The sequence below is a fragment of the Microcaecilia unicolor genome, chromosome 14 (assembly GCF_901765095.1).
Source record: "Microcaecilia unicolor chromosome 14, aMicUni1.1, whole genome shotgun sequence".
Lineage (NCBI taxonomy): Eukaryota > Metazoa > Chordata > Amphibia > Gymnophiona > Siphonopidae > Microcaecilia > Microcaecilia unicolor.
Genome location: NC_044044.1, coordinates 31757164 through 31829252, shown reverse-complemented (window position 1 = coordinate 31829252; position 72089 = coordinate 31757164). Strand labels below are relative to the sequence as shown.

Genomic DNA, 72089 nt, shown 5'->3' with positions numbered 1-72089 from the left:
ACTGCTGTAATTGTCTATAGATTATGTTTGAGTTGTTCTTGCTGTACACCGCCTTGAGTGAATTCCTTCAAAAAGGTGGTGAATAAATCCTAATAAAATAAATATGGTGTGTATCCCACAGATGAAAATTAAGTCTGCATACTTTATATCACTTTACCATTGAAAACACGGGTACAGTTGGACTACATGCCATCTAGGAGTGGCTTAGTGGTTAGTGTGGTGGACTTTCGTCCTGGGGAACTGTGTTCGATTCCCACTGCAGGCACGGGCAGCTCCTTGTGACTCTGGGCAAGTCACTTAACCCTCCATTGCCCCAGGTACAAATAAGTACCTGTATATAATATGTAAGCCACATTGAACCTGCTATGAGTGGGAAAGTGTGGGGTACAAATGTAACAAAAAAAATGTTACAGGTGAGTGTTGTGCATCTCAAGGGGGAGAAGAAAACATCTTAAGGTTGAAATAGTAAAAAAGTATTGTTAAAAATATCTGTAACATATATTGTCCCAATATTGCATCATATTTAACTGCCTATAGATTTTATTTTTTTATTGTTACATTTGTACCCCGCACTTTCCCACTCATAGCAGGTTCAGTGTGGCTTACATATTATATACTTAAACTTAATCTACAGGTAAAATGCTATACCCGAACGTTTTTCGCGCTATTGTTCTATAGTCCTATCAGTATCCATTGTTCTTCCTTTGTTCCATTGTACTATTCTCTTAACGATACGTAGACTCTGTTTTAAACTCAATGCCTAACAATGTAACCACAATCGAGTTGTAACAAATTGTACTTCCATTAATACAATGTATTGTAAGCCACACTGAGCCCACAAATAGGTGGGAAAATGTGGGATACAAATGCAATAAAATAAAAATAAATAAATATACAGGTACTTATTTGTACCTGGGGCAATGGAGGGTTAAGTGACTTGCCCAGAGTCACAAGGAGCTGCCCGTGCCTGCAGTGGGAATCGAACCCAGTTCCCCAGGAACAAAGTCCACCACGCTAACCACTAAGCCACTCTTAGATGGCATGTAGTCCAACTGTACCCGCCTTTTCAAGTCTTACATGTGTCCTCCCATTCACGGAGATTAGCCAGAAGATAGTACAGAGTATGAGGAAACACCGGCATGTAGTCCAACTGCACACTAGTATCTTCATTACAAGGATTTTAGCTCCGAACGAATCGGGACCACCGTTCTGATTTAATTTTATGGAGCGCAGAATATCAAGTTTAATAGAAAAGCACAGCTATAAAACTGGAGAAAATCTTTAGGTACTGAGTAACGCACTAGTCCCATCTAGTATCTTGCAGTAATTTGCAAAAATACAAACTTGGAGGCTTTATCCAATGAGATTTTTTTTTTTAAATGGCAAAATGTGCACAAAGTCTATGTTAATCCTTGCATCGATCCTTCCTCCAGTCCTGTCACAGGGCAACATGTAGTAAGAAGCCCAATGGAGGAGGAGCCTATATTCCCTAGGGCTGGAACTACCGCAGGCACCTGCGTTTTGGTGGTCTTTATCTTAAGTGCTAGCTTTCCAAAGATGTAATTCTTGCTATTTGTGCCCTGTGAGTTCTTGCCAGTGGCGTAGGAAGGGGTGGGGCGCTCCGCTGGTTCCCTGCTCTCTCTGCCCCGTTTCCTACGCCAGTGGTAAGAATGCGCTCAGGGGGGGGGGGTGCGTAGCGGCGAACCGCCCTGGGTGTCAGCCGCCCTCGCTACGACACTGGTTCTTGCTGTTGTGGTACATAGGTTCCGTTAGCATCGTAGTTTCTGAGTACCTTATCTACAAGGTTTTGTATTATTTCACAAAGTACCTAGCAGTGGAAAGATTTTGTGTTTAATAGAAAAGCATAGCTATAACACTGGAGAAAATCTTTAGGTACTGAGTAACGCACTAGTCCCATCTAGTGGAAAGATTTTGTTGCTGTTATTCAGATGACATCAGAATTTAGATAGATAGATCGATCTTACATGGTGTTAGGCTGTAGGTTGGAACAATATAAATTCTAGGAAAACTGACTCCTAACAGATATATTTCCTGAGGTACTTACGGACAGAACACTGCTATATAACAATTATTCTGAACTCGTTTCTAAGGGTATCGTACCCCTTGGCCCTGTGCCAAACTAGCTGTGCTGGAAAAAGGAACAAAGCCACAGATGGAATATATTATTTATTAGATAAAGTAAAATATACATGAATAGTTCTGAAGTCAGGTGCTCAGCAAAATACAAATAACTTGCTTTAAAAAATAGATTATCACCAAAATATAGATGAAATCTGATTATCCTATTGGACTACTGAGTGATTACACAACCAATCATAATGCTGATATCCTAATGATCAAAGTCTTATGCAAAATCCACAGTTAGCAGCTAAAATCACTGACCATAAGTCATGACATAAAACCCATCTGTCACAGGCAAAAACCACGGACTAATTATCCCCATGGGTATAGGTAGTAAATCCTGGTATCTCATCCTTCCATAGGATAGACTTGTAATGGTGAAGAAAGGATTCCCATGCTGGAACTCAAGCTGAAGGAATCAGCGAGTCTCTCTCAGTCAAGGAAAAGGTCCGAGGTCTGGATTCTGGATGCAGATGTCAGTCTTTAGGTAAGGAGGTGTACTGAAGCTTAGCTAACTTTGTGATATTGTTAACAAGGTATGCAGTTAACTGGTGTTTAGGAAATCAGTCTCTTTAGATTTCTGCACTTCTTGCAAGTCTTCTTAATTCTTTCAGTATTCTCTTCCCCTTGTCGACCCTTCAAGATCTCTTGCCAGTCTCCAACTTCAGTCCAAACTTTCTTGGTATCTCCGAGTCAGATGATACCTGTGGACCAATCATATACGGTGTCATAATGTCCAGCTAGCTTCATGGACGTGAAGAATTCCTTTGTTATAGCCACAAAACTTATCAGTGGCATGCAAACCTCCCCGTCTGATTTCATACTCCGGGAGCCATGTATGTCTCTCTCCTCCATATGTCCTTGGATGTAGTCATGCTGAAATATCCAGCATAAATTTTCCTCTCTGAAATGCTGGTTACAGATGTATTCAGGTCACAGGCTGTAGAATCCATTTTGTAGAAAAGAATGGTTCAGGCTTGAATAGGCCAAGACCAGCAAAGCTGAGACCTCAGGTAAATACTGCTACAGATTCCCCTCCCCCCCCCCCCTGGAGATGGAAATTACTACAAAGGAATAAATGCCTTCTCCAACCTAACTAACAATATAACTAGACAGGTTAGAACCAGGACTCATGGTCAAGACTAGAGAGAAGCATAAACAGTAAATATCTCAAAACTAACACTCTGTAAATATGAAAACTAGAAGCAAATACTTCATTAAATCATAGAACAAGGTTTGAAGTCAATCTAAAAATGCTAATACAGCAAATTACTGACTACTAGAACAAATAATATGGTGTTAGTAATTATGTCTTAACACATGAAACTATGATCAACATCAAATCATGATACTACATAATGCATGGCAAAACCATCAGCAAATATTTTAGTACAGAACTTTGTAATGAAACAAATATGTTGCATAGTGGAGAGTTACTCATGATAGGACTACACAAAATCTTGCAATCTCATGGCCAAAGGAGATGAACTCTTGCGAATGATGCGACGCAGGGTGAAAACTCACGCCAAAAGAGCGACAATCAGGAACATGATGATCCACGAGATGGGCAAAAAGTGGGATGACAACATGGGTGGTAGTGTTGACAATGGGAACATCAGTTGATGAACGATGTTTGTAGTCAGCAACTTGGAGTGACTCATGGTTGACAGCCAGTTCAATTGTATGAGAGTCCTTAACTATAACAAGGGCATAATGTCCACAGCAAAGTCAATAGGGTGACCACAGAACACATCTAGAACTTCAAGCTCAGAAACAACAGGATCTGTGTCGAGATAAAACAGGGAAACTCCTCCCACATTAACAACGGAGTGCTTGGGTACAGCTATCAAACAGACATTGCAAGGGAGAGAGAAACGATTAATAACATTATGTTTATGGAAAGTGATAGTGAGTTCAGTACAGGGTGTACTAATCATCCATACAGTATTTACAACAGCTACCTTGGTATCTGAAAAATCATCATACTTAGACACGGTAAACTTACATTTGTCTTGAACATTCTCTGTGGACAACCCACCAAAGAGCTTCTGTAATGTCTTTCAAAAAGGGTTTTCCGGGGCATAACCAATGAATATCTTTGGTTTTTTTGACAAAGATCTAAATTGGGGACCAGATAATGTTGAGGATCACCCTGTTGGTAAGCAACGTACTCGGGAGTCTCAACATGTAGGTACAAATCATCATGCCAAGTACCCACATTTAAAACTTGTTTAAGCTGGTACACATTCTCGGTCACAATAAAAGGCAAATTCAAGACAAAGGCAATTTCCATGCACTCCAAATTCAGAATTAATGGAATGGCAGTACCTAAATGAAGAGCAGTCTGCAGTGGCGTTCCTAGCCTGGATGGCACCCGGGGCGGATCACCGATGCGCCCCCCCTCCGGCGAAATGACCCCCCCCCCCCGGGTGCACGCCACTGGGGGGGGGGTGCCGCGGCGCACGCCTGTGGCCTCCGACTTCGCTAACTTCGCTGCAGCTCCCTCTGCCCCGGAACAGGAAGTAACCTGTTCCGGGGCAGAGGGAGCTGCAGCAAAGGAGTGAAGTTAGCGAAGTCGGAGCCCACAGGCGTGCCCCGCAGTACCCCCCCAGCGGCGTGCACCCGGGGCGGACCCCCCCCCCCCCTTGGTACGCCACTGGCAGTCTGAATCTGAAAGGGTTCAATTGGCAAACAGGTAATTTTAGCAAAAGCATCCTGAATAACACCAGAGGGGACCAAATAAGTAGGTATGTGACCTTGCATAAAATTACTGACACTGGTATCCAATTCCCTAAATAAATCCTGACTAAGGTCTTTCACAGGTTGTATAAAGGTATGGTCTTCGTTCAGGGCACCTTTAACTATAAACAAATCTGCAGTATTGACGTCAATTTTGAGTGTGTGCAAGTTAACAAGGGTAACTGTATCTGCAATTGTTTTATCTTTGGGCAATAAGATGGTTCTGTTGGGAAAGTAATTTTGTCTCAATATTTTTCAAGTCTGCTTCAAAAGCTTTTATAGTAGCCTGCAGCCCTTGGACAGAGACTGCGTTAGCAACAGACATGGATGATCCAAAAAGTTACCCAAGGGCAGAAAAGATAAGACCACCAACAATGCTTATAAAACGTTTAGATCTAGAATTCTGGGGTTGTACATGTTGAACCATCACTTTCTCTAGCTGACTTAAAATGTTCTTCACTTGGGCCTTGGCATACTGCATATAGTTGAAAACCCAGGTTTGAGTAGAAGGGTACTTATCAAACATACACATATTAAAGTGTCTCTAAAAAAACGTGCATGGGGTCAAGGGAAACAACAACTTTCTGAGTAACAATCTGAGATTGGGTGATCAAGAAGCCAGGGGTATCTTGTAGGAGGACTCAAGACATGGGACCAGGTTCAATCAGCTTGGCCAGGGATCCCATCAGCAAAGAGATCAGGACACAGTCATCAACGTTCTTTTCTGCATCTAAAAAGGAAACAGACTATGGTGTTGTGGGGTTAGTACAGTTCATACCAGCAATGCTCACATCTGGTGCAAAATGACTGGGATGACACAGTCTCAACTGATTGATGTGGATCCATTTAAGGACATCTTCACCTTGAGAATTTTTCTTGAGGCGAATTTGGTAAGCCACAGGTGAAGCTTTTTCTACTATAGGGAATGGACCATGCCAACTGGGCAGAAATTTCTTTTCTTTAGCCTTATTTCTGGCAAAATTGAAATAGTATACCTTCTCGCCAATTTGGTATTCTTTGGAGGTAGTCCCTTGATCATAGTAGACTTTTCTACCTCTAGTGCTACTTTCCAAGTCCAGCAAAGGTGAGACCTCTGGTAAATACTCCTACAAGACAACCCCATATCTAAAACTGATGAGGTAAACGAAGATTTAAGGCCCCTTTTACTAAAACCGCACTAGCAATTCCCATAAGGCAAATATGATGAAGCCCATTCAAATTGAAAGGGCTTCATCACATTTGTTGTGCCGGGAATCACTAGTGCAATTTAGTAAAAGGGACCCTTAAACTTCTATCAGAAAAGTTAACATTTAATAATTTTAATTCCAAAACAGTTTTAAAAAAGTTAATTTGATTATTTATTTATTTTTGGTAAATTTATACCCCACATTTTCCCACTATAACGAGCACAATGTGGCTTACAAAATTACAAAGGATTACAATGCATAGAGGGTAGTGACACAAAAGTGAGAAAATCTGGAAAGAACAAGAGGATAATACAAGGATGCTTTACTAGGTGGAAGTAGTCGGTGGCTAAACGGGTATAGTCAACATGAGGAAGGTGAAGGCTTAGCATTAAGTGGGTAAAAATGTTTTTTAAGGATTTCTTGAATAGCTGGTGGTCGTCAATCACTTTTAGATGCCTAGATAGAGCATTCCAAGATTTGGGGCTGACGTAGGAGAAAGAAGATGAAAAGAGCAGTTTATAATTGACAGACTTGCAGCTTGGATAATGTAGAATAAGGTAGGATTGAGCAGTCACCGATGCATTTCTTGAAGGTAGTCTATCAGATCTGACATGTAGACTGAGGCTTCCCCATATAGTATCTTGTGAGTCAATGAGCAGATTTTGAAGGTAATACGGTCTGCAATGGGGAGCCAGTGTAGGTTAAAACGAAGAGGTTGAGCATGATCAAAGCGTGATTTGCCTAGTATTAGCCTTGCAGCCGTGTTTTGTGCAGTTTGGAGTTTTTTCAGAATGGAATTGCGGCAACCAGCATAAATTCCACTGCAGTAGTCAATATGCAATAGGACCAACCAGTGAGTAAGGGTTCGGAAGAGCTCCCTGTTGAGGAATTGCCTGAGATGCCTCAATCTCCACATGGAGTGGAACATTCTTTTACTGATGAGTTTAGCTTGGCTGTCTAGCAGCGAGTGGTTATTCGACATTACTCCAAGGATTTTTAGAGTTTTTGAGATCGGGAGAGTATAATCCTTAGTGTTGAGAGAGTCGGGATAACCTTATTATGCTGGTACGAAAGGATTAGACACTGCGTTTTGTCTTTATTGAGTTTCAACTGAAATGCAGCAGCCCAAGAATCCATGATGGAAAAACTAGTAGCTATTGTGTCTGTGATTTCAGCTAGTGAGGATTTGAAAGAGATATAGATGGTCACATCATCCGCATAGATGAATGGATTTAGGCCCAGTTTTGATAAGCTTTTCGCAAGTGAAATCAGCATGATGTTGAATAGAGTAGGGGAAAGGGGTGAGCCCTGAGGTACTCCACAATAAGCTTTCCACGGTGCTGAAATAATAGATTTGGCTTTGACATGGTACGATCTCAGAGACAGAAAGCCCTTAATCCAGTTAAGTACATTACCGCCTACTCCAAAAGTATCCAACAGGTGAATGAGGAGATTATGAACACTTTATTCCCAGTAGATATTAATTGTTTAAAGTTCATCGGGAGGGTAACTAAAACAGTTTCGGTACTGTACTGTGGACAGAAGCCCGATTGCGAGCTATGCATGATGCAGTAGTTATTCAAGTAATCAGTTAATTGATTGTTGGCCAGACTTTCCATTGTTTTGACGAGCAATGGGATAGTTGCCACTGGGTAATAGTTTGAAATGACATCAGCTTTTACTTTCAGGTCCTTAGGAATAGGTGTGAAGAGAATGCTGCTGTGAACGGATGGGAAGAGACCTTTCTGAAGCATGAAATTTAAATAGGTTGTGAGATCAGCAATGAAGCAAGCAGGAGCCGATCTCAGCAGATAACTAGGACATATATCAAGACCACAGTGCTTTTTGGAAAACTTGGTAACTACTTTTGATACATTATCAACTGTGAAAGTGGTAAAGTTTGTCCAGGACCGATCAGCTGGGCAGTGGTCAGGTGGTGAGTCTAGAAATTTAAGGAAAGCATTGATAGCAGAGTTGCGACGTGGTAATGATTGTCGCAGAAATTGTATTTTCTCATTGAAATATTTCGCCAGATTGTCCGCATAAGGAAGGTCTGCTTGAGAAGATGCAATCTTGTTGGTACCTTTCTGGAAGCTGCTAAAAACTCGCCTCAAGCATGACTACACAAATGACCTGACTTAGACTATGAGTCCGTTTGCGTTACCCGGATCAGACCATGAAAACGAAACCTGGAATATGCTCCCTATTTAATCTAATACATCCCTCTTCCTACCCCTCCCTTTACACTCTCCCATACTTAACAATACGCTAATCCCAATATACACCCTCCTCCCATTCCCCTACCATTACCATCCTCCATTCTTGCCCATCTTACCTATCCACAATTAAACGACCACCTCTTTATTTACTACATTACAGATGCATCCATTCTATGTTACTCTGTTAACCTGATATACTATGTATGCCGCATTGAACCTGCTAATGAGTGGGAAAGTGCAGGGTATAAGCGTTACAAATAAATAAATAAACTGGTATCCAGGAAAGTGTTCAAGAGTTGATGGAGTTTTTTTGCGTCCCTGCCTGCAGTCTTAAGTTTTGTTGAGAAGTAAGATTGTTTCGCTTGTTTGATAGCATATTTGTATTTTCGATGACTTAATTTCCACGCATTTAATGTGCTCTCATTTTGTAGTTTGCGCCAAGCACGTTCAAGCCTTCGGGTCTGCATTTTTAGCGCAGGAGTAAACCACGGGGTAGAGTTGCGCTTATATTTGACTTTAAGACGCAAGGGTGCTAAATAATCCAGGACATGTTTACATCTGCCGTCCCAGGCTGAGAGAAAATGAATGGAGTCTGGCTGTGCTGACCAGCTATCACTGTAAAGTAGTTGCCAGAATGATATACGATCGATTACTCCTCTTGAATAGTATTTCAAGAGGTCACATGGTTGGTGGACACCCGATTTCTGCCAATGTAAGGAGAAGTGTAGTTTGTGATGATCAGACCAAGGAGTTGCAGTCCACCTGATGTCGGTGATATAGAAATTGGTATATGTAAGGACCTTGTAGGAGATGTCGAGTGAATGACCTTTAGTATGAGATGGGACTAAGCTCGGGCAATTAAGATCCCAGAGTCGAAGAAAATCCAAGAATTGACTCGCTTGCAATGAGTTTGGTCATCAAGATGGAGATTAAGCTCACCCAGAAGTAAAATATTTGAATGAGACATGCAGACGTTTGAGATAAAATCCATAAGGTCACTTTGGTAAGTGCTCCAGTAATTTGGTGGTCTATAAAACAGGACACAAACTTATAAAACAGGACACAAACTAAATGATCTTGGAGTGTTTTGATTGCAGCGATTTCAAGGAAAGGGGTGAGAAAATCAGAGCAGGTGTCAACTTTGAGATGGGAACGATATATTAATGCCATACTGCCGCCTCTTTTTCCTTTTCTGTCCCAGTGTACTATCTTGTATCCTGATGGACAAAGGTCCAAGACTATAGGGTCCTTAGGCACATGGATCCATGTTTCTACGATAAAGAGAAGATCAAGTCCCTCATTTAAGATTCAGTCCGAAATAGCCTCCAGCTTATTCACGACAGATCTGGCATTGACGTATCTCACTTGAAAATGATGATATTGATCAGCCCCTTTCTTTTCTAAAGTGATTTTTCTTAGGCACCTTGCTCTATAAGAGAATGATTTTTGTGATTTTTTTTTGAAGGTAATTTGACCGAAGGACTGACGTAATGGGTCAAGTGATTGGTAGATATTCTTCTGTTGTAATTGACTAATGGGATAATGTTAAGTTCAGGTACAGTTGTGGAGACAGCGGAGTAGTTAAGAATGGATGAATAGAAAATTATAAATTTTAAAATTATCTTGCATCAATTTTAACAATGAAATGATAATTATATTTTCTTTTATGTAGCAATGGATGTAGTGTTCAGTGTCGTGTCTCGCACGTATAAGAACATAAAGAGTTGCCATACTGGGATAGACCAAAGGTTCATCAAGCCCAGCATCCTGTTTCCAACAGTGGCCAATCCAGGTCACAAGCACCTGGCAGAAACCCAAAGAGTAGCAACATTCCATGTAGAACCCCAAAGAGTAGCAAGATTCTAGAATTCTAAAGAACAACAAGATTCCATGCAGAATTTGAAAGAGTAGCTACATTCCATGTAGAACCCCAAACAGTAGCAAGATTTCATTCAGAATTCCAAGTACATAAGTACATAAGAGTTGCCATACTGGGAAAGACCAAAGGTCCATCAAGCTTAGAATCCCAAGTACATAAGTATTGCCATACTGGGACAGACCGAAGGCCCATCAAGCCCAGCATCCTGTTTCCAACAGTGGCCAATCCAGGTTAAAAGAACCTGGACAGATCCCAAAACAGTAAAATAGATTTTATGCTGCTTATCCTAGAAATATACACAACCAATGGTGGATGGAGCTAAACAAGCTCAATGAACAATCTATAATTTAATAAAGGGACATCTCATACTGTCAACTTAAGCACTGTTATCACGTGCTGCATCAAAGCATATGCTTTCGTGAAACGTTACAATCATGGACACCCCCCAACCTCCGATAGTGCATAACTATGCTTGATCAGGGTCTCTTAAAATCTTAATATTTTCAAATGTCAAATATCCCAGTGAAATCATTCAAAAAATTTGTTTATAAATTTTTTTAATGCACTATCGACATTCAAAAAGCTTTAAACTAGGTACAAGAAAAATCAACTTATCTTAATGTTTGATGAAAGCCAGATTTCATTCAGAATTCCAAGTACATAAGTACATAAGAGTTGCCATACTGGGAAAGACCAAAGGTCCATCAAGCTTAGAATCCCAAGTACATAAGTATTGCCATACTGGGACAGACCAAAGGCCCATCAAGCCCAGCATCCTGTTTCCAACAGTGGCCAATCCAGGTTAAAAGAACCTGGACAGATCCCAAAACAGTAAAATAGATTTTATGCTGCTTATCCTAGAAATATACACAACCAATGGTGGATGGAGCTAAACAAGCTCAATGAACAATCTATAATTTAATAAAGGGACATCTCATACTGTCAACTTAAGCACTGTTATCACGTGCTGCATCAAAGCATATGCTTTCGTGAAACGTTACAATCATGGACACCCCCCAACCTCCGATAGTGCATAACTATGCTTGATCAGGGTCTCTTAAAATCTTAATATTTTCAAATGTCAAATATCCCAGTGAAATCATTCAAAAAATTTGTTTATAAATTTTTTTAATGCACTATCGACATTCAAAAAGCTTTAAACTAGGTACAAGAAAAATCAACTTATCTTAATGTTTGATGAAAGCCATACGCCTCACTGTCGTTCTTAGATCATGCTGTGGTCTTAAACATCCTGCACTTTCCGGATCTCATTAATCAACATTCAGTTCTAGTCCCGGTATATGTCAAGTCTCAACAGCAGCCTGTTTCGCATTACACCGCTTTGTCAAAGGACGACTCGCACATACTTCAACAGCAACCGGTACCAGCAGAAATAAGCAGTGGATTTTCCCCAAGTCCATCTTAATAATGGCTTATAGACTTTAACCCATTTTCAAAGTTACATACTAACCTAAGTAAGTGTATGTACGTTGAAAATGAGCCTCGTTGTCTGTCAGGTGTGTCACAAATGGAAAAAAGGTTGAGAGCCACTGCTCTAAGGAAAAGAGCAGGAACTCTCCTAAAAGGAAAGAGAATCTTGCTCCCCCCCCCCCCAAAAAAAAAAAACTCTTAAAAGGGAGATGAGAGTAACAGCTTTCCTCCTTAGAGTTTTAGGAAGACAGTAAGTAATCCCCCCCCCCCCCCCCCCCCCTAATAATAAAATCAGAGAAAGGTCTTACCTACAAACTCCATTGTGGCTTGTCGTGATCTTGGTTGTCACTTAAACCTACTGTGAGCTCTCCAGAAATAGGAAAATGCCTATTGTACCTGAATGTAACTGGCTTTGAGCTACAACTGTAAAAGGTATGAACTAAATCCAAAATCCCTTCTCCCTTTTGTTCCCCTATAGAATATTTCAGAATGCAGACATTTCTTCATAGTAGTCATCTTCCAATGTGGTATATATCATTCAGTGTAAAAAATGTAACGAAGGATGCTATATTGGAGAAACAGGCCAGATGCTTAAGAGAAGATTCAATTTACATAGACATCATATGAACAATACTGGTGCCAGCAGAGTTCCCACCCCTGTTGGTCAGCATTTTACAGGACCAGGACACTGTAACAGTGACTTCACAGTGAGAATCCTGAAAGGTAACTTTAAAACAATACAGGAACGTAAGACCTTTGAAATAACAATGATTGAATATTTTGACACCCAACAGACAGGACTTAACAAAGATCTGGGTTTTCTAGCCCATTATAAACCATAAAGTTGTATTTCTCTGTTTATCACTCTCCTCTCAACTACCCACACCCATCCTGTTAGATCAATGTAATAAAATGCTTTGATGTACCCATGCATACCTTCACTTATATATACTATCAACTAACACATTTGATTATTTCTGATCTGAGGAAGAAGCGCAACCTTCGAAAGCTAATCAAGAAATGTATTAAGTTATGTCCAATAAAAAAGGTATCATCTTATTTTCTTTTCCATGTTTTATTTTGTTTGATTTCTATTGATAACCTTCATAGTACTGGAGTGTAAATTGCTCTACCCTCCTCCTCCTCCCTCCGTTACCTGTCCGCTGATATTTTTTGGTGTGATTACCTGATTATTTCTTGTAATTTCTATTTCCTACCCCTGTTATTAAAATGTAATAAACAATTTCTAAAAATGAAAAAGAATGCAGAAATGTCCCTAAAGGTGTCCGAAAAGGGATCTGAACACAGGAGAAAAAGAAAAGTTGACTTGTCTAGTCAGCATAACCAGATAGCAGAATAATCCCTGTGCCCTTAGAGAGTTACACTCTGGAACCAACACAAAAGGGCTTTAGCATTGCTCAGCCATTATTAGACTTAGCACTGGTGTAGCTACACTTTTACTGTTGGTGCCTAACTTTACTAATAACGTTGTTTGTCTTTTTGAAAGCAGCCTCATTTCTTTACTGAGCTGTGATTGTGCAATTTATTGTAACCCTTAAGGGGTTGCAAATAAAACTCGACTGGGTGGTGTTCTGGCAGTGGCACGCTTTTTTCGCCGGTGGGCGTTTTAAGTCATCGGCGGCTCTTTGTATCTCAGCAGTGGCTCTGTCTAACGCAGCAGCAGCGGATCTATCTAACTCAGCATCGACTTCTTCTAACGTAGCAGCGGTGGATGTTTCCAACTCAGCAGCGGATCTTAGTAACGCATTAGCAGCGGATCTTTGAAACTGAGCAGCGGAATTTTCTAAGTCAGCGGCGGCTCTTTCCGAGCCAGCAGTGGCTCTTTCTGAGCCAGCAGTGGCTCTTTCTAACGCAGCAGCAGCGGATCTTTTTAACTTGGCAGCGGCTCTTTCCGAGCCAGCAGTGGCTCTTTCTAACGCAGCAGCAGCGGATCTTTCCAACTCAGCAGTGGCTCTATTTAACGCAGCAGCAGCGGATCTTTGTAACTCAGCAGCGGCTCTTTCTGACTCAGCAGTGGTTCTTTCTAACGCAGCGGCAGCGGATCTTTCTATGTCGGCAGCGGCTCTTTCTGACTCAGCATTGGCTCTTTCTAACGCAGCAGCAGCGGATCTTTTTAACTTGGCAGCGGCTCTTTCCGAGCCAGCAGTGGCTCTTTCTAACGCAGCAGCAGCGGATCTTTTTAACTTGGCAGCGGCTCTTTCCGAGCCAGCAGTGGCTCTTTCTAACGCAGCAGCAGCGGATCTTTCCAACTCAGCAGTGGCTCTATTTAACGCAGCAGCAGCGGATCTTTGTAACTCAGCAGCGGCTCTTTCTGACTCAGCAGTGGTTCTTTCTAACGCAGCGGCAGCGGATCTTTCTATGTCAGCAGCGGCTCTTTCTGACTCAGCAGTGACTCTTTCTAACGCAGCAGCAGCGGATCTTTTTAACTTGGCAGCGGCTCTTTCCGAGCCAGCAGTGGCTCTTTCTAACGCAGCAGCAGCGGATCTTTCCAACTCAGCAGTGGCTCTATTTAACGCAGCAGCAGCGGATCTTTGTAACTCAGCAGCGGCTCTTTCTGACGCAGCAGTGGTTCTTTCTAACGCAGCGGCAGCGGATCTTTCTATGTCAGCAGCGGCTCTTTCTGACTCAGCATTGGCTCTTTCTAACGCAGCAGCAGCGACTCTTTGTAACTCAGCAGCGGCTCTTTCTGACTCAGCATTGGCTCTTTCTAACGCAGCGGCAGCGGATCTTTCTATGTCAGCAGCGGATCTTTCTGACTCAGCAGTGGCTCTTTCTAACGCAGCAGCAGCGACTCTTTGTAACTCAGCAGCGGCTCTTTCTGACTCAGCATTGGCTCTTTCTAACGCAGCGGCAGCGGATCTTTCTATGTCAGCAGCGGCTCTTTCTGACTCAGCAGTGGCTCTTTCTAACGCAGCAGCAGCAGATCTTTTTAACTTGGCAGCGGCTCTTTCCGAGCCAGCAGTGGCTCTTTCTAACGCAGCAGCAGCGGATCTTTCCAACTCAGCAGTGGCTCTTTCTAACGCAGCGGCAGCGGATCTTTCTATGTCAGCAGCGGCTCTTTCTGACTCAGCAGTGGCTCTTTCTAACGCGTTAGCAGCGGATCTTTGGAACGCAGTAGCGGATCTTTGTAACTCAGCAGCGGCTCCTTCTGACTCAGCAGCGCTGGCTCTTTCTAACGCAGCAGAAGCGCGCCTTGGCGCGGGGTCTGCGCGGTGATGATTCTGGTCCCGTCGGGGATTGTAGGAGGCTGCGCTTTCTTCTATCTCCGCAGCGGATCTTTGTAACTCAGCAGCGGATCTTCGGAACGCAGCCGCGGCTCCTTCTGACTCAGCAGCGCTGGCGCTTAGTAAGGCAGCGGGATCAGTAGCGCGCCTTGGTGCGGGGTCTGCGCGGTGATGATTCTGGTCCCGTCGGGGATTGTAGGAGGCTGCGCTTTCTTCTATCTCCGCAGCGGATCTTTGTAACTCAGCAGCGGATCTTCGGAACGCAGCCGCGGCTCCTTCTGACTCAGCAGCGCTGGCGCTTAGTAAGGCAGCGGGATCAGTAGCGCGCCTTGGTGCGGGGTCTGCGCGGTGATTCTGGCCCCAGTACGAGGCTGGGGTTTCTTTCTGAATAGGGGTTCTTCTTATCGCATCAGCGGCTGCTTCTAACGCAGCAGCAGTAACAGCAGCAGCGTCTTTTGACGAGCAGGAGCCCATCGTGCGGAAAGGAGGGTTCGGCTGTTTTGGCGGCGGCTACTACGATGAAGCTCCAGCCCAAAAGCGAAACAAAGACACCATTGTCGCAACACGCGCAGGCATACTTAAAGGGAGCCCGCGCCCTCCTTCTCAGGGCTTCTATTGGTCCAATATTGGCCAATAGAAATGCGCCCAACCCCAGGCGCCCAAAACCGCGCAATAGCCCGCGACGCGCGTTGCTCCTTTCACTTTCATTTTTAGAAATTTTTTATTCATTTATAACAACACAGGGGTAGGAAATGCAAAACACAAGGGCTAATTAGGTAACCAAAGCAAAGAGTATCAATAAATAAGTAACAGAAGGGGGGGAGGGAAGGGGAAAGCAATTTATGAATGCATTCAAAGCAAAACCTGCAATTTACACTCCAGAACTCTTGATTAAAGAAAGATAAGTTGTTAAAGGCAACCACACTTTGACAACATATAGGGAAGTTCTAACTTTGACGGCTAAACATAGCTCAAATTTGTGGATTTGTAAAAAAGAATGCCTCCACAAGTGAGAATTAATTTGCTAAGACCATTTTTAAGCCTACAGCAATTAACCTATCATATAGTTTCCAGGAATATTTGTCTAAAACACTTTCAATAACTTGCGAACCAAATATGATTTTGCTGATTGAAACTACTGCAGACAAATGTAAAATATCAGAAATCGTACGCCAAATAGTGTTCCAGAATTTGAAGGTTTGAGAACAGTCAAAAAGAATATGGTTGAAGGTTCCTATACATGATTTACAAGACCAACACCAGTTGTTATCCAAAAGACCAGCGAGTTTCATTTTGTGAGGAGTCCATAACGACCTCTGATGAAGAAAGAAGAGAGATTGCAGATAATTTGCAGATGCTATAGGTCTACTGATTCTGCTCCAGAACAAACCCCACTTCTGATCCGTTAGGTGGCTTTTCAACTCAGATTCCCATATGGAGCGTAGACTAGCTTTTCCATTATAGAATGCAGTAATTATAAACTTGTAGAGTTTAGAGACAATATGACCTTTTGATGTGATGGAAGAATCAAATTCAAAAAGAGAGGGAGCAGCCAATCTTAGATGAGTCTGGATGGAGTTAAAACAATGTTTCAACTGGATCCAACGGAAATATTGGGTAGGATGCAGACATTCCGTGCATGGACGCCGAGATACCCCCGAGCCCAGTTGACGGTGCTCACAATCCGATCGCCTACAGCGGCGGTGAAGAGCAGACAGAAGCGAACAATGTGGCAATTGGGACGGCGTGCCCCAACTCGAATCATCGTGACTACGGAGAGGAACACAACGGCAGGAGCACCATTCACCCAAAGTAACCCCTAAACAAGTCCAACAACTTTCTTCCTTCAATGGCGGAATTGAGCAAAGCAAAGCAACGGGAGCAGCCTAATCAACCCAGATACCTTCTGAGAAGGCTCATCCAGACCACTCTTCCCCTCTTCTTTGGAATATAACAGACGGAAGCACCCAAATACCTCACATAAACCACTTCCCTCTCATCCTATGCGGATACTACAAATGTGACTAATCCAAATAACCTCCTTCCTCCCTTTAGTGGAATATAGCATAAGAGCCTCACACCAAGACCAACTAAATCTAACTTCCTCCTCTTTCCATGGACTCCACCTAACAGGCAGCTCAAATCGCACCAAACGCCTAACAACCCCGCAGCCTCCAACCAACACAATGCTGACCAGAATCACAGGACCCTGTGCCTAGACACCAACCTGAGCATCTGACTGTGAGTAACCTATAAATCCTAAACTGACACCAACATGAATATAATCAAAACATCTCTAACAATATATTCACTCACATTAATCCACCAAATATTATCCATCCCACTTGCAGAATACAACACTATACCCATCCTACAAAAACAACAAAGACTGATCAAACACTCTACACTCCATCAAACGGGTACCTACCAAACTAAAAGAAAACCGACTATACACAGTCAACACCAACAAAACAGCATGGACGATCACAACAAACAAACACCCAACGAAAGACAACTCACAAGAATCCAGACATCACCAAACCCAGTCGCCCAATACCAAACACCAAACCATCCAAGTAGGCTACATTAATGCCAGATCCGTAGTCAACAAAACAACAATAATATCAGACTGGATCAACTCAGAAAACCTTGATCTTATCTTCCTCAGCGAAACCTGGATCCACAATCAAAAAGACCCCGCAATCCTTGAACTAAGTCCTCCAGGATATAAAATCACCCACTGGACCAGATCAAGAAAGAGAGGTGGAGGAATAGCATTAATACACAGAAAACAATTCCTTACCAAAACCATCGCCGAGTCCATAACTCCCCAACTGGAAATCGCATCAATCAGAATCCAAAACAAATCTCTGAATGATCAACTGAATTGTGTTCTACTCTACAGACCATCTGGTAATTGGAATGAAAGCCAGCCTATCCTTACGGACTTCATCTCTAACACTTGCGTTAATAACTCCAACATATTAATACTAGGCGACATAAACCTCCACTTAGAAGATCCCAATTCCATCAACGCTCGTGATTGCAAAGAATTCTTATAGTCATGGGATCTCAAATGGCCTCAAATACAAACCACCCACACTAAGGGACATACATTGGACCTCTTAGCACACAGACTGGACACAGATCATAACTTATTAATAACCAACATCAAGTGGTTAGAAAAACCATGGACCAACCACTACCAATTGAACCTATTCCCTAAATTGGCGTAAGAAAGGATAAATTCGAACATTAGAACAAACAACTTACACTACAAGAGGGCAAATAGACCCACAACTATTTTGGCAACAGTTATATGACAACGAATGGATGCCAACACCCGACTCCACACAATACCTAAATCAATGGGAGGACAGATGCAGAACAATACTAAACAAAATGGCACCTCTAAAAACAAGAATATCAAAAAGACAAAACTCAATACCTTGGTACAATGATGAATTAAAAAAACTCAAAACACAAACCAGAAAACTAGAACGATCACGGAAAAAGCAAAAGACGAAACCACACTCAATGCCTGGAAACAATTACACAGAAAATACAAATATGCAATTAGACAAACCAAGCAGTCCTATTATATAACCAAACTAGGACCAGACAACAAAGATCTCAAGAAACTATTTCAACTCGTAAATAAGCTATTAGACACCATCCCAATCACCTCATCCAACACAGACATTCCACATGCAGACAATCTGGCCACCTACTTCAAAGACAAAATTACAAAACTATGTAGCACCCTTCCTCTTCATAACACCGATATCGAAAACTTCTTCGACAACCTGGACCTAACCCCGGGTGGATACCCAGCTGATCGAACCTGGTCAACATTCAATCAATACCGAATCAGTTTCACAAGCAACTCGCAGATTCGCCAAAACCCACTGCAAACTGGACACATGCCCCAGTCACCTACTTAAATGTGCCCCAACCAATTCAAAGAAGACCTTATATCCTACCTTAACTTGCTTGACCCTTGGAGGCTTCAAAACCCAGTAGCTAAAGATTTTACTTTCTACTCATCCTGCGTTGTTCGAAAAAATACCGTGGGGGGGGGGGGTCGACGGGAACCAGCCCAATCCCGCTGGAAACACGCGGAATCGGCACCTCTTAATGTTTCCCAAAGTTATTTGCCTGTGTAAATGTACTAGTTGCAGGTTGTCTACCTTTCCCGAAGGTAAACATAAGTGCTGATTGCTTTCACTTTGTATAGCTGATGGGGTCTCTTATTTTTGCCTTGATACAGCTGCTCTTGCCGCTACCCCTCACCCACCCACCCAAGTTCTGGCCTATGCTACAGTTTAGTGTGCTGGCCCTGAATCTGGCACATTTTTTGCGTACTAGTCTCATGATGAATTAGATCAGTTGCTGGCCCGCAAGTTTTGAAAATGTTGCAGTGTTTTAACCACAGTCAAGAATTCAATCCTACATCAAATGGACCGGTGCCTGTTTAAAACATTACTAACCCTAGTTAATGTTTTAGTTCCCATCTGAACGGAAGATGTCAGGCTTAAGGTGTAACAGTGGGTACGAGGTGATAACATTTTCATTAGGGTAAGCAGTGCCTCAAGAGGTGACTTTTCAGAGCCCCTAAGGGCTCCTCAAGTGATGTATCCCAGACAACCTGATATAGTTAGAGTAATTCTCCAACAAGCAAACATGACAAAAATACTAAGGCTGGACTAAACAAGAAACACCTATTTGTTTTTAAAGTATTTCTTTGTAATTTCATGGTCTTTGTACTTTTTGAAAGAGTGAAAAATCGATTCACTTCTACCTGATCAAATTCCCCCCCCCCCCCCCAGCCGTCTCTTTTCCAAGCTGAACAGCTCTGAGTGGAGTTCCATCCCCTTTATCACTTCAGTTGCTCTTCTGTGAACCTTTTTGAATTCCTGTATAATCTTTTTTCAGATAAGCCAACTCAAGGTCAGATAACACCATGGAGCAATACAGGGGCATTATCATACTCTTGGTTTTATTTTGCATCCCTTTCCTAATTCCTAGCAACCCGTTGGCTTCACATACTCGAAAGCAGGCTAAGGCATAAAATAATTAACTAAAACAAAACTTAAATATAGCTAGTAATGGGTTAACTATTAAAACCATTTCCTCCCCCAAACAAATTGAAGCGGGGGACACTAGAGCCGTGAGGTTACAGGCTTGCATGCAGCTTCTTGCAGTGGCATAGCCACAGGTGGGCCCACCCACTTAGGGCTCAGGACAGGCCCACCCAACAGTAGCACACATTTAGTGGTAACTGGTGGGATCCCAAGCTCATCCAGCTGAAGACGTCTTCCTGATGGTAACGAAAACGCTACTCTCCATGATACCGGCACTTGCGTACGTTCAGTTTTCAGTGCAAGGTGGGAAGAAGCGCTTTCCCACCAGCTGAGATATTTTTTTGGGTGGTGGTTGGGGGGGGGGGGGAGAACAATTGGTGCCCACCCAGTTCTTCCCTAGGCCCACCCAAAATCTGTTGTCTGGCTACACCCCTGGCTTCTTGTAAATATGTTCTGTTTTGATCTGATAGGTTTCGTTTTCTCAGAAAGCTAATCTGAAAAATGAAACTTAAGGTGGAGCTTGAGAGGGCAGAGAGCAGGCAAATATAAAAGTTGTGTGTTTTCAAAAAGGGTGGGGATCTGAATTAAAGTGAGCAGACTTCATTGAAATCAAATGTACCATTTCAGAATGGTCAAGGGTGAGGGTGGGACAATTAAAATTTAACTCTCTGGACACTTGTGAAGGAGTTTTCTCAATATTGGGAATGCTTGGCAGCCACAGTAACCCACAGAACTGGCTTCAATAATCAGAAGCACTTGCTGTGTTTACTTTGCTATTGATTTCTTTATGCTGTTTCTTCCCCATCCCTGCCACATGCATATGTATGTATGTATGTGTGTGTGGGGGGGGGGGGGGGAGTGTTTTTTAATACGGTTTCCATCCCAGTTCATCTTCCTGAATTGTCTTTTGTTTTTCATTTTTCTCTGCTTCCCATCCAACTGACTAATTCAAGAAAGGTCCTGTACCAAAGTGCTCTGGAGGCACCATTGCCCCTCTCTGAAAGGGGAGGAACTTCCCCCTTTTTCTGGGGTTGAATTGTGGCTACTGAGACACCTGGGATTGCGTTAATGAGAGGGCTGGGCAGGTGAGTGGAGGGTTAAAAGTGGGCCATCCAGATTACTTGGCCTCTTTCGTGCTCCCATCAAACCCTGCCTGATGGTCCGCGGAGTGAGGAAGGGGGAAGTGAAAAAGTTATTGCAGCTTCAAATTAGTAACAGCTGAGGTGGTAAGCTTTATCCACAGGTCAAAGGGATAAAGTGAGATATGTAAACAAGGAAATGGTAAGTGCTGGGTGGAGACAAGGCCCTGGACGGCTGCACCAAGCACAGCATTGGCCTGGATGGCCTTAAACAGCAAACAAATCTGGTAAGGGGAATGGCTGAGGAGAATTGGAATTAGCTCAGGTTCAGATGTTGCTGTGTCAATAAAGCTGTGACCTTGGACACCAGTAACTGTGTGTGAGTGGTTATTAAGGGGGAAGAGGGCCCTCATAACTCCTGAAATAGGATGCTTTCTCCTTTATATTGCTTCTTCACAGCTTTTTCTTATATAAAGGTAGCCATACTGGGTCAGACCAATGGTCCATCTAGCCCAGTATCCTGTTTCCAACAGTGGCCGAGCCTGGTCACAAGTACCTGACAGAAACCCAAATAGCAGCAAGATTCCAGAATCTCAAAGATAGCAAGATTACATGCATGGGACTGTTGGATCATGAAGGAGCAAAAGGTGAGCTCAGGGAGTGCAAGGCCATAGCGGAGAGACTGAATGAATTCTTTGCTTCGGTCCTTACTGAAGAAGATGTAACATCTACCTGTACCAGAAATGGTTTTCAAGAGTGAAGATTTGGAGGAACTGAAAACGTTTGGTGAAACTGGAAGATGTACAAAGCCAAATCGACAAATAAAAAAGAAGAGTAAATCACCTGGACCTTATGGTATACAATGCAGAATACTGAAAGAACTCAAACATTAAATTGCTGATCTGCTGTTAGTGATCTGTAACCTGTAGTAAAATCATCCACAGTACCTGAAGATTGGAAGGTGGTCAATTTAACACTAGTTTTTAAAAAGAATTACAGGGATGATCTGGGCATGAACAATACGCTGAAATCTGCAGCGGCAGCCAAAACAAACAGAATGCTTGGAATTATTAGGAAAGGGATAGAAAATAAAACAAAGAATACTGTGTTTCTGTATTTTCCATGGTGCAACCTCACCTTGAATATTGTGTGCAATTCTGGTCACCATGTCTCAAAAAAGATATAGGGGACTTAGAAAACGTTTTAAAAAAAACCGACCAAAATGAGGAAAAACCTTAAGAGGTTAGGGCTGTTCAACTTGGAAAAGAGATGGCTGAGGGGATGTGATGAGAGGTCTACAAAATCCCAAGTTGGGTAGAATGAGTAAATGTGAATCAATTTATTTGTCTGATCAAAAAGTACAAAGACTAGAGCAGATTCAATGAAGTTACATGGAAATACTTTTAAAACCAATAGGAGGAAATATTTTTTTCACTCAACTAGTAGTTAAGCTCTGGAACTCAGCACAAGAAAACGTGGTAACTGTGGTTAACGTATCTGGGTTTTAAAAAGGTTTGGACACTTTGTGGAGGAAAAGTCCATAGTCTGCTGTTGAGATAGACATGGGGGAAGCCACTGCTGACCCTGGATCGGTAGCATGGAATCTTGTTACTCTCTGAGATTCTGCATGGAATCTTGTTATTCGTTGGAATTCTGTATGGAATCTTGTTATTCTTTGGGATTCCAGAATCATGTTACTCTTTGGAATTCTGCATGGAATTTTGCTAATCTCTGAGATTCTCCAAGGAATCTTGCTATCTTTGAGATTCTGGAATCTTGCTGCTATCTGGAATTCTGGAATCTTGTTACTCTTTGGAATTCTGCATGGAATCTTGCTGACTTTGAGATTCTAGAATCTTTCTACTCTTTGGTATTCTACATGGAATGTTGCTGCTATTTGGGTTTCTGTCAGGTACTTGTGACTTGAATTGGTCACTGCTGGAAGCAGGATACTGGGCTAGATGGACCTTCGGTCTGACCCAGTATGGCTATTGTGTTCTTATGACCATTTTAGCAGCAGCCTTTCCTTTCTTATTTTGCGATTTGTTGGTGTTATTGGCAGGTGTCTTGCTGCCTCTCTATACCACAGCCTGGTTCCTTGAGATGTACACTTCCTCTTCTTGGTACTGTCCCTGCCTAATCTGTTTCCCCACCTGAAACCACTGTGGGTCTTTTCCCAGTATGGCATTACTTATGTACTTATGTACTTATATTCCGCCAATGTCGTTATGCTCATACTAGCCCTCTCCTCAAGTCACTTCATTGGCTCCCTATCCGTTTCCGCATACAGTTCAAACTCCTCTTATTGACCTATAAGTGCATTCACTCTGCAGCTCCTCAGTTCCTCTCCACTCTTATCTCTCCCTACACTCCTCCCCGGGAACTGCGCTCGCTGGGTAAATCTCTCTTGTCTGCACCTTTCTCCTCTACCGCTAACGCCACACTCCGTTCCTTCTATCTTGCCGCACCATATGCCTGGAATAGACTTCCTGAGCCGGTACGCCAAGCCTCATCTCTAGCCGTCTTCAAATCTAAGCTAAAAACCCACCTTTTTGATGCTGCTTTTAACTCCTAACCTCTACTCACCCCTTATTTGTCCTGTCCGTCATAACCCCTATCCCTTACTTGTCCCGTCTGTCTGCCCTAATTAGATTGTAAGCTCTGTTGAGCAGGGACTGTATCTCCATATTCAAGTGTAAAGTGCTGCGTATGTCCAGTAGTGCTATAGAAATGACAAATAGTAGTAGTAGTAGTAGTAGTAGTAGATGTTGACTTTTCTGCTTTTGCGATTTGACATGTAGCTCAGTTGCTATTTGGACTTGGCTTTATGTGATTGTAAAGTAAAGAAAAAGCATATTGTGTTGCTGCTGCCTTGTTTGATAATGGTACACTTGGTTTCCGTCTAACAACTGCCAGATAATAGAGCACCACCCTAGCGTATCCTTGGCAGTTAATCTTGAGTCAACAGCACTGTTCCTGTATCCGCTTTCAGTCAAATAACTTTCCTGAGCAAATGTCTTCCAAAAAGGCAAAAACATTGTTGCTTCAGGTAGCCTGGTGGATGGGGTAAATTTGGGTGAATGTTATGTATATAAGAAAATTATGAATTGCCATACCGGGTCAGACCAAAGATCTAGCAAGCTCAGTATTCTTCCAACAGTTGCAAAACCAGGTCAAAAGGTCTTGGCAGGATCCCAGAAAGTATCTACGTTCTGGAGGCATCAGATACCCATCAGTAGCAAGGCTATTGGACCTCCTATAGCAAAAAGCTATTTCAGATCCTTGAGCCTACTGTGTGCTATTGATCACTTGCCTCCAGAGACCAAAACCTCTATAATACTGATTAATTTTTATTTAATTCTAATTACACCAAAATAAGATGTGCAACATTACTTCAAAATCCAAAATAGCGACTACTTATCCTGTTCAGTGCTGAGCTTGCTGATGGTCGCTGGAGGCAAGCGACCATCAGCACAACTTAACTGGCTCAACCAGATGAAAAACAACAATGCTAGGTTGATGAGGTGGTATCTGGCTCTGCTGCCATTTCGTTACACCGTGGAACATCGCCCCGGGAAGTTGTTGGGCAATGTAGATGCCTTATCTAGGATTGCTGATCCTTGCTCTGAAGCTCTAGAGCAAGGAGCTAGCAATCGCTTAAAGGGGGGGGGGGGGGTATGTGAAGAGTACATGGAGTGGGAAATGGCTAGGGAAGGGGAGAGAAGGGCTCCAGGGTGGCCTAAATCCGCCTGTAGGGGTGGTCACAGTAGATTCAAGTCCCCAAGGATCTAGCATGTTAGGGACAGCAGTTTGTTACCTTCCTCAGAGGAAATAGTGAGAGCCAAATTCCCAGCAGCCCCTGCAGGAGACACCAAGTAGAGCCAGGGACTACAATTCCCAGCAGCCCCTGAGGGAGACACAGAGTAGAGCAAATAAGAATTATTCGCACTACCAGTCCCAAGGGCCAAGGGGAAGGAGGAGACTCTGAGTAAGTTCAATCGGGAATGAAGAGCAGCTGGGAGTGGGCAGGGTAGAAGAACCCATGGATTGGCAATCAGGGGACGGCGGGGAGAAAGAGAGAACCTGGAAGAGGAGCCCATGAATATCTCAGCTGTAGCCCAAGCTAAAGGTAGAGAGTTAAGAGGGCAGATGGCAGCCTGGTTCTCTGGTTTGATGCAGGGAGACAAAAGGTGGCTGCATAAGAGGTGGGAAACTGCTGGGAATATTCCTCCCTCTCTCCCCCCAGCAGTTAATGGTCACCTTGCAAGAACTTGTGCATTTACTATGTAGTAACTGCAGTTGAGTGAGGTTTCATAATCCAGTACCTCCTCTCCAGTCTAATATAAGAACATAGGGTAGATTTCATTTCATCATTTTCATAAACGCAGTTAGCTTAGAATTATCACCCAAATGAGTGAGTTTATTTGATCTCTATTCTGTCTCCCTGTGTTCTCCAAGCATCCTATTAAAGATCACCTAAATTCTTTTGGCTTATAGGAGTCGGCAATCGTGCGTGTTAGTGTTTTGACTTTAGTTTTACATTTGTTACAGATTGTGATGCTTTGGTTTCACTTTAAAGGCCTCCTGCTTTTGTTCTGTAATTTCTATGTAACAAACAGCTTAAATTGTCTCTCTTAAATGTATTTATTCTCTTGCTGTACATCTACTGAAGAATCTTAATCTGTTTATTTATTGCTCTTTCAGTTCCTTCAGCTACTTCGAAACCAGGTTATTTTGGTAAGTTTCTTCCTAGTTGTCTCTAACAAACAATTTTCTCTTTTTTTGATGCTCAGAGCTGTTATATTACATTATTCACTTTATTGGTCCTGTTGAAATAATGATCATAAGTTCAGAAAACTACAACCCACAATTCAAACAACAGAAACTCGGACAGAATCCAAGACTGTGTTTATCTCCAAACCCTTCCCTCTGCCATACAGCAGATAATATGATCAGAAGGGCAGAGTTACTGTAAAAAGTACAATAGTTCAACATCAGATTGAGTAAATAGGCTTTAACAGGAACGTGACCTGCCCTTTTTTTACCAGAAGATACTTGTGAGATATAAAGTAATTAATTACAGTAACTCTTTACGGAGTAACTCAATATTGCACAGCACTGAGAGAACTATAACTCCTTCATACCCAAATGTTGACAGGACAGAAGTTGGCTTCCAAGTTGTTGTAGAAACGGTGCTAAGCTTCTCCCCTTTCTGGTACCTAAAATGAGGTGGAAGTTTATAGAATTCCCCACCACCACTGTTTGATCTATGGAAATGGTTTTAAAAATTACCCTCCCCACACTCAGGCCAGGTTCATCTGTCACTGAGCACAAGCAGCTGCTGAGAACTTTTAATGGACCCGAGGGGGGGGGGGGGCTAAAAAGGTTAGTGACTTGACTATTTATCCTCCAAGAAATATAAAATGGAAGTAACATTTACAGAATTAAAATTCCTTCTGATAAAGTGGAGGAGAATAAAGAGTAAGAAGCATTGAAGCCTGGACAGACTGCTGGACAGATGTGAAGATGACGTGAAAGGCAGTTCTATAAATGGACTTACGACCTGTTCTATAAAGCAGCACAAATTCTGCTGTGGATTTACACTGGTATTCTACATCAGAGTCAGCGCTCCCCACTCTGCACCTGAAACTGCGTTCCCGGTTATACAGTTGCCCATAGACTGTATTGTTTTCATTTGTCATCATTTTCTCTCCAGTCTGTCCATCTACACCTGGCTTGTTCAACCCACAGGCCAAAACCCAACCCTCCAGCTTCATTTATCTGGCAAACAGAAGCTCCATTGGAAATTCAGCTTCCTCTGGCAGGAGCCCTCCTTCCTCACTGCAACTCCTCTAGCCACGAGCTTGAGCCACACAGTGCTGGAAGCTTGGGTTGGTCTTGCGGTATCAAGTCTCCTCCACCCCTACATACTGAGATCTTTCAGCCGCTGAAACTGTCTCTTCCTTCATCCTGTGTTTCAGGTGAATCAATGGTCCTCCACAGAAGGGTTCTCGTGCCCATGTTTGTGGTCCATCTTTTGCCACTCCTCATAGTTCTGATTGGCATGACGATTACAACAGTCACAATAGCCAGGCCATTATCTAAAGACTCAGCCAGCCCAAACAATAATAAACCAGGACCTTTAACTCCTCCTTTGCTTTCATGGTAATTATTGTGTTCTTGTGGTCAGGTGCTGTTTTCATACTGTAGTGAATAACCCTTAGACTACAGCCTGATGAGTCTATATAAGTGCTATATCAGGTGAATGTGGTCACTGGGCTTGGTTTAGTAATACGATGATTAGCAGAGAGAATACCACTCCAGGTCCTGGGGAATCCCTGTGCTCCTGGTATGACTGCGGAGATAACGCTGTCTTCTTGAAGTAATGAAATTCAGTCTGGAGCAGAGGAAGGCTGCCAGGCGAGGGAAACAAGTTCAAAGTTGTCTGGAGTAGACACTGGTTTCAGGATCTCAGCAGTGAAAGATGGGAGGAACCTCAGAGCGTTAAATGGATCCTTCAGCTTCCAGTCAGAAGAAGAATCAAGCCCACGTTTGAAGGAGTGAACCAGCACCTTAACCACCTATATTAATTTAATTAATTGTATTTAGATATCATCCTTCTAGCTTAAGCTCTGGACAGCTTACAACACGAATACAAAGAGGTGCTTCTACTAAAGTATGGTAAAAATTGCAGTTAACTTGACTTAACGCGGGATTGTACGAAGCGGTGGCTGCAAATTTAAAGCGACACCTGGTGGAAGCGTTACCACTAATTTTTTTATTGCAGGTTGTATGTTAACATTCAGATTAACACATGGGACCTCTCATGGCTAACGAGGAAGCACTTAATATCTCCAATAAGACGAGAGAGGAGATATGATAGAGACAGTTCAATATCTCGGTGGCATAAATGTACAGGAGGCAGGTTTCTTTCAATGGAAAAGAAGCTGGAATGAGAGGGCATAAAGATGAAGTTAAAAGGGGTCAGACTCAGAAGTAATCTGAGGAAATACTTCTTTACGGAAAGGGTGGTGGATGCGTGGTACAGCCTTTGATGGACGTGGCGGAGATGAGGACTGTATCTGAATTCAAGAAAGCATGGGACAGGCATGTGAGATCTTTTAGGAAGAGGAGGAGATACTGGTTACTGAGGCTGGGTGGAATGGATGGGCTATTTGGCCTTTATCATGTTTCTATCACTCCATCATGATAATATTATTACTACTACTACTACTTAACATTTCTAGAGTGCTACTAGGGTTACGCAGTGCTGTACAATTTAACAAAGAGAGACAGTCCCTGCTCAAAGAGCTTACAATCTAATAGATAAGAGTGAGACAAATATAGGACAATCAAGCCATTGTGACATCACTGATGAGGTTGGCTCTTAGGCATTGGTGGAATGAGGCATTATGACATCACAATCTCAGCTCTGGATACCAGAGACTGAAACTTCACACTAAGGGGGGAAGTGGGCCAAGTATAGGACAGTCGAGCCATTGTGACATCACTGATGAGGTTGGCTCTTAGGCATTGGTGGAATGAGGCATTATGACATCACAATCTCAGCTCTGGTTAAATCACTGCTATATGTAATACTACTACTACTACTTAACATTTCTAGAGCGCTACTAGGGTTACGCAGCGCTGTACAATTTAACAAAGAGAGACAGTCCCTGCTCAAAGAGCTTACAATCTAATAGACAAGTGAACGGTCGGTCCGATAGGGGCAGTCAAATTGGGGCAGTCTGGATTCACTGAACGGTAAGGGTTAGGTGCCGAATGCAGCATTGAAGAGGTGGGCTTTAAGCAAAGACTTGAAGACGGGCAGGGAGGGGGTTTGGCGTAAGGGTTCAGGAAGGTTGTTCCAAGCATAGGGTGAGGCGAGGCAGAATGAGCGGAGCCTGGAGTTGGCGGTGGTGGAGAAGGGTACAGAGAGGAGGGATTTGTCCTGTGAACGGAGGAGTAATAATATTATTACTATGATTTCCACTTGATCTACTGCCACATGGCCTGTACTAGGATTCAAAACAGTTTACAATGCAATAAAAGAAAAATGGAGAAATGGAGGAGAAGATAGAAAAATCACACACAACTAATCTGGACCAAAAACTTGAATAAACAGATGAGATTTGAGCAATCTCTTAAATGCTGAGAGACTTGATTGCATAAAGGAATCCTGTGCAGAAGGAATGGATCCTCAGAAGCTTAGCCGAAATTGGGTGGCGGAGCAGGTGGGGGGAAGAGGGGTTGGTGGTTGGGAGGTGAGGATAGTGGAGGGCAGACTTATACGGTCTGTGCCAGAGCCGGTGATGGGAGGTGGGACTGGTGGTTGGGAGGCAGGAAGTACTGCTGGGCAGACTTGTACTGTCTGTGCCCTGAATAAGGCAGGTACAAATCAAGGTAAGGTTTACACATATGTTTGTCTTGTTGGGCAGACTGGATGGACCGTGCAGGTCTTTTTCTGCCGTCATCTACTATGTTACTATGTTTTGATGTGAAGTGTGAGGTGCAGTGTTTGAGTTTATTGTGTGTGATCTTTTTCTTGCAAATCCATGAATAGAGAGACTCATGCAGGAGTCAAACCTGTCCTTATATACTACCACATAGTTGACATGGATCCCGATACGGAGAACCTGCGATGGGGGGAGAAAGGGGGGGGGGGGGTCATTTAATTTACTGCGTGAGAAATAAGGTCTCCAAGCAGCAAGATGTCAGAAACTGTTTGCCTGGTTTTAGTACATTTGAACTTCCTTTACTAATAAAAAAAATTCCAAAATACAATTACAGAAATAAGAAAGACATAACCCTGCCCCTCCCCAATCTATAACAATATCTAATAGCAAATCATTACTCCATGTAGAGTTATATTAAAGTCCAACGTCTCATTACATCTGCACAGGACAAACAGGGCTGTGGAGTCTGTACACAAACGTTTGATGGCTACTCTTCTGTTTTATTTCTATCCAACTCCGACTCTGACTTCTACTGATATTAGGCTTTTAAAATTTTATTCTGGATCTAAAGTACTGGTAAACACAACTTTAGAACCAGGACAAAGATGTGTATATCTCATAGATTTACCATATATTATAATGTAAGTTTTTATTTTGAAGCTAGAGTTGGAATCAGTACATTTTTATAGAGTCCAACGCCACCCATAACTGCTTCCGACCCCACAGCCTGGTGTGAACTTCCCTCTTCCAATGTGTCACTGGATAACATTCACTCCATCTTAACAGAATTGGTGCCAAAATGGATCCCAAGGGAACACCCAGGTTATAAGTGTAGTTTGCAGAAGACAGGTGACCTGAGATCAGTTGATAAACGTTGACGTAAGTATGAAGTAAACCAAGATAACACTGCACTAAGCGATAAGCAATGTAGAAGCAAATCATGGTCAATCATATTGAATGCTGATGAAAGGTCTCAGGAAGCAATGACAACAGATGATTTGTGATCTAAGGATGTGCTCATCTCATTATAGAGCATGGTAGGAAGGGTTTCTGTGCTGTGGGCTGTATGAAAGCCCATCTGTCTTGGATATAAATGTGGTTTTCTCTGAAAAGGAGGTTAATTGAGGACGACAATGTTTTTTTTAAATCCACAGAAAAGTGATGTGTTTTAATAAAAATGTCAGTAATGTCCAGGCCACAAGGTGTCTTTGGCTCCGGCAACTTCAAGCCACAGGCCACAAGCAACACTGGCTTCTTTACAGCTTCCTTCTGGCAAATCCATTTATAAGGACTGCTACAGTTGTCAGAATCAAAGTGCTTGTCCTACATTGCCACACACCTGCCCCTCTTCCAAGGATTCTGATAAAGAAAATCTGTGACGCAAGGGAGAAAGGAAGGGAGAAGGGCTTGAATTTATTACATGGACTGCACAACACAAGAGTATCGAAAACAGATACGAGAGAACCAACTAGAAAATTAGATTCAGACTGGGATCTTCTGCTTAAATTAATGTCAGTGGCGTCTTGTTGCTATATTAGGTTTCCTACCTGTGTTAGAATACTGTCAGGCTTATTTTCGAAAGAGAACGACGCCCATCTTTCGACACAAATCGGGAGATAGGCGTCCTCTCAGGATCACCCAAATTGGCATAATCAAAAGCCGATTTTGGCCGCTCTCAATTGCTTTCCGTTGCAGGGACGACCAAAGTTCCCAGGGCCGTGTCGGCAGTGTAGTGAAGGCAGGACTGAGGCGTGCTTAGGAGACGGGTGTCCTCGGCCAATAATGGAAAACAGAAGGGCATCCCTGACGAGCATCTGGCCAGCTTTACTTGGTTCATTTCTTTTTAGGACCAAGCCACAAAAATGTGCCTGAACTGACCAGATGACCACTGGAGGGAATCGGGGATGACCTCCCCTTATTCCCCCAGTGGTCACCAACCCCCCACCCACCCTAAAAAAAAAAAATTAAAAACATTTTTTGCCAGCCTCAAATGTCATACCCAGCTCCATCACATCAGTATGCAGGTTGCTGGAACAGTTTTAGTGGGTGCAGTGCACTTCAGGCAGGCGGACCCAGGCTCATCCCCCCCTACCTGTTACACTTGTGGTGGTAAATGTAAGACCTTCAAAACCCACCAGAAACCCACTGTACCCACATGTAGGTGCCCCCCTTCACCCATAAGGGCTATGGTAGTGGTGTACAGTGGTGGGTAGTGGGTTTTGGGGGGGGGGGTGGGGGGCTCAACACACAAGGTAAGGGAACTATGTACCTGGAAGCAATTTCTGAAGTCCACTATGGTGCTCCCTAGGGTGCCTGGTTGGTGTCCTGGCATGTCAGGGGGACCAGTGCACTATGAATGTTGGCTCCTCCCACGACCAAAGGGTTTGCACTTGGTCGTTTTTGAGATGGGCATCCTTGGTTTCCATTATCGTCGAAAACCGAGGCCGACCATCTCTAAAGTCAACCTAAATGTTGAGATTTGGGTGGCCCCGACCGTATTATTGAAACGAAAGATGGATGCCCATCTTGTTTCGATAATATGGTCGGGGCCGTCCTCGGAGATGGGTGGCCATGTTCGATTATGCCCCTCTGTGTGATTTTTGGGCCGTTTGTCTCATTGCAAGTTTCCAATCAAGCAAGAGTAGAGGCTGACGAAAAGACGAGTCCAACGTTGGAGACAGTGCTTAAAAGTGCCTCAGTGACGTCCATGCCGAAGGAGTGCATATAAGGAGAAAGACAAGCTCCTTACCATGCTCCTTGGGGCAACTGATGATGGGAAGAGCAACACACTCCTGTAAGTTCTGTTTTGGTGTGGATTCTGTCATTAGTTATTCATTTCCTGAAGAGTTGGCTGGTACTGTCTTTTTAGTTCTTTTTTTTGTGTGTGTGTCCCCCCATATCGAGATGGTGGGGTTTCCACCCTCCTGCAAAGCCACAGGATCCCGATATCAAGGATAGGCAGCTGATCACATGCCCAATTTCCTCCTCTCCCCCTCCACCCCCTCTCCTTCCCGATCTGGCTGTGTCCTTTGTGAGGTTATTGACCCTGTTCCATCTCTTAGATACCTTGGAGTTGTGTTGGATTCATCTTTATCTTTTGCCACTCGGATCTCCCAAGTTGTTAAATTAGGTTTCTTTTTCCGGCACAGATTAAGGGCAATTTGTAGCTTGATAGATTTTGATGCACTTTGTTCCTTGTTTTATGCTTTTCTCCAATCTAGGTATGATTACTGCAATATTATCTATGAATGAATTGGACCCTGCAGAATAGAGCAGCCAATATACTGTGCAAGGTCCACCGTTATGATCGTGCCTCGCCTTTACTCCAGCAGTTACACTGGCTCCCTATTGATTTCAGAATTCAATTAAAAATTCTCACTCCTGACTCACAAAGTTCTCGCTTGTGATGTCCTGGGCTTACCTTGTTTCTCTGATGATCCCCTACACCCTTCCGTTCACTGACAGATAACAGGTCAGTTCTAGAGTGGAGGAGTAGCCTAGTGGTTAGTGCAACAGACTTTGATCCTGGCAACCTAAGTTCAATTCCCACTGCAGCTCCCTGTGACCTTGGGTAAGTCGCTTAACCCTCCATTACCCCAGGTTCAAAAAGATATAGTGGAATTAGAAAAGGTACAGAGAAGGGTGATGAAGATGGTAAAGGGGATAGGATCCAGTGACGCATGTTATGTGTCTTATTCCTTTATTAAAATGGACTCAGGGAAACTCCACTGCTTATTTCTGGGATAAGCAGCATAAAATGATTTGTACTTTTTGGGATCTTGCCAAGTATTTGTGACCTGGATTGGCCACTGTTGGAAACAGGACGCTGGGCTTGATGGACCTTCGGTCTGTCCCAGTATAGCAACACTTATGTTCACAATAGAAATAAAACAAAATAAAACATGAAAAAGAAAATAAGATGATACCTTTTTTATTGGATATAACTTAATACATTTCTTGATTAGCTTTCGAAGGTTGCCCTTCTTCGTCAGATCGGAAATAAGCAAATGTTGGTAGATGACAGTATATATAAGTGAGACATCAAAGCATTTCAGTGACAGTGTAACAGGGTGGGGGTGGAGGTAGATGGGTGAGACACAGGGATATGCATAGAGACAGGAGAGTGACAAACAAAGCCACCTTGTTGAAGAGAAACAGACGAAAGTGAGAAGGGCACAGCCTAATGAAAGCCGGGTTCAAATCTTGCTGAGACCCCTTGTAACTGTGGCTGAGACACGATCTCCCACTCATTCTACCTCTACATTAATTTAGGCAAAGCACCATGATAGGAAAGTGTAACAGGGAGGGATGGATTTGGGCTGCACTAGATTACAACTCAGTGTCTCTTACAGCTTTCCACTGATGAATGGGGAACCGTCCACCCAGGTCCAGGAGTTCCTTGGTGACAGGATATAAAGACCGATCCAGTGATGCATGTTCTGTGTCTTATCCTGTATGAAATTCTGTGCAAACAGAGAGCAGATAATATCTGTATATTTCACAGCATCAAATCCCAAGCAAGAAAATGGAGAGAAGAAGAGATATTAAGGGCTAGATTCTACATATCATGTCTAAATTTGGTCACAGGCAGGTATGCTCCTAAATTACACAGGGTGTATTCTAGAACAATGGGCATAGTTTTTAAAAATTCATATAACCCGCTCATTCCACACTCCTTTTTCAACTAGGCACCTTAGAATTTCTGCACATTACAGAATACGCTTACACAGTTGTGCGCTTCATTCTAATTAATGCCAATTATTGTCACTAATTGTTCATTGGTAATTATTGGCGCTGATTGGCTTCTTAAGCTAATTAAGTTGTGTGCGCAAATCCAGAATATGACCGGATTTGCACACGCAAATGAGATGCACTATTTAGAATCCAGGGGTAAATAGACACCTGCACCCAGAAAACTCGGTAATTCCAGCTGAAATACTATTAATATTTGGCGGACCCCAAACAACCTCAGCATCTCTTATCTCATCATGTACATTCATCCTTGGGAGGTTCCAGTGGAAAGTGAGATCTCATTAGATATACATTAGATAATTCTTCACTCTCTATAATCTATTTCTGGGCTGATTCCCTCCACTGCTTTTCAGCCGTTTTCTTTATTTTTCTTGCATTTTTATCCCTCACTGCTTTTTCTTTGTATCCCCTTCATTTCCTGATCCCCTGAAGTGCTGAGGACTCTGTGACTCTTTCACTGTGTTAACTCTCCATTGCCTCAAGTACAAAACTTAAACTGTGACTAGGGACAGAAAAAGTACCTGGATAGAATTATAAACTGCTTTGATTGTACCCCAGAAACGTGGTATATCAAATCCCATCACGCTTACCCCTTACCCTAAGCCCCCCACCACCCCCTCTTACAGCATTGCAATGTTTCCTCTAATATTTGTGTGCAGGTTGTGCGTTAGGTAGGCTCCTAATACTATCCATGAACAGCAGGAGAGGCAGGTTGTCTCCATCGCCTCCTCTTCCCCTCCCCCTCCCCACTGATGCATTACAACTGCACACATAATTTTGCCTGCATGCAGTGTGGGGATGTTCCCCATCATGTGTTGTGTCTTCACTGTCAGCACCTGTGACTGAAGCTTTGTTTTTCTCAGCTTCCACCACTTGTCCCCTCATTACTATCTCTTCTTTTTTCCTCCCAAGCTTCTCTTGTCTCTCTCTTGCCCTTCCATTCCTTTTCCTTGTCTCTCCTCTCTTCCACCTCCTTCTGTTCTTCCATCTCCACGTATCCCTTAGCCCTTCAATTCCTCCACACACCTTACATCTGTCCTCTTGTCTTCCCCCTCCTTTCCCATCTATCCCCTTTGTTTTCCCACCTCCTCCATCCTCTGCCCCCACTTCTCCATCATCTTTTCATTATTTCCCCCTCTTTTCCATTATACATCCTACAACACACATTTCCCCTGCTTTCTAAAACACAACCAGTTCCCTCATTTCTCCCCCTGTACCTGGAAGTGAAAGGAAATTCTATCCTTGCAACAAGCTCAGCTCCTTCCACCCCCAACTCTAAGCAGGTCACAGGAGTGAAGACTCTGCAGACCAACCACAGGCACACGGATATGGGGCAGGGAAGGAGAGAAGGATCCCCCCTTCATCCCTCCCAGAGCAGGACTTTGGGGAAGGGTCAGCGGATTTGCAGCAAATTGGCTGCAGGAATCAAGGAACAGGAACTGGAAGCCAACTGAGTCCCAGGCCTGGGCAGAGATACAGGAGGTGTACAGGGAGAGATTAAAACTGTGGTTTTGTATAGCACAACTTACAAGGAACGCTATAGTCTTTTCAGTATAACTCTTTAGCTATAAATATATCAACTCACCCTCTCCTCCTGGTCCTGTATCACTAGGAGATCAGAGCCCTTCTCTGCACAGTCCTCAGGGCTGCTGCTCCAATTCCTTCCCTCTTTAGAGAAGTAATAGCACTTTCCCCTGTGCAAGAGCCAGTCTTGGGGGCAAGGCTTAGCCCCAGATCCTTCTCCAGTAGTGTAGGGAGTTGAGGTCACTGTGAAGGTTTCTTAGCACATTTTTGAGTACATTTGGGATACTGAGTTCGATTCCCGGCACAGGCAGCTCCTTGTGACTCTGGGCAAGTCACTTAACCCTCCATTGCCCCATGTAAGCCGCACTGAGCCTGCCATGAGTGGGAAAGCGCGGGGTACAAATGTAACAAAAAAAATACAGACAAGGAAAATGGTGCCATTAAATATAAAGAAATAACAGACAGAGGAAACAGAAAACCAGGCTCTCTCATCAGGGACGACTGATTGAAAGAGGTTCTCCTTCCTTTCTAACATAAATAACATGAATGTGGGAGGTGGGGGAGAATGGAGGGGGCAATTGTATATGGGGGTGTGGCTCAGGAGGCTTTCACTGACTGCCTACTACTACTACTATTTAGCATTTCTATAGCGCTACAAGGCATATGCAGCACTGCACAAACATAGAAGAAAGACAGTCCCTGCTCAAAGAGCCAGTCCAGGGGGAAACACTAAGCCCCAGATCCTTCTCCAGGAGGAACAGAAAGTGTGTGTGTGTGTGTGTGTGTGTGTGTGTGTGTATGTGTGTGTTGGGGGGAGGGGGGTGGAAGGGTCTAGGAATTAATAAATACAATCAGCAAGTTTCACAAATTATATTTTAACATAGAACTGCAGTTCTACATAACAACCACACAGTGGCACTATAACTCCACTATTAATGGGTTTGGTGGAATTAGGGCAGCACTTCTCAAACCTTTATGAGTAAAAGTTAATCAATAAAACAAGCTGGACCCCTGGCTTGAGAAAAGGGGTTTTAGGTCTCAGTATCAGCTTATATTCTTTTTCTTGTTTTATTTTTATTTGTTAACCTTTATTTTTATATAATCAACTGGTCTAACAAAACAGCCGAATTACTTTATCTCAAATCTTGGTATTTTAAAATCTTGTCTTCTCCTTATCTCATTCCTTTCAGGCCCTTCCACTAAGCTGTGCTAAAAAAGTGGCCTGTGGTATCCGTAGTGTGGGGCAGTTTTACAATGGCCACATTTTCTATTTCTTCAATTAATGGCCATATGCAAATTTCCCAATTAGCATGCATTCATTATTTATTTTACTTTATTTATTTAATACATTTATATCCCGCTTTATTCCAAGGCGGATAACAATATTCACATGCATAATTTACATAAATGTCACATACATGGTTTAAGGTGGGTGGTAGTTACAGTTATATGGGAAGGACACACGGAGGGGCATAATCGAAAGGGATGCCCAAGTTTTCCTGGACGTCCTCGTAGGATTGGTCCAGTAAGGGGCCCCCCTCCATCTTTCGTTTCGATAATATGGTCGGGGACGCCCAAATGTGCAAATTTAGGTCGACCTTAGAGATGGTCGTTCCCAGCAGAGATGGCCGTCCCCAGGACTTGGTCGTTTCTGATTTTCGGCAATAATGGAAAGCCCATCTCAGAAATGACCAAATCTAAGGCATTTGGTCATGTGAGGAGCAAGCATTCGTACTGCACTGGTCCCCCTGACATGCCAGGACACCGACCGGGCACCCTAGGGGGCACTGCAGTGGACTTCATAAATTGCTCCCAGGTGCATAGCTCCCTTACCTTGTGTGCTGAGCCCCCCCAAAACCCACTCCCCACAACTGTACACCATTACCTTAGCCCTTATGGGTGAAGGGGGGCACCTAGATGTGGGTACAGTGGGTTTCTGGTGTGTTTTGGAGGGCTCAACATTTACCACCACAAGTGTAACAGGTAGGGGAGGGATGGGCCTGGGTCCGCAAACACATGATGACAGGAGTGGGGGTGACAGGGAGCAGCCGTTATCTGGGCATTTGAGAAATGTGCTGACCACCCTGCTCTCCTTTCTATGCAGAACACTGGATACTGGGAGGCCCGAATACGAACCGGAATGGTTCAGTCGATTCCCCATAGCGCCGCACTGCCCTTGAGACCAAAGAGCGTCTGCACTCTCCGTCCAGAGGCCCGAACAGGCTCCGAACCACAACGTGAAGCACCACGAGGCGGACCGAACGCTGCCCACGCCTGACCCAGATAATTCGCTGCAACCCAAAGCGCCAGGGGAGGAACCAATACAATATTGGCGGCAAGAAGCCCTACAAAAGCACAGAACGTGCACCTCAGCGCCAGGAGAAGAGCTGACAGAACCAAGGTGGAAGATTTTAACAATTCCAGCTTGCACTGAGAGTACTTGCACTCTCTACTGCTGGACATCTCTGCCCAGATGGGACCTCAAGGGCTTTTCAGTGGGTCTACTTGTCTGCTGACCCACACTTGCATCTTCTTGCTTTGCAGCATGCTGTAAGACTTTTTTTTTTCTCTTTCCTCTCTTCTAATGTCTACAGGGCACAACCATTGACTTTACTGTTCTACTTTATTACTGAGTCGATACTTGACTATATTAGTGTCCCGTTTGATTACTCTAATTTTAATGAGTGTCTAACTCACTCTCTAATAACAATCCGACAACACACTACTTGGCTTTGCTGCAGGATTCGATGCATGCTAAATAACTATTCGAGACACCTTATTAGATCAGTAGTTCTCTATAGTGCCTAATGATAATACTGTATTATTTATACTGCATTGCGTATACTGTTTACGTTGTGCACTGCTTACTGCTTAAGTTGTACTGCTCATACTGTAATGCCTGTACTGCACTGCCTATACAGCACTGCTTATTACCACACTGCTTACGGCAGCACTCTCTATAATGATGAACTATAGCAATACGGTAATGACTACTATTATAATGATGTCTGATGTGCTCTCCAACCTCTACCCTCTAAACAATGAAGCAAGATCTTTTAATGCACTTTAATTGCTGATTAGGCATCTCTTAGAATAATATTGCATCTTAAATCTATAACTCAAAGGTCGACTAACACTACATCCTGAACGTAACTAAATAACTAACACTGATATGAACACCAGCAAATTACTATTCATAATCACCTACTATGTCTCCCTAACCCATCACACACCCACAAACCTGATTATAGACAACACCTCCCCCACAATTCACAAACCACTCACACAACCCATACACAACATGACCATCCGAAACATCAAACAATCGCACGAAAAACCTACTAGCCACGATCACCATCAACAGAAAGGAATGAAAGGACTTAACAAACTTATACATCAAGAAGACAGACAACTGATAAAAATTACCACTACCTCAAACCCAATTGAACACCACCAACAAATACAAATGGGATACATCAATGCCAGATCGGCAGTCAATAAAACCACGACACTAACCGACTGGATCACAGATGATCATCTCGACTTCCTTCTTATCAGCGAAACTTGGATCCATGGCCCCAAAGATCCAATAATATCAGAGCGCTGTCCTCCAGGATACAAAATTACCCACTGGACAAGAGAAGGAAAAAGAGGAGGAGGCTTACCAATAATCTATAAATCTCAATTTACAGTCACGACAACAGCGGAATCTATTCTTCCCCAACTCGAAATAGCCTCAGTCAGAATCAACCACCCCAACCTAGTATCTTGACTGGACTTGAGGTGTGTGAACCCATCAGTGAAGCTCACAAGATGCGTCTGGTTCTGGAGGGTGTGAGAGTGGGTGGGTCGAAGAGGGGCAGGATGGACTCTCTCCTTTGCTTACAGTTCAGTTTGAGTTTGACCAGAAGGGAAGGGTGGAAATGCATCCAACAATAAAGAACGACAACGTGGGATATAAATGTTGTAAGTGTACCATGATGTCTGTTTTAGTGGGCCTTTACCAGGAGAAAAAAAAATCTCTGCATGAATATAACACATGCTAGGGTGTCCCTATAATCAGCCCCTCCAAATGACACACTGATTACGATTTAACAATATAAATAACTCATGAAATATGAATTACATAAGTGTCACATTTGTGAGAACAATATAACCAAATAAAGCCCAAAAACCAAGCATGAGTAATAAGAATTAATCTAAGGACAAAGGTATAGTTGACTCAAAAGTGGATTGCTGCTGATCTTGCAAATTATAAATGAGAAATATATGTATGTAGCGTTTTCCATTTTAATTATTTCCTAGAGTTTGGGAATGTATGACATGGAAGGTTGGATTCATAGTTCTTACATAAAATAACCCAGTTCCACCACATTTGGTAAGAGAGAGATGAACAATCCTTTCAGTGATTTACGATCATTTTAATGGCAATAGAGATTAGAAAGTCAAAAGTTTATCTGATTCGTCAGATATTTCAGGCATGATGAAGAACTTCCAATTGACGATTTGGAGGGAAATATTAGTAGATAAATCTCATATGTCTGACCAGAAAATGCCGATTGCCACACTGATGTAATGTATGGGAAAGTGAACCAGTTGTTTCGGAGTAAGACCAACATAGATCAGAAGAGGTTTGACCACTAGCTTATGCCCTCTCATTCCAGAGCTTCCTTTCCATTGAAAGAAACCTGCCTCCTGTACGTTTATGCCACTGAGGTATTCAACTGTCTCTATCATATCTCCTCTTATAGGAGATGTTAAGTGCTTCCTCGTTATCCGTGAGAGGTACCATGTGTTAATCTGAATGTTAACATACAACCTGCAATAAAAAATAATGGTAGCGCTTCCACCAGCTGCCGCTTTAAATTTGCAGCTACCGCTTGGTACAATCCCACGTTAAGTCAAGGTAACTGCAATTTTTACCATAGAAGCACCTCTTTGTATTCGTGTTGTAAGCTGTCCAGAGCTTAAGCTAGAAGGATGATATCTAAATACAATTAATTAAATTAATATAGGTGGTTAAGGTGCTGGTTCATTCCTTCAAACGTGGGCTTGATTCTTCTTCTAACTAGAAGCTGAAGGCTCCATTTAACGCTCTGAGGTTCCTCCCATCTTTCACTGCTGAGATCCTGAAACCAGTCTCTACTACAGACAACTTTGAACTTGTTTCCCTCGCCTGGCAGCCTTCCTCTGCGCCAGAGTGAATTCCATTACTTCAAGAAGACAGCGTTATCTCCACAGTCATACCAGGAGCACAGGGATTCCCCAGGACGTGGAGTGGTATTCTCTCTGCTAATCACCGTATTAGTAAACCAAGCCCAGTGACCACATTCACCTGATATAGCAATTATATAGAGTCATCAGGCTCTAGTCTAGGGGTTATTCACTACAGTATGGAAACAGCACCTGACCACAAGCACACAATAATTACCATGAAAGCAAAGGAGGAGTTAAAGGTCCTGGTTTATTATTTTTTGGGCTGGCTGAGTCTTTAGATAATGCCCTGGCTATTGTGACTGTTGTAATTGTCATGTCAATCAGAACAATGAGGACTGACAAAAGACAGACCACAAACATGGGCACAAGAATCCTTCTGCGGAGGACCTTGGATTCAGCTGAAACACAGGAAGAAGGAAGAGAGAGTTTCAGCGGCTGAAAGATCTCAGTATGTAGGGGTGGAGGAGACTTGATACTGCAAGACCAACCTAAACTTCCAGCACTGTGTGGCTCAAGCTCGTGGCTAGAGGAGATGCAGTGAGGAAGGCGGGATCCTGCCAGAGGAATCTGAATTTCCAATGGAGCTTCTGTGGGACAGTTAAATGATGCTGGCGGGCCGGGTTGGGTTTTGGCCTGTGGGTGGAACAAGCCTGGTGTAGACAGAATTTGGACTAAATTCGAGATATTATCGGAGGATCTCATCTCCCAAACGCTCAAAAGATTCGCCAAATCTCATTGCAAATTAGACATATGCCCAAACAACCTTATGGCATGTGCCCCTCAACAATTTATAACAGATCTAACGAACCACTTGAACTATATGTTACAAAATGGACTCTTCCTGAAGGAGAAAGGAAACATTCTACTCACCCCTATACCTAAAGAAGCAAAGAAAAGTGCTAGTGAACTAACCAATTATAGGCCAGTAGCATCCATTCCCTTAATAACCAAACTAACAGAAGGGATGGTGACCAAACAACTCACAAACTATTTAAACAAATTCTCAATACTACATGACTCCCAGTCAGGATTTCGGACTAACCACAGTACTGAAACAGTACTAGTTACTCTAATGACTAAATTCAGACAAATGATTGCAACTGGCAAGAACATACTACTTTTACAATTTGACATGTCCAGCACCTTCAACATGGTTGATCATGGAATACTACTACATATCCTCGAGTACTTCGGAATTGGAGGCAACGTTCTCAATTGGTTCAAGGGGTTCCTAACCACACGATCATACCAAGTGACATCTAACTCGACTACATCAGCCACATGGATACCTGAATGCGGAGTTCCACAGGGATACCTCCTCTCACCAATCTTATTCAACTTAATGATGATACCCTTGGCCAAACTACTATCAAACCAAAACCTCAACCCATACATATACGCAGATGACGTAACGATCTACATCCCATTCAAACAAGATATAAAGGAAATTTCCAATGACATCAACCAAAGTCTACATATCATGCATTTATGGTATGAATGCATTTCAGCTGAAACTTAATGCAGAAAAAACCCAATGTCTAATACTCACCTCTCAGCATAACACGAACAAATTCACCACCATTAACACACCAAAACTGAATCTTCCAATTTCGGACACCCTAAAAATTCTTGGAGTCACCATTGATCGACACCTAACACTTGAGAGTCACGTGAAAAACACAACCAAGAAGATGTTCCACTCAACTTTTAGATTGTAAGTAGCGCTTTAGAAATGTCAAGTAGTAGTAGTAGTAATGTGGAAATTAAAAAGAGTAAGACCTTTCTTCCCCAGGAATGTCTTCCGTAACCTGGTACAATCAATGGTACTCAGTCATTTAGACTACTGTAACGCACTCTATGCTGGCTGCAAAGAACAAATAATCAAGAAACTTCAGACAGCCCAGAACACAGCAGCTAGACTCATATTCGGTAAAACAAAATATGAAAGTGCTAAACCACTACGAGAAAAGCTACACTGGCTCCCTCTTAAAGAACGCATGACGTTCAAAATATGTACCCTAGTTCACAAAATCATTCACAGAGATGCCCCAGCCTACATGTCAGACCTGATAGACTTACCACCCAGTAATGCTAAAAAATCAGTCCCCACATTCCTCAACCTTCATTTCCCCAACTGTAAAGGTCTAAAATACAAACTAATGCATGCGTCAACCTTCTCCTACTTGAGCACACAATTCTGGAACGCGCTATCGTGCAACTTAAAAACGATCCACGAACTAACTAACTTCCGCAAATTACTGAAGACACATCTCTTTAACAAGGCATACCACAAAGAGTAACAAATGTGAACCCCTCCACAGAAATGTCTCATAACATTTTGCTTGCTATACTAATATCATGCTTTTTCACTATCATGTTATCCCAAACCCTCTGTAATACTAAATGTTTATTTCTTATACTTCTCCACCATTCATGATGTATTCTAAGCCACATTGAGCCTGCAAAGAGGTGGGAAAATGTGGGATACAAATGCAATAAATAAATAAACGTGGGGGTGGGGCAATTCTATAAACTGGCACCTCTTTTTAGGTACCAGAAAGGGGTGAGTTTAGCACATTTTCTATAACAGCTTAGGAGCCAACTTCTGTCCTGTCAGCACTTGGGTATGAAGGAGTTATAGGTCTCTCAGTGCTGTGCAATATTGAGTTATTCCGTAAAGAGTTACTGTAATTAATTACTTTATATCTCACAAGTATCTTCTGATAAAAAAGGGCAGATCACGTTCCTTTTAAAGCCTATTTACACAATCTGATGTTGAACTATTGCACTTTTTACAGTAACTCTGCCCTTATGATCATATTATCTGCTGTATGGCAGAGGGAAGGGTTTGGAGATAAACACAGTCTTGGATTCTGTCCGAGTTTCTGTTGTTTGAATTGTGGGTTGTAGTTTTCTGAACTTACGATCATTATTTCAACAGGACCAATAAAGTGAATAATGTGATATGACGGCTCTGATCATCAAGAAAAGAGAAAATTGTTTGTTAGAGACAACTAGGAAGAAACTTACCAAAATAATGTAATCCCCTCCCCCACTCCTGGTTTGCCAAATATATTCAGATTCAGGTTTCCAACGTAGTCTGGACCGGGCGGCACAAGCTCACCAGGAGCGGAGAGGAGATACAAAAACAAAAAAACTAGTGAAAAGCAGAATTGATAAAAAGTTACTTTATTTATAACATTTGTTTTAAACTCGGCAATTCAGTATTTATAACTTGCCCACTGGCTGATGGTAATACTCTTCCCTATTCACAAATTGCTCTCTATACATCAAGATCGTAACACTTAAGCTTCTATGTTTCAATTTCCTAGTGCAAACTTTGTTTCTGTTGCTCATTGACCTTTTCAAGTTTTAACAACAGTAGCTACCAACATTTGTTTCTTTGTTTTTTTTTCACAGGTTCACTTTCCCAGTTAAAGTATCCCACAAACATCAGATACCTTAAACAAACATGCAATAACAACAACAACAAAATAACTATTCAGGATTTACCGGCTGTCAAGAATTGATTCTTTGGGTTTTTCTCTCTTTTTCAGGTTCTTCTTCTGATAATACAAGGTAAGTATGAAATGTTTATTATTCTACACTCCTATAGGTAATGTCCCTTTGCAATTTCACTCCAGCTTGTAGATGACATTAAAGGATACTTTATTTTTCCAGCTTTAAGTATATAAGTAATGCCACACTGGGAAAAGACCAAAGGTCCATCGAGCCCAGCATCCTGTCCATGACAGCGGCCAATCCAGGCCAAGGGCACCTGGCGAGCTTCCCAAACGTACAAACAATCTATACATGTTATTCCCGGAATTGTGGATTTTTCCCAAGTCCATTTAGTAGCGGTTTATGGACTTGTCCTTTAGGAAACCGTCTAACCCCCTTTTAAACTCTGCCAAGCTAACCGCCTTCACCACTTTCTCCGGCAACGAATTCCAGAGTTTAATTGTGCGTTGGGTGAAGAAATATTTTCTCTGATTTGTTTTAAATTTACTACACTGTAATTTCATCGCATGCCCCCTAGTCCTAGTATTTTTGGAAAGCGCGAACAGACGCTTCACATCCACCTGTTCCACTCCACTCATTATTTTATATACCTCTATCATGTCTCCCCTCAGCCGTCTCTTCTCCAAGCTGAAAAGCCCTAGCCTCCTTAGTCTTTCTTCATAAGGAAGTCGTCCCATCCCCGCTATCATTTTAGTCGCCCTTCGCTGCACCTTTTCCAATTCCACTATATCTTTCTTGAGATGCGGCGACCAGAATTGAACACAATACTCAAGGTGCGGTCGCACCATGGAGCGATACAACGGCATTATAACATCCTCACACCTGTTTTCCATACCTTTCCTAATAATACCCAACATTCTATTCGCTTTCCTAGCCGCAGCAGCACACTGAGCAGAAGGTTTCAGCGTATTATCGACGACGACACCCAGATCCCTTTCTTGGTCTTTGGCTGTCACTATTTCCCTCGCCTGGCAGCCTTCCTCTGATCCAGACAGTCATACCGGGAGCACAAGGATCCCTCTCTGCTAATCACCGTATTAGTAAACCAAGCCCAGTGACCACATTCACCTGATATAGCAATTATATAGACTCATCAGGGTCTAGGGGTTATTCACTACAGTATGAAAACAGAACCTGACCACAAGCACACAATAATTACCATGAGATTATACAAAAGATAAATATATATACATATATCTCTGAAAGGCTTACACCAAATAGAAATCTGTAAGTGTATACATATCTGTGACAGTGTAAAGAATTATTCTAAGAACTACAAGCAAACATCAGGCTATATAACTACTAGTCGTTAAGCCCCTAAAAACGGGCGAGTATTGCAGCCCTCCTCTCTCCCCTGGCCTCACCCCGTCCACCAATCCTCCCCCCACCCCCCATGTCCAGCAACCCTCCTCTGTGCCCTGCTCTCACCCTATGTCCAGCAACCATGCCCTCTCCCCCCTGCCCTCCCCTCATGTCCAGCTACCCTCCTCGCCGCCGCTCCCCCCCCCCCCCCTCCGTACCGGGCCCTCTGCACTGACCTGACAGCGCCTCTCACCTCCGTGTGAAACTGCTACAGGCAGCAGCAGATCGCTCTTCTGCTGCCTGCAGCGCTTTCACTCGGAGGTGAGAGGTGCTGTCAGGTCAGTGCAGGGGGCCCGATACAGAGGGGGCGGGAGCGGCGGCGGGGATGGGGTGGGGGGAGGGTGGAGGTTGGTTTGCGCGATGTTCGTTTCCTGGCGGCGGCGGCCAACAGTCCGACTCCGTTTCCCTCTCCGTTCCGCCCTCTGATGTCATGACATCTTGACGCAAGGGCGAGACAGAGATGGAAGTCTGTACTGCACATTTGCAGATGAGTCAGTCACTTGCCGTTTATATGTTTGATTCCCCTAGACTCCAGACCAGCCTTTGGCAAAAGAAATAAAAAAATCTATCTTCCCCAAAGCTGTAGAAATGAACAGTGCTGTAAATCTCACCATTAGATGTGCCGTCGGCGTCTCCAGGGCAGGAGTAGAGTTGTTCAGAGCTCCAGCTGAGACAGGAAGCTGCTCAGGATGGGGGTGACCGATATCTTTCAGCAGAATAGGCACTGAGTCCGTAGCCAGTAATTAGCCCTGATCAGTGGCTTTTCTTCCTGCAACTAGTTGGTGCAGGGAGGCCTAAGCTCTGGCTTTAAGAGGAACAGTTTCTCCTTAGTGATTAGAGCCTGACTATGCTCTGTTCTGACAAGTGACTTCTCTTAGGAGCTATCAGGAAACCGGACCACTCACTTTCTGTCCCAAATGCAGTCCGAGTTCTTTGTCCTCCAAAGGAACTGGGCAGAACTTGGTCCATGGTGCTCCAGTGATTCTTCTGGCCCAATCCAAACACGTATTCCTGGTGTCCAGAATGATGGTATCCAGGCCTAAATGAACAAAGAAGTCCAGTGTTGATCCACACACTCTCCCTGGCACACAGGCATCTCCAAAAGGGACCCATTGGTGTTATCGCATACCTGGGGGGTAATAAATCTGTCCGGCAAATGGGATTCCCCTGGATATGAAGTGTAGATGGTCTCTGTGCTAATATAAGCAAGCAAAGTTCGTAGCTGATAGAGAAGCAGGAAATGTTCAGGCAGCCATCTTAGTGTTTCTCACACAGATGGTAGGTTCAGGCCTGTAAGTGGACGAAAGCCTCAATTGCACACAGGGTTCACACACCTCAAGTCCAGTCAACAGATTAGTCAATGTCTGGTTAACTGTTTGACATTTTTAGACTCAGTCAGTCTTTGGATGTGTTTTTGGTTAATACTGTACTGTGTTTCCACTTATTTCATGTTATTTTGAAATCTGTTCAGAATATAATAGAAGCAGAGACCTGTCATAAGAAACAATCCCCCTCATACCCAAAATGGGACCTCCCCCCTTGAAAATCAATGAGAAATTGACCTGTTAGATTGCCATGTTCTCTTTGTGATATTGGAGTTGTGTATTTGTGAGTAGAGTTATGTGTGTACCATCGATCTGTGTGGGGAAAAAAAAGCCCTACTGCACATACAAGATACATCTGTGAAAGGAATGTGTGAAAAAACATGAACAAGCCCAGAAAAACTTGGAAAATGTTGCTTTAAATGAACAAACACACCCCTATGTGTTATCTCAATACACTGGAAATCTCTCAAAGACAGACTGAGCACCTCTCCATTACCTGGAACTTTTGGCCTGATGAAATGTAAATTTAAAATATCTCAGGTTCTGGTGTGCTAAAGCCAACTTAATAATCTGTTCCTGCATTTTTTTCATCACAGAGACACCGAAAAGTGGAGGATATTTGTGGTTTTTAGATGCTGAGTGAGCTCAGGCCTTTGTGCACCAGGTTTCCAATGTTCTGCATAGAAAGGAGAGCAGGTGGTTAACACATTTCTCAAGTGCCCAGATAACGGCTGCTCCCTGACACCCTCAGTCCTGCCATCATGTGTTTGTGGTCAGTGAGGTCCCACCAGACCTGTTTCACCCTTTGTCACCATCACAGTTAGTCACTGGCCAACCACAGGAAGCCAGGCCTCAGCATGCACAGAAAGCCAAAATGGCTGCCGCAGAAACACTGGACCTCCAAATGGGGAGGCGGGGGAACAAATGGAGAGAAGTTCTCAGAAGGCATGAATTTCTATAGGTTAAATTCTGCAATTACAGATATTCTGCCTGAGAGGATATCAGAACCTGAGTTTGTCCATTACACACCTCCCATGCTACTTCCTGACTCTGGCAGTGGGTGTTATCGCTGTCGGGACACTGCTGGAGAGGAGGGTCTGTGTATCACCTGCTTCAGCTCTTCTTTCCTCTCTGACCACAAGGAAGGGTCTGTTTAGCTGCCTGTGTGGGTGATACTGAGACTTTTCTTGTCCCTGAGGTATTGAATGGGATACTCAGAAGCTAGAGAAACCATCAGTGTCCTGATCATTCTCTCCTGCACTGTGAGGGATCCTTTGAGCCACATCTCAGATGGAGGCCACCGTAGCATCGGAGAAGGAAGAGATGCAGGAGGAAGGTACGTTACTCCATGGGTCAGAACTATGATGCTTCAGGGAATTTGGGCCATGGATGATCACTAGGGTCTTTTTAAGAGGTTAACACAATCCTGGAAATTAGAATTACTTCCCTGCATACAGTGGGAATAGATCTGAAATACAGAGATGGGTGGTGACATTAGTGATTGAAACAACTTTATTTTCTATTCAAGGGAAGCAGTTTTTACAGTCCAGCAGTTCAGGCAATAGAAAAGTTGCCCTAACATCCTAGGGTCAGTGATTCTTGGCATGTACCGCATGTATATGCTACCTTTCCTTTACATATATATGTTTATGTGTGATGTGATTTTGTTCATGTTCTCCATTGCCATGCAAAGGGATCAGAGTTTCATTCCTGAACTTGGCTTCTGCTCTATGGGCTGGCTGGGGTAGCTGTGGAGGCAGCAGTCACGGTCCCATCAGAGAGAGAGAGAGTCTCAGACATCTCTCAACAGCAATACCTCAAGGCCAAAATCAGGGTGCAGGATCATTGGGTTCTGGAGGGAACTACAGTTTGTATGCACTGGCCAGGCACTGCCACTGTGGACTGAGCTGGGTAGAGGGTACAACAAAGGAAACATCCCAGTTACTGGAGAATAAAGGATCCTGGTATCTTAACCCAAAAGAGGCACGTTCTGATTGAGCCGGAAGCCCAACGGAGAGGAAAAAAACTGTCAGGTCCAAAATAAATTGCATCCTGAGCTTTACAATCCATTTCCACTTAGCAGTAAGTGACTGAATACAAAGTTTGTTAGTTGGTAAACTATGCAGACATGAGTGGAAGCCACAGGGAAGGACAGAAAGATCTCAGAGTCCCACTTGGACTTTTGCTACCAGATTGATTGTTGTCTTCCTGTAAAACACTAACCCTCAACCTCCCTTTCTGTGAAGGAATGCAGCGGGACCAGTATTTCTCCTCAATCTACCCAGAGCTCCTGGTCTGGAGGACCCTGGCTAAGGTTCTGGGCTTATCACAAGCTGTTCTGGTGCTGATCATGGTTCTGATCCTCCATCTCTGTAAGTATCAGCCCAAGAACGGGTCTGGTTGGAGCAGCCCAGAGTTTGAGTAAAGGGACAGAAAGACAGACTCTGGAACAGAGGGAAAGAAAGAAGGGAAAAATATAATATATGAAGAACAAAAATATAGAAATATGTACAGACAGGAAAGAGACACCCTGAGAAAAGAGAGAATGAGTACAGAAAAGGATAGAAACAGAAAACATTAGAAGGAGAGAGTGAGAGGTTTTCTCTATAGGTTTCATATTCTGCTCTGTGACTCTCCTGTGTCCTTTTCTCTTCTCACAGGTTCCCAGTGTTCCCAGCAAGAAGGTCAGGTCCAATTAACCCCACCCATTAGTGTGAAGGACACAGCAGGTACTTCTGCTCAGGGGGGTTATACCTAGGGAAGCAGCTAACACTGAGTTGAAAGACTCACCGATTCTTTTGGGAGACATTTGTGTCACTCATCACTGGGAGTGTCCGTGTGCCACATCTTCTGTCTCTTAGCTAAACTTATAACATCCCTGAAACATGGAGCTGACGCTGGAAGCGACACTGTCTCTGTGATTCTTGTACAGTTGTATGTAATGCCCTGGGTGAAACTTCGACTATATGATTCCCTTTCCCCATGAAGTGACTCAAGGTCCCGGTCCCCCACCTCCTCCTGGGACTCCAGCTGCCATAAAAGTGTCCTCAGCGCACAGGAAAGACCTGTGCTACTGATACCACAGGCCACTTTGTAGCACAGCTTAGTAAAAGAGTCCCAAAGGCATAAGATAAGATTAAAAAATACCACGATTTGAGTGCAGCTGTTGTGTTAGACCACTTGACTATACAGAAATAAAGTTTAACAAATGAAAATAAAACAAGAAAAAAAAATATAAGCTGATACTGAGACCTAAAACCCCATTTCTTAAGCCAGGGGTCGGCTTCTTTTATTGATTAAGTTTCATTTGTAAAGGTTTGAGAATTGCTGCCCTAATCCCACCAAACCCATTAATAGTGGCATTTTAGCGCCACTGTGTGGTTGTTATATGGAACTGCAATTCCATGTAAATATTTGTGAAATTTTCTAACAGATTGTATTTCTTATGTAAACTATTTATTAACTCCTAGACCCTTCTATCACCCCTCCACTTTCTGTTCCTCCTGGAGAAGGATCTGTGGCTGAGCGTTGCCCCTCAGACTGGTTCTTGCACAGGGGAAAGTGTTATTACTTCTCTAAAGAGGAAAGGAGCTGGAGCAGCAGCCTTGAGGACTGTGAACGGAGGGGATCTGAGCTCCTAGTGATAGAGGAGCAGGAGGAGAGGGTGAGTTCTCATATCTACCACATCAACAGTGTCACAGAGTGTTACACTGAATCTCACAGAGTCCTCAGGAAGTAAAGGATAAACATGAAAAAGGAAAGAGTGGTCAGGTTTAGGGAAACGTTGATTAGCAATGGACAGAGCCAGGCACTGAAGATGGTACATAGATTCAAGGATTTATCTAATGCATATCTAATGTGATCTCTTACCACTGGAGCCTCCTAAATAAGAAATGGACAAGCCTGAGGAAGGGTCCCATGGGAGTTGAAACATGGAACTGGATATGCATTAAATACATGTATTTTTTTTCTTTATTTAACATTTGACTGCCTGTGCAACGTTTCCTTAAATTAGTGTCTTTTATTTCTATCTAATTCCTGTGATTCTTATCTGTCTCTATTCTCCACCTCTACTTATACCCCTCTGCTGTCTATTAAAATGTTTTGATGTGTACTGTTATTTGAATATTTTAATGCTGTGACTTTATGGCCTATGTCTGAGTTGTACTTGCTGCACACTGTAGTGACTGAATTTCTTTAAAAGGTGGTGAATAAATCCTAATAAAAAAAATAAATACCATTGTTCACATGAGGTTGTACATCCAAGGGATGGAAGATGCCAAGGATATTTTGAGTTTACCAAATACTGGTTAACATTAAGCTGGGTATAGAATATAACGTTTCTTGGGTGCTGGTGGGCATTAAACTGCCTCTATTCTGCCTTTTTCTTGTTTGGGGGTTTCTTGTACTGAGATGTACAATGTCTTCTCCCTTTTTGTACAGGATTTCATACAGAGTAAGACACGTGACATACCTCATTGGACTGGACTTCACATCCCGTCACCGGAGAACTCCTGGACCTGGGTGGACGGCTCCCCATTCAGTGGAAAACTGTAAGGTCTCCCTGGGATGTTTTTCTCTCCCATCACTTTTCTTCTGATTTCTCTATATAGTTTATAAAGCCCCAAAGGTCTGATTAGCCACACATCCCTAATCTGCAAATCTCATACCGCATTATAAGATGAGATGGTGCTGCCTTCCCCCTGCTCTTGCTTCCTCCTCTTCTCTGTTTCTTCCTCTCATCAGTGTGGTTCCTTCCAATTCCTGCCTAATTTTGACTCCCCTCAGGAGTCACCCCTCTTTGACCTCCTGCTGCTTTCAGTGCTCTGAGTCCATAATAAATCCAAGCTCTTCTACCTTCCTGTTTTCTGTTGCAGGTTCTCTGTATCAGGACCCATAGAAGACGACCAGTGTGTGTCAGTAAATAATCATCACTATGATTCTGACTCTTGCACCAATGCTGCTCGCTGGATTTGCCAGAAAGAAGCTGGGAAGGCGTAAAGAACACAAGTGTTGCTGTGGCTTCTGAAAGGAGGTGATAGGAAAAAAGACAAAAAGTCAACTTCTACATTCAGTCACAGATCATTTACATCACAGAGACCGTGTGACCTGCACATTAGTAAACAGACCCCTTACATGCAAAGGAACATTTTCAAATAGAAGACAAAATCACCTATTACCTGACATTTCACATTTTGAGTTGTAGCCTGATCTTTTGAAACCTGAAAGAAAGAAACATAATCTAGTCCTAATGTATTGCTGGCAAAGCCAGGATTGTACCTAGAGATCCCCTGTGCCCGCTCCAGGCCCCCTTGAATTCTGACACAGATTTTACCCCATAAATTACTGCTTCTTACCATTTCTATAGCACTATAGCTGTACAGAAACATGTAAGAGACCGTCTCCGCTTCACAAACAGGATGAAGAGCAACAGAGAAGCAAAGAAAGATCTAATGACACAAAATCAGAGAACAGAATGGCAGGTAAAGGCTGTAAAACTCACACCACAGACCCCAGTGGATCTCTGGCTTCTCTTTTCCTCTGTCCTATTAAAGGATCCTCTGTCATTGTGTGTCCCATAGCCCTAGTATTTTTGGAAAGAGTAAACAAGCGATTCATGTCTACCAGCTCCGTTCCACTCATTATTTTATAGACCTCTATCTCCCCTCAGCCATCTTTTCTCCAAGATGAAGAGCCCTAGCCGCTTCAGCCTTTCCTCACAGGGAAGTCGTCTCATCCCCTTGATTCAAACCACCATTCCTGGGACGGTAGACATTCATGCTGTAACAGCGATGTCTGCCTTGGGAATGAAGCCAAATGATTTAGTGACCACCTTGCATGGTTAAGCACGAAACAGAGGCTGGCTCCCCTACAACCCAGAAGTGATTCAAATGTAGCTAGGGCTGAGGAACTGCCTTCACTGACAGGAGTTTGCGGTTTCCAACGAAAGAGAGGCAGCAGAATTGATAGCTGTGTAAATGAAATGTTAAATTAATACAAAAAGATAAAGGGGCCCTTTTTAAGCTGTGTCGAGCATTAATGCGTGCCTAACAGGGGCGTAGCTACGTGGGGCCACGGGGGCATGGGCCCCCACAGATTACGCCCTGGCCCCCTCTACATTTGACCCCCCCCCCCAATCATTATCAGGTACCTTGTTTGCTGGCGGGGGTCCCCAATCCCCGCCAGCCGAAGAGTCTTCTTCAGCGCCGGTCGACTCCAGCGCCTTCGTTATGTGATCATCTGTTTCTGATGCCTTACGTCCTGCACCGTGCATGTAGTCCCATGCAGGACGTAAGGCATCAGAAACAGATGATCACATAACGAAGGCGCTGGAGTCGACCATTGCTGAAGAAGACTCTTCAGCTGGCGGGGATTGGGGACCCCTGCCAGCAAACAAGGTACCTGATGTGGCGGCGGGGCAGGGGGCTGGCGGGCGGTGGCGGCGGCGGGGGGGGGGTTGCGGTTGCGGCGGGTCAGTGGGGGGGAGGCAGCTAAACAGTGCCCCCAACCTTGGGCTCTGGCCCCCCCCTCCCGCCGAGGTCTGGCTACGCCCCTGGTGCCTAATGCAGCTTAGTGGAGAGTTGGACGTTCCTTCACGAATCAGTTTAGTAAACCCACGAATTGGGTGTTGGTAAATGCTCATGTGGAAAAGTTTTAAGCAGGAGTAGGGGATGACACAATGACCATCCACCAGGAAGGCACAGTTCAAAGCAGCTTTATTAGAGCAACAAAACAGGAAGTCCCGCCAAAGGCCGTGTGCCTCAGGGTTCACTATACACAACTGAATGCGAAAAGAAAATAATACATCAAAATCCATAATCAAGTATAAAAGATGCATTAGTAACTCAAAGAGAATAAATACAATATAAAACATAAAAAGAATGTAAATAAACAAAACTGGACTGCAACAGAATATATTATCACAAGAAAGTAAAAAAATATTGAAAGATATATTAAGAAAGAGGATTAAAATATTTGTTACAGTGACTTGCTGACAGAGATGGTCAAGGAGATGATCATACTCTTAGGGCCCTAGTTACTAAGCCGCGCTGAAACACGGCCCATGTCGGGTCATCGACGTACAAGATTGAAATATCGTAGCGTAAGAGTTGATCTACGCTGTGAAATAAAAGGACTTGTCCCGTTTTTGAAGGCTCCTAGTACTTTTTCTTTGTCTTTAATTCTTGGCAAGCCATTTGGTCATTATCTAGTCTCTGGCTAACTCGCAGCGATTGGGCTGCCCAGGTAATGGAGAAGCAGATGGGGTGGAGTCAGGGCAGAACTGGTAGTTATCTGAGTACAGCCGATTTTCAGTGCTGTACCAGGATACTTTAACCAGGCAGATGGGAACACATAAAATGCAGTCGTATCTTAGCCCAGTTAAGCTGTCCAGGTTCGTCATTGAATATTGGCAGTACCCTAATCAGTGGCGTAGCCAAGGGTGGGCCCAGACCCATCCACTTTGGGCTCAGGCACACCCAGTGACAGCACACCTATGATGTGGCTGGCAGGGATCCCCAAGCCCCACCAGCCAAGAACTCCCAACAACTGCCCCTCCTGCATACCTTGTAAATAGCAGATCTTTGCCTGCGACTGATACATACTGCTTGCACCGGCCCCACAGCCCTCTAATGTATTCCACTTATGCGGAAACAGGAAGTTGCATCAGAGGGAAGGCTGTGGGACCAACATGAGCAGGTGTATTAGTTACTGCTCACTGCTGGTGAAAACCTATTTAAAAGGTATGCGGCGGGGGGGGGGGGGGGGGTGATGTTTGAGAGATCATATGGCATGCAGGCGAGAGAGGGCGAGACCAAATCACTTTTGGGACAAGGCGGAGTTCTTCTGCCCACCCATCTTGGGCCCAGACCCACCAAAAATTGGCCCTGACCCTAATAACCTCTAGCAAGTGCAGAGTACTGACTTATTCAACACCAGTGACCGTACACAGCCCGATATTGAATATTTAATTCTAATTTCAGCAGTGGTGGTCACCATTTGAAAAAAAAAAAACTGACCACTGCCATCTGAATATCGATCTGTTGTTTCTATGCTATGGTGGAAAATACACTAGAAATGCCAAACCAAGGGTCTGATCCATTGAGACCTTTTCCCAGAGATGCAGAATGGAAGAAAAGTGAACCACACCCTAAATAACAATAGAAAGCAATATAGGTCAAGGAAAAATCTTTTAACTCTCAGAGCACTCATGCTGGATTTTGTCAGGAAGGGATTGGTGGAGGGTTGAGTTTAATTATTAGTATGGACAATTGTCCCTCAAGGATGTGTTGTCCCAGGAGTGTGGAGAACCATGAATTCCTTTGCTTCTATGAAATTAAATTACTATAACAAACCTTCCAGTTCTCCAGAGACTGAGCCTCAGATGCCCATAGAAGACATTTAAACCATCTGTCTCTTCTATTGGTAAACACCGTCTTCGCTAGTAAGGTAAGTCATGCCATATGGACTGTCATTTGAGAGGAGACTTGTATTTCTCATTGTCCTTCTTTTTATCTTTACATTGGACTTATCATTGAAACAGCCTTAATACAACCGTCTTGACTGTATGTAAGTTACTTGGGATGGTTAGTGTGCATCAGTTTCTCAATTCTGAGTTAGAAAATAAGTTGGTGAAATAGAATGTATACCTTCCAATTGTCAAGAACAAAATGTAACTTGGTAAGGAATCCTTTTACTAAGGTACACTAATTCGTTCGTGCACGAGATCCATTCGCTCACCTTAGTAAAAGGACCCTTACGTTCTTGAAGATGTTCATGGTTTCATCTGAGGCAACCCTATCCTCCAACCTGGCTTGGAGATTGTATAAAAGTGTTTTGCAGAATGAACTTCCTCAAGGTTACCAAGTCGAGGGAAAAGTGTAGGAAGAGGAAAGAGACCCAGTGCAACGGGAGACTCTTTGGAGAAAGTCACTGCAGGTTTCCAGTTCCACACTCTGAGCCAAAGTGTGTTTTACTGCTGATAAAGCAGTTGAGATCATGGTTATAAGCTCTAAACTTATCTTGCAGGAAGATAAGAAATGTTGACTTTTGCCACAGAGAGATGTAGGGAAATTCTCACGTATGACATTTTGAAAGGGGTTATTGTGAAGAGTCGAGGATATGCCGAATATCTAATGCCTGTATAAATGCTATTTGGACATTGTTAGCAATTTTGGAAGATGTTTCTTCCTGTAATAAGAAATTGATAGATTTGTTTTTCTCTTCATATCCTTAAAAAAAAAAGTCTAATCTTTATTGACTGGAAGGAAAGTTCCTGCCTAGAAATATCTACATTATTTGGTGGGATATGCTATAATTGATGGATAGAGATGAAGCTGCTACAGCGGGCAGTGGATTTTTGCTCTATCAAGAGAAAAAAATGTATAATGTGGTGATATGAAATATTATGATCACTATTTGTACAGTTCATTAAAAAAATAACCCTCCCTGTTTACTAAGCCATGTGGCAAAGCCAAACACAGCCCATTCAAAGTGAATGGACTGTGTCGTGTTACCACACTGCCAGCCGCTAGGGCAACTTAGTAAACAGGAGGGGAAAGTCTTCATTCAAAAACACAAAAAGACATGAGGACCTAGCGAGAACAGGGTGCTTGTTTTAAGACTCTGCCGGCTGTGTTAACTTTTGTAAGAATTATCCCCGGGGCCATGTGGATGTAGCTGTGGAGACTGCAAATGGGTCCCCTTCTTGCTGAGTTTAAAGGGGGTCTGGACAGATTTCTGAAGGAAAAGTCCATTGATCGTTATTAAAGTTTGGGTTTTTGCCAGGTTCTTGGGGCCTGGATTGGCCGCTGTCGGAGACAGAGTGCTGGGCTTGATGGACCTTTGGTCTTTTCCCAGCGTGGCAGTGCTTATGTACTTATGACATGAGAAGATGAATTTTCAGCTGAAAATTTAGACTCCTAAGTTTGGCTGATATGGCAATCACTGTCCAGTCAATGCGAGTAATTTTTTAAACAATGTTAAGTCCTTATTCACATGAAGACACGTCCAAAAACGGAGAAAAGGGGACTTCAGAAGCAGAGCGACGGAGCTCGGGGGTGCGCTGGAAACATGAGCGAGAGAGGAACCGGCAGTGAGGGTACCATGTCGCTCCTGAGGAAGCCTGAAGTGAAACGGTAGCGCGCTGTAGAGCGCATCGGCAAGAAAATTAAGATAAGTACCCGCTGTATATAGTTCTCAGCAAAGTTTCAACTGAAAAGAGACAGAGATTTTATTACAAAAGAAAATGAAAAAAATTTAATTTGTGGAGAAGAATAGTGAATTGATTTGAAGACACGAAGATAACATTAAATAAATAAGGAGGTTTTTTTTTTAAAGGACTTGTGAGGAAGCTGCTCGGCTGCTCGTCCAGCGAATGAGCAGGACAGATTCTGAGCTTCTGAAGTCCTTTTTTTCCTCCTTTTGCAAGTCTCTTCATATAAATAAGAGCTTAGCGTTGTTTAAGTATTACTCGCATTGATTGGAGAGTGATTGTATAGCAAGTTAATAGCCACCGTGGAGAGTTAAGCTGAAATAGGGCGCAAATTTAGAAGCCTAACCTAGGAGCATAAATTTAGGAAATTAAGGCACATAAAATATATAGGCAAAGGAAATATTAAAAACCATAAAACTGAGGTTCCCACTTGAATCAAGATATTTGCAAACTATAATGGTGGTGGTGATGGGGGAGGGGAGAGAATCAGGCATGATCCTAGAATTTCTAGACCCGAGGTTGAGATGGTAAGAGAAGGAAAGCTGGGTAAGATTAACCCACCACTTCATGGTGTAAATGAAAAGAAAAGGGTAGAAAAACCTTGCCCACCATTCTGCTGCTCTGTTCACTACTACTACTACTTAACATTTCTAAAGCGCTACTAGGGTTACGCAGCGCTGTACAGTTTGTTCAAAGTTGGAAGAGCTGACCAATGAAAATGCAGGTTATTTTCCTGAGTGGTAAATGTCTCAGGACCTGGGACTGGAGGATGGGAAGGAGCCAGAGGAATGTCGCTTACAAGGCAGGATATGGAGGGAACAGCGAGGGATACATTTTAGAAGTGAAAGAAATTCCGATGATCTCACATCTGGAAGGTATTTTCATGTTTATGGAAGGCAAAATCTGTAGACAAAACAGAAAGGGAAATTTGCCTGTCAGGACCATATTTTAACGCTATAAAGTAATCCTGTGATGGAATGGTCTGCCTGTTGAGAGGATATTTGCATATTTTAGTGGTCATACAGTGGGGGAAATAAGTATTTGATCCCTTGCTGATTTTGTAAGTTTGCCCACTGACAAAGACATGAGCAGCCCATAATTGAAGGGTAGGTTATTGGTAACAGTGAGAGATAGCACATCACAAATTAAATCCGGAAAATCACATTGTGGAAAGTATATGAATTTATTTGCATTCTGCAGAGGGAAATAAGTATTTGATCCCCCACCAACCAGTAAGAGATCTGGCCCCTACAGACCAGGTAGATGCTCCAAATCAACTCGTTACCTGCATGACAGACAGCTGTCGGCAATGGTCACCTGTATGAAAGACACCTGTCCACAGACTCAGTGAATCAGTCAGACTCTAACCTCTACAAAATGGCCAAGAGCAAGGAGCTGTCTAAGGATGTCAGGGACAAGATCATACACCTGCACAAGGCTGGAATGGGTTACAAAACCATCAGTAAGACGCTGGGCGAGAAGGAGACAACTGTTGGTGCCATAGTAAGAAATGGAAGAAGTACAAAATGACTGTCAATCGACAAAGATCTGGGGCTCCACGCAAAATCTCACCTCGTGGGTATCCTTGATCATGAGGAAGGTTAGAAATCAGCCTACAACTACAAGGGGGGAACTTGTCAATGATCTCAAGGCAGCTGGGACCACTGTCACCACGAAAACCATTGGTAACACATTACGACATAACGGATTGCAATCCTGCAGTGCCCGCAAGGTCCCCCTGCTCCGGAAGGCACATGTGACGGCCCGTCTGAAGTTTGCCAGTGAACACCTGGATGATGCCGAGAGTGATTGGGAGAAGGTGCTGTGGTCAGATGAGACAAAAATTGAGCTCTTTGGCATGAACTCAACTCGCCGTGTTTGGAGGAAGAGAAATGCTGCCTATGACCCAAAGAACACCGTCCCCACTGTCAAGCATGGAGGTGGAAATGTTATGTTTTGGGGGTGTTTCTCTGCTAAGGGCACAGGACTACTTCACCGCATCAATGGGAGAATGGATGGGGCCATGTACCGTACAATTCTGAGTGACAACCTCCTTCCCTCCGCCAGGGCCTTAAAAATGGGTCGTGGCTGGGTCTTCCAGCACGACAATGACCCAAAACATACAGCCAAGGCAACAAAGGAGTGGCTCAGGAAGAAGCACATTAGGGTCATGGAGTGGCCTAGCCAGTCACCAGACCTTAATCCCATTGAAAACTTATGGAGGGAGCTGAAGCTGCGAGTTGCCAAGCGACAGCCCAGAACTCTTAATGATTTAGAGATGATCTGCAAAGAGGAGTGGACCAAAATTCCTCCTGACATGTGTGCAAACCTCATCATCAACTACAGAAGACGTCTGACCGCTGTGCTTGCCAACAAGGGTTTTGCCACCAAGTATTAGGTCTTGTTTGCCAGAGGGATTAAATACTTATTTCCCTCTGCAGAATGCAAATAAATTCATATACTTTCCACAATGTGATTTTCCGGATTTAATTTGTGATGTGCTATCTCTCACTGTTACCAATAACCTACCCTTCAATTATGGGCTGCTCATGTCTTTGTCAGTGGGCAAACTTACAAAATCAGCAAGGGATCAAATACTTATTTCCCCCACTGTATATGATTTTAGCTGATTCTTTAATGCCTCACTGAGAAAAGCCTGTTTTGCAAATAACTTGTGTACCTTAAATGTAACTCACCTTGAGTTTGGATTTGGAAAGTAAAATATGAAACCTAAAATCCAAACTCCAAATCTAACTAGAAGGTCTAATTCTATGGATGCAAATCTTTACTCAGTCAAATACGATATGAAGAATGATTCCTAGAGGAAAGCAGTGGCAGACACAGTCTCTATTTTTGGTTTTGCTAGGTGTGATGACCTCGGAAGAATCCTAAACTCCTCTCCTGAACAGGAAATGACGGTAAACAAATGGACAAGCCAAAACCACACGGCTATCATGGGATTCATCATTCTGGGATTTTCCGATGTCCGTGAGTTGGAGCTTCTCATTAGCTTTCTGGTCTTACTGGTCTATGTGTTGAACCTGCTGGGAAACCTCACCATCCTGGTTGTCATCCACTTAGACCCTCGCCTACATACCCCGATGTACTTTTTTCTCGGCAACTTGTCCATCTTGGACATGTGCTATGCAACAGACACGCTCCACAAGGTTCTGGACAGCTTCTTCACCGGTAGAAAGTTTATTCCCTTCATTGCATGCTTGGTGCAGATGTACTTTTTCACAACTTTTGCCTGCTCCGAGTTCTACCTTCTCTCGGTCATGGCCTATGACCGTTACATCGCCATCTGCAATCCCTTGCGCTACTCAGTCATCATGAACAGGCGGGTCTGCGTGCTGTTAGCCGCTGTGTCCTGGGCCATTAGTTTCTCGGGGTCCGTGCCGTATCCCCTGATGGTGTCTCAGTTATCTTTCTGCAAGTCCAATGAAATCAATCATTTCTTCTGTGACCTCACGGCACTGTTGAAGCTTTCGTGCAGCGAGACCCTCCCTGTGGAGCTCACAGTTTTAATAGAAAGTGGGGTTTTTGGGATGAGCCCTTTTCTCTTAACCCTGACTTCCTACGTCTACATCATCTCCACCATCCTGAGGATCCGTTCCACGGAGGGGAGACGCAAGGCCTTCTCCACCTGCTCCGCCCACCTCACGGCTGTTATTCTCTTCTACGGGACTGTCATGTGCACATACCTGAGGCCAGCCTCAATGTATTCCCTCAGTCGAGATAAACTCTTTGCTCTGTTGTACACGGCTGTCATCCCAACTTTAAATCCCGTTATCTACAGTTTGAAGAACAAGCAGGTCAAGGATGCCTTAAAGAGAGTGATATATGGAAAGATATTTTCATCTGTGATGGCAAAGGAGTGATAGATTAGAAACTGAATTTATTGCTATGTTATTAAAATATTTCAAATGCTATGCATTGCACTTGTCCAACCTTGAATTTTTCCTGCATTTTCGCATGAATAGATTCACACTTTTGCATTTAGGTAGGCCTTATATTCTAAGGTGTTTATAAATTCTAAATGTAAATGTTTATTTTACAGATAATTAGGGGTTTTCTTAATTTAAAAAAAGGGGGGACAATGTCAAATTTGATGGTGTTAATGGCGAAAAGAGGGGTTACGCAATCACTGCAGCTGAACGGAAGAGCCATTAAAAGCTCTTGAGAATTAGGATACTTAGGTTTAAAGCTGTGTAGAAGAGAGATTTTTTTGCTATCATGTTTATGCTTAACTAGTTTGCTTGGTTGTGGAAACCCCAAGTTGTGAAGGAAAGGGTTTTTTTTAAATGAGTTTATATTAAATAAAGCTGTTATGTAGAAACTCAGTGTGTTGGCCTTAGTTTGTGAGGTCTTGCTGTAGAGAGAGTGAGGTGAAAGGTTCAGTTTATTTTGATATACCCAGGGCTTTTTTTGAGGGGGTACTTGGGGGTACTGAGTGCTGGCACCTTTTCCATTGTCTGCTCAAATTGACCCATGGACCCCAACTTTTAATGAAAGAGCTCAGGCTCTACACACCAATTCTGCCTTGTCATAGATTCTGTGACTGGTTGCAGGGGGGCCTGGCTATTGTGGGGTGGGTCCCTCAGTGATCACCCCACCCTTGAAGGGTGGCCTAGCATTTGAGTACCGGCACCTTTTTTGCTAGAAAAGACACAGTGGATATATTACAAATCAATATACAAATTACGTCTAAGTGGTTTCTTAAGTGGAGCAATCAAGAAATGTATTAAGTTATGTCCAATAAAAAAGGTATCATCTTATTTTCTTTTCCATGTTTTATTTTGTTTGATTTCTATTGATAACCTTAAGTGCAGCAAGAAAGCACAGGTAACCTTGTCTTCAAAGCCACTGGGTGGCGCCAAAGCCATCTCGCCATCACACTATACATTGCATTGCATTCAGAGGGCCCCAAACATTCAGGGGTCCTTTTACTAAGCCACGTGGGCGTCTACATGTTACCCAACTACCATGTGGCTCTTGCGGTAATTTCATTTTTGGCACGTGTCCGAAAAATATTAGTATTTTCGGGCGCGCGCCAAGTGGCATTTGATGCACGAAGGTCATTACTGCCCAGTTACCGCGTGAGTCTTTACCGCCAGGTCAACGGCTGGCGGTAAGGTCTTAGACCCAAAATGGACGCGTGGCAATTTTCATTTTGCCGCACGTCCATTTTCGGCAAAAATGTGAAAAAAGGCCTTTTTTTTTACAGGTGCGCTAAAAAAATAGATTGTCGCGCACCCAAAACCCGCGCCATTTTTCAGTGTTCCTTTATAAAAGGTCCCCTCAGTCAGCATACTTTACAGAGTGAAAGGGTAACAGCTACTGAAATTAATCTCCCACTTAGAGGTCTTCTACACCCCTCTGTCCCCTTCCACGTATCGTTGAGGTACATTAGCAGGCAAAGGGAAAAGCAGGTTGGTCCAAGCAGGACTTTGTCTGCTGACTGGTTTACTGGAGGAGGGAGATGCTGGTTCTCCGTGTTGGGTTTTTTTTTGCTATGCTGTTCTCAGCCTGGTGATTTCAAAGATAAATTATTATTTTTGAATCATAAAAGCAGCTCAGGTAAACAGAAAGGGTTAACATAAGTGGATGCTGGCACTGCTTCCCTCAAAAACTCTTTTTAATAGGCCCCTTGTGTGCGAGAGCTAATTACCAAAGTCTGAAAGCAAACACTGGTAGAATAATGAAGCCCAAAGCAGTGCCTGCAAATTAAATGTCATTACCAGCACATTTACTGTTCCTGAAGCCAACTGCAAAACTTAAAGTGTGTCAGGGGAAAAAGCTGTTCAGCTGCTGAATACACGGACAGCCTCCTCGGAGAGGCTCGGAAAAAAAAAAGTTTTGGATACGTTATTTCTCTCACCAATACACTGAATCTTGTCCCTCTAATGTTGACCATTAAATCGTTCATTTGTGCTGATGATGTCACCATCTACATCCCCCTTCAGACATGATCTCTCTGATATCTCCAATGACATCGCTCGTTGCTTGAACATCATGGATTTATGGGCTAACTCATTTCAACTAAAATTAAACACTGAAAAAAATACATTGTCTTATCCTCTCGTCTCCATACAATAGTTACAAGCCTATAACCCTAAACACTCCAGCTTATTCCCTCCCTATTTCTGATAGCCTTAAAATATTAGGAGTTATTATTCATAGGCATCTTACACTAGAGAGCCAAGTTAACGCCAGTGTAAAGAAGATGTTCTATTCTATGTGGAAACTGAAACGCATAAGACCGTACTTTCCGAGGGATCTATTCCGTAACTTGACACAATCAATGGTATTGAGCTTATGAAAAAACTCCAGACAGCCCAAAACACAGCTGCCAGACTGATATTCAACAAAAAAAGATTTGATAGCGCAAAACCTCTTTGATTCAAACTACACTGGCTCCCTATCAAGGACCGCATTACTTTCAAAATTTGCTCCCTGGTCCACAAGGTAATCTACGGTGAGGCCCCAGGATATATGATTGACTTAATAGATCTTCCAGCCAGAAACAGAATCAGTTCATCACGTACTTATCTGAACCTTCACTATCCAAGCTGTATTGGAGTCGGATACAAATCAACCTATGGATCCAATTTTTCATACTTCAGTGCGCAAATATGGAATGCATTACCAAAGAGTGTGAAAACAACGCACAACCATCAAAACTTCAAGCGAACTTTAAAGACCTATCTGTTTTGCAAGGCCTACCCTACTGATTCTACTTAAAGCCTCAACTCTAAAATGCATGTATACATATATTGCAATGGACATTTTATTACTCATTTCCTTGTCCCTCATTGAAACAATTTACCCCTACCTTACCTGACCCTTCTACTAATTGTATTTGTTTAATGCCTACCGTATTTGGCGTTCACCATTACGGTATTTTGGAAGCCACATTGAGCCTGCTAATAAGTGGGGAACATGCGGGATACAAATGTTACAAATAAATAATTAAGTTTGTGCTCTTCCTGGAACACAGAAAGATAGTAACAAGGTAGCTGGCTACAGGAAAAGATCGATCAACCCATCCTGTCTCCCCAGTCATCTCCACAACTGTAGGGGTGGCCCCCACACCACTCAGCACTCTAAAACCTAAGTGCACTAAGGTTTTACATTGCACAATTAACTCTTTCCCTTGGATGTCTTCTTCTCCTCAAAATTTGTCAGAAATGTAGAAAAGAGGGCAGGGCGGAGGAGTAGCCCTAATGGTTGAGAAACAGCCCAGTTTAAATCCACTGCAGCCCCTTCTGACCTTGAGCAAGTCACTTAACCATCCATTGCCTTAGGTCAGTGGCGTTCCTAGGGGGGCGGCGCCCCGCCCCCCCGGGTGCAGCACGGACCCCCCCGGCGAAAGACCCCCCCCCCGTGAAAGAGCCCCCCCCGGGTGCATGCCACTGGGGGGGGGTGCCGCAGCGTGCGCCTGCTGCGAGTTTACTAATTTTGCTCATTCGCTGCAGCTCCCTCTGCCCCGGAACAGGAAGTAACCTGTTCCAGGGGATTGCGGCTGACTGTGCAGACCCTCCTCCCCAGGAACGCACGGCTCTGGGGGCAATGGGGGCTGAGAGTTGCACCAAATTACCACCGCCGGCATCGGGACGTGCGAGGACGTCCAAATAAAAAACTATTTGGACATCCCTTTCGATTATGCCCCCCCTCCAGGTCTCTCTCCGCCAATCACAGCGTGTTTAGCTGACACCGGTAACAGCTAAACGCGCTGTGATTGGCTGAGAGAGACCTGGAGGGGGCATAATCGAAAGGGATGTCCAAATAGTTTTTTTATTTGGATGTCCTCGCAGAAGAACACCCATCACAAAAAAAAATCTGGGGATAAACGTCCAATTCCTCGTCAGGGCCGTCCTTTTTTTTGTTGTTGTTTCAGTGAAGGACGTTCATGTTAGGCGCTTTAGAAGGATGGCCCTGAGAAGTACTTGGACGTTTTTTTCCCTGATTTTTTTTTGTTACATTTATAGAGGTTTTTAGAGGCTACGCAACCCCAACGAGAGGTACAGACCTCCTGTTAGATTTTCCACGGCTAGGCAATCGGAAAACGGTAGTGCATCTCGTTACAATACGATTTATACACATCGGGGTACTAATTTGCTCATCTGCATTCCGTTAGCTGCTACCATGATCGGAAAATGGCTCAGAGAAGCATTTCGTGCATGCCAGGGTTTACTACTTGCTCGTTAATGGCTCGTTAAGTTTAGTGCATCTGGCCCTGAGTACCGGCACCTCTTCCATTGTCTGCTAAAATTGACCCATGGACTCCAAGTTTTAATGAAAGAGCTCAGGCCCTACACACCAGTTCTGCCTTGCCATAGATTCTGTGACTGGTTGCAGGGGGCCTGGCTATTGTAGGGTGGATCCCTCAGTGATCTCCCCACCCCTGAAGGGTGGCCTATCATTTGAGTTCTGGCACCTTTTTTGCTAGAAAAAATGCACTGCAGGTAGGAAACAGTTAAATGGCAGTCAGCTGTTTAATTACACGTTGAGTGAAGAAACATTTTCTCCGATTCGTTTTAAATTTACTACATTGTAGCTTCATCGCATGCCCCCTAATCCTAGTATTTTTGGAAAGCGTGAACAGACGCCCTCTTATTAAATAGATCCTGTTCCTGTGCATATCTGCAAAGGGGGGGGGCGTAACGGTGGGAGGGACATGGGCAGAGGCATTCTCTTGAGATGCATCCACTGTTACAGAATTCGAGGGTTCACGCCCAACTTGCACGCTGGAATTTACACCTGGTTTCCTTTGCTGTAAATCAGGGGTGTCCAACCTCGGCCCTCGAGAGCAACAATCCAGTCGGGTTTTCAGGATTTCCCCAATGAATATGCATTAGTTCTACCCTTCTGAGTATTTTCTTCAAAAAGCTACAGTATATTTTGACTCCTTCCAGTAACTTGTCCAAATAGTTTTAACTGTGTACTCATTTATTTATGTATTGCGCCATCTTAAATTAATGAAACAATAAAATCTCCCTTATCCTCCCTGCTCCGCTCATCAACCATTGGCACAATAAATGGTACACAGTTAAAACTATTCGGACAAGTTACTGGAAGTAGTCAATGAACATGCAAATAGATCTCATGCATATTCATTGGGAAAATCCTGAAAACCCAAAGTGGCGAGGTTGGCGTGTAAACGCTGTTTTTTTCAGTGCCCAACTTTCGGGGCTGTTTACTGAATCCGGTGCTCAGTGGTAGTTACTTGGATACTGACACTGAATATCCCCCCCCCCCCTTCTATCTCAGCTGAATCCGCTTGGGGGTGGAGTTCATATTTACCTGGGTAAGAGCTGACATTCCACTCTTACCTGGATTCAGTAAGTAAAAAGTGGTATCGGATTTATGATGTATTCATTTTATTTATTTATAGCATTTATACCCCACTCTTTCCCGCTTGATAGCAGGCTCAGTGCAGCTGACAAGCGATGGTACAAAGTATCACAGAGATAACACAAAGTATGGTCCAAGGTATGGTACAAAGTATCACATAGATACACAAAGTATGATACAAAGTATCAAGAAATGTTCAAGTTAGGATTGGAGTGTGGGTAGTGCTGGTGGTGGTGTGGAATTCATGGGAAATAAGCTTGATTTTATCTTTACTGTGCAGACGCTGAGGCATTATTGCAGTGGAGTGATTTTTCTCTCCTTTATTACTTGGGAAACTAGACGGTTCTATCAATTTTCCGGGCTTTGAGTCTCCAGTAAACGTTAATTAAGTTCTCCAGGACTCTGGAACAGGTTGTGTTTTGGAGGACAGCTGCAGTTCAGATGTAAACTGAAAACACTTTTGTTTCAGGATGGCCTTGATTTAAATGTGTTGCAAATCAAGCAGCTTTTCAGGAGATAAAACTTCCTATGCAGAGTTTTAAAGGAAATTTTATGAAAAGTAGGCTATGTTTTGTCTGGTTTTTATACCATTGTGTATATTTATGTAATTGTATTGTGATTGTGTGATAGGGAGGAGTGGCCTAAGGGTTAGTGCAGCGGGCTTTAATCCTTGCAACCTGGGTTCCATTCCCACTGCAGGTCCTTGTGACCTTGGGCAAGCCTCTTAACCCTCCATTGCAGGGGCGTAGCCAGATGGACAATTTTGGGTGAGCCTGAGCCTGAGCCCGAGGTGGGTGGACATAGAATTCACCCCCCCATCCCCCTCTGGTTTGCTCCGCTCTCTACCCCTCCCTGCCCACAAACCCCAAATATTAAATACTTGAACTGGTGGGGGATCCCCAAACCCTGCCAGCTAAAGATTTCCTGCTCCTTCTCGAGGAGCCAGCACTCTTCCAAACGGCAGCCAGCAGCACGTGCCTCAAACTGCTTTTGTATGTGCAAAAACTGAGCATGTGCAGAGGGGCCGGTCTCAGCCTCAGCTCAAGGCAAGTGCCGTTAGCTGACATTTGGAAGAGCGAGGGCTGCCCAAGGAGAAAAAAATCCTCAGCTGGCAAGGTTTGGGGATCCCCCACCAGCCACAGCAAGAATGTCACAATTTTGGGTGGGCCTGAGTCCAAAGTGGGTGGGCCCTGGCCCACCCAGGCCCACTGCTCCATTGGCCCAGGTACAAAAGCTTAGATTGTGAGCCCTCTAGGGACAGAGAAAGTACCTGCAAATAATGTGGACAGAGCTGTGTACATCTAGTAGTGCTATAGAAATGATTAGTAGTAGTAGTAATAATAAGTTAACCAGTCAGCTAGGACTGCATAAAACAGAATCCCATTTTTGTCCAGTTGAACATATCTGGACAAGGGGCTGAATATCAGCTCTTATCTAGAACAGTGCCAGCTGACTGCACATACCTGGGTACTCAATACCAGTGCCCGGACGTGGTCCGGCGTTGAATGTTCATGTAAAAAGCCGGTGGCACTGAAAAGATTACTGACTGCCGCCGGCTGAACTTTTACCCCTAAATGGATAAGTGGAGTCATGCGAAGAAGCCGGGGGAGGGGGCTCTTTTCCAGACTTGTTTTATACGTTGCTTATGCCTAAGGCTGCCAACCGGATCCAGATTCACAGGACAGGGTTGGATCGAGTCCTGGGTTTACCCCATTGCATGTAGGGATTTTTAGTTCCGATTTCCCCGTTGCATTCCCTAATAAAAACAAGACTAAGGGGGCCTTTTTACTAAACAAAACAAAAAATGACACTGGTACGTGGCTAATCCGCTTTAGTGTACTTAATATTGGAAGAGAATCCCTCAGAAACCTATCGGACCTATTTTGCCGCACATCCATTTTTGGCAAAAATTTTAAGAAGGCATTTTTTTGCAGGTGCGCTGAAAAGTGATTCTGCGCGCGCCTAAAACACACGCCTACATTACCGCAGGCCATTTTTCAGCGCACCTAAGTAAAAGGACCCCTAGATGTCCCAGCATTCCATGGGCTAAACCCAGGACTGCAGCAACCCTGTCCTGTGAATCTGGATCCAGTTGGCGGCCAGAAATTTAATGCTTTCTCTAAAATATCTTATGGAGATCTGACACTCCACTGAGTAGAAAACCAAGGAGGACTCTAAGAAATGTTGAGAAATGGTGGTAGTTAAAGATGTGAAGCTAATATGAAGGATCACAGTCTCACCAGTACGGTGGGGTGGGAAATGTATGATGAGGGGCCAGTCTACTGATGTGCACCCCCAGGGCAGAAACCTTGGGGTGATACCTATCCAACAATTTCAAGGTAGTGAAATAATGTGACAAAATGGCAGCAAATCAGTGGAATCCAGGAGCAGGTAATACCTCTCCTTAGAAATGTTGGCGACATATTGAGGATTCTACAGGTTCAGGAGGGAAGACCCTCCAGGGTATGTAACATATGTCTCACTCACACACACAAGGAGTGACTCGGGCTGCACATACTGCAGTGGGACATGTTTATCCACTCCTAGCCTTGGTGAGATAATATTTAAACATCTCTCTGATCTCACGTGCAACTTTCTTCAAATCAATCACCTTACTTTCTAATTCTTCCTACTTTCTTACTCATCTATATGTTACAACTTTGCCTTACCCCTCACTACCAATTAAAATGTTCTATTACGTATTGCGTTGAAATTGTAAGTAGTAACTATGCCATACTTTGTATTGTTATAAGAATATTTTTACTGCTGTAATTGTCTATTGCTCATGTTTGATCTATTCTTACTGTACACCGCCTTGAGTGAATTCCTTCAAAAAGGCGGTAAATAAATCCTAATAAATAAATATAATATAATCCAATTGCATAGTAGTACATGATAAAGGGTAAAGATTAATTGCTCATCCAGGGACCCTTTTACAGAACAGCGATATGCCCAATGTGGGCTTACCGCTCACTCTTCTGAGACTACTGCCGGGCCAATGTGGCTGCCAGCAGTAATTCCACCCTGAGCACGCGCCATTTCCAGGGGAAAAAGACCCCCCCCCCCAGAAATGGCTTGCATGGTGCTAAGCCGGTGGTAATTGGGTATCACCGCGCACTGCCTGGTTACTGCTGGGTTAGTGTGGGAGCCCTTATCTCCACCTCGATGGGTGATTGTAAGGGTTCCCCACCGCATGGCCAGACAGTAAGAGCTATCTCACTTTTTGGCCAGTTTTGGGGGGGGGGGGTGCTTTTACTGGCTGCAGGAAAAACAGCCCTGGTGCATGGGAAAAATGGTCTCCTACTCCTCTTAAGTGCACAAAAGCTCTTCACCCCTTAAACTGTACCAATTCCCTCCGGTTTTTGCAGCCCAAATGCATGACTCTGCAGCATTAAATCTTAGCTGCCAAATTCCAGACCATTCTTCTAGCTCCACTAAGTCCTTCTTCATGTTATCCACACCATCAGGGATGTTTACCCTATTGCAGATTATTGTATCATCTGGAAAGAGGCAAACCTTACCAGACAGCCCTTCAGCAATATCGCTTAATGTTAAGAACTGGCCCAAGAAACAAACTTGTGGCACACAACTGGCAACATCTTTTTCCTGAGAACGAGCTCCATTTACCACTACCCTCTGTTGCCTTCCACTCAACAAGTTCCTAACACAGTCAGTCAATTTAGGGCCCATACCGAGGACACTCAGTTTCTTTATTACTTGTCTATGTGGAGCTGTGTCAGAATCGAACAGTTCCACTTAGCTGCCAAATGTTACTCAAAGAACAGCTTTAAAAGAAAAACACAGAGAAATGTGTTCCTACCTTAAACAGTTAAAAGGTAGTCCTTCCAGTAAGTTGTAAATCAATGAAGGCCAATATACAAATTTTCCACATTCTACTGCCAAAGCAGCAAACTCAGCAGAGACCGATAAATAAACAGCCTGTGAACACAGCTTTGGAGCTGGTGTGGCTTTATAAACCTACAGAAAAGCTGTTATAACTTAACAATCAGCAAATAGTGCATTAAAACATCAGATCCCCCTGGAACCAGCCAATTGTATTGGGATGGTATTAGTTCACATGGAACAAAATGATATAGAGTTTAACACAGACACAAATTTGGAAGAACAAGCCAAATATTTATTTGGAGTACTCCCCCCCTCCTCCCATTCCAGACTGCCTGGAATGGGATCTCGGTGGAACCTCCAAATATGTGGGGCTAAAACACGTATTACCATGCCTCTCGTAGAGACAGGTAAAGAGGAGAATGTAGACACAAGTAACAAATTATAAACAATAGCACTCTGGAACGATAAGTGAAATTATACGTCCCTCTAGACAGTGATAACCAAGCTCACCCTAGCCCAAAGAAATACTGACATGAAAGGACACAAGGTTCAGATGTTATTATAAAAATAGAAAAGCTGTTTATTAATTGTACTGGCAGCAATAACAACAATGCAAATCAGAGAAACTGCACTTATGCGGAATGACCCAAAATGATGGTACAACATCATGAGTGGAGTGGAACAGGTGGATGTGAAGCATCTGTTCAAGCTTTCCAAAAATACTAGGACTAGGGGGCATGCGATGAAACTACAGTGTAGTAAATTTAAAACAAATCGGAGAAAATGTTTCTTCACCCAACGCATAATTAAACTCTGGAATTCGTTGCTGGAGAACGTGGTGAAGGCGGTTAGCTTGGCAGAGTTTAAAAAGGGTTGGACAGTTTCCTAAAAGACAAGTCCATAAACCGCTATTAAATGGACTTGGGGAAAATCCACAATTCCGGGAATAACATGTATAGAATGTTTGTACGTTTGGGAAGCTTGCCAGGTGCACTTGGCCTGGATTGGCCACTGTCGTGGACAGGATGCTGGGCTCGATGGACTATTGGTCTTTTCCCAGTGTGGCATTACTTATGTACTTATTTGTCAAGGCAGGGCAAGGAAAACACACACTAGCTCCTAGTTCTAAATTATAGAACACCTGACTCCCAAGGCATATAGAGAAAGCAGTTCAACCTGACAGATGACAACACTCTCACCCAGCACTAACCTAGTTTCTGATGCTCTATGTGGCAAAACATTGATCTCTTCTTTGATTTATTCTTGTGATGAATTTTGTAGCACATTATTTTGCCTGGATATTTTAGGTCTATTCGTATTTACAGAATATGATGCTTTTACGGTATATATTATTTACTGTTCCCTGAAGCAGCTCTTCTGAGTGAAACCACCAAATCTGAAACATATCATAGGACCCCACAGTCATACACATGGGAAAAACGTTCAGCATACGGGGATCCCATACATGCTGTTCTTCAAATGTAGTGTATATTATTCAATACAAAAATGT

At 43.5% G+C, this 72089-nt stretch overlaps 3 protein-coding genes across 5 annotated transcripts; 2 read left to right on the top strand and 1 right to left on the bottom strand.

The window, feature by feature from the left end:
- Positions 1–30062: 30062 nt before the first annotated feature.
- Positions 30063–47745, bottom strand: LOC115457350 (killer cell lectin-like receptor subfamily B member 1B allele C). Its single transcript, XM_030186767.1, has 5 exons — positions 47660–47745; positions 46744–46877; positions 35799–35980; positions 33812–33924; positions 30063–30834 (listed from the first exon to the last, which is right to left on the bottom strand). The coding sequence occupies exons 1-5, from the start codon at positions 47743–47745 to the stop codon at positions 30771–30773; spliced, it is 579 nt and encodes a 192-aa protein (XP_030042627.1). The 3' UTR covers positions 30063–30770.
- A 650-nt stretch (positions 47746–48395) lies between these two features.
- Positions 48396–50919, top strand: LOC115458354 (killer cell lectin-like receptor subfamily B member 1B allele C). 3 transcript variants are annotated; one of them, XM_030188255.1, is made up of 4 exons: positions 48396–48499; positions 49410–49535; positions 49824–49892; positions 50676–50919. In XM_030188255.1, exons 1-4 carry the CDS (start codon positions 48454–48456, stop codon positions 50900–50902), a joined length of 468 nt encoding a protein of 155 aa, XP_030044115.1. In that variant the 5' UTR covers positions 48396–48453; the 3' UTR covers positions 50903–50919. The 3 variants fall into 3 exon arrangements, with proteins under 3 accessions (XP_030044115.1, XP_030044114.1, XP_030044113.1); XM_030188254.1 differs by having other exon boundaries at positions 50673–50919; XM_030188253.1 differs by having other exon boundaries at positions 50634–50919.
- Positions 50920–60288: 9369 nt separating this feature from the next.
- On the top strand, positions 60289–61257 carry LOC115457349 (olfactory receptor 5V1-like). Its single transcript, XM_030186766.1, has one exon. It carries the CDS (start codon positions 60289–60291, stop codon positions 61255–61257), a length of 969 nt encoding a protein of 322 aa, XP_030042626.1.
- The last annotated feature ends 10832 nt before the right edge of the window (positions 61258–72089 follow it).

Bases quoted from the DNA above. Each gene is read 5' to 3' on its own strand.
- LOC115458354 (XM_030188253.1), top strand. From the start codon at position 48,454: ATGGAGGCCACCGTAGCATCGGAGAAGGAAGAGATGCAGGAGGAAG. The intron at 49,536-49,823 runs GTAAGTATCAGC...CTCTTCTCACAG, and splicing joins GGTTCTGATCCTCCATCTCT to GTTCCCAGTGTTCCCAGCAA. The intron at 49,893-50,633 runs GTACTTCTGCTC...ATTAACTCCTAG, and splicing joins TAGTGTGAAGGACACAGCAG to ACCCTTCTATCACCCCTCCA.
- LOC115457350 (XM_030186767.1), bottom strand. From the start codon at position 47,745: ATGCAGGAACAGATTATTAAGTTGGCTTTAGCACACCAGAACCTGAGA. The intron at 35,981-46,743 runs GTGAGTGGTCCG...AAACCTTCACAG, and splicing joins GACTGCATTTGGGACAGAAA to TGACCTCAACTCCCTACACT. The intron at 30,835-33,811 runs GTAAGAGACACT...CTTGCGTCACAG, and splicing joins CCATTCATCAGTGGAAAGCT to ATTTTCTTTATCAGAATCCT.
- LOC115457349 (XM_030186766.1), top strand. From the start codon at position 60,289: ATGACGGTAAACAAATGGACAAGCCAAAACCACACGGCTATCATGGGA.